General features: G+C 35.6%; 4 protein-coding genes and 2 pseudogenes across 4 annotated transcripts; all 6 read right to left on the reverse strand.

The window, feature by feature from the left end:
• Positions 1-517, reverse strand: part of LOC128102042 (olfactory receptor 8K3-like) — a 704-nt pseudogene extending 187 nt beyond the window's left edge.
• Positions 518-4,858: 4,341 nt separating this feature from the next.
• LOC128100888 (olfactory receptor 8J3-like) lies at positions 4,859-5,806 on the reverse strand. Its single transcript, XM_052723635.1, has one exon. The coding sequence runs from the start codon at positions 5,804-5,806 to the stop codon at positions 4,859-4,861; it is 948 nt and encodes a 315-aa protein (XP_052579595.1).
• Positions 5,807-28,872: 23,066 nt separating this feature from the next.
• LOC128101624 (olfactory receptor 8J3-like) lies at positions 28,873-29,820 on the reverse strand. Its single transcript, XM_052724896.1, has one exon. It carries the CDS (start codon positions 29,818-29,820, stop codon positions 28,873-28,875), a length of 948 nt encoding a protein of 315 aa, XP_052580856.1.
• Positions 29,821-36,480: 6,660 nt separating this feature from the next.
• On the reverse strand, positions 36,481-37,422 carry LOC128101453 (olfactory receptor 8K3-like). Its single transcript, XM_052724565.1, has one exon. It carries the CDS (start codon positions 37,420-37,422, stop codon positions 36,481-36,483), a length of 942 nt encoding a protein of 313 aa, XP_052580525.1.
• Positions 37,423-44,804: 7,382 nt separating this feature from the next.
• LOC128100890 (olfactory receptor 8K3-like) lies at positions 44,805-54,619 on the reverse strand (annotated as a pseudogene).
• Positions 54,620-55,079: 460 nt separating this feature from the next.
• LOC128101631 (olfactory receptor 8K3-like) lies at positions 55,080-56,025 on the reverse strand. The gene is given in 2 exon segments (XM_052724912.1): positions 55,080-55,649; positions 55,651-56,025. Coding segments are annotated over 2 exon segments (945 nt in total).
• Between the last annotated feature and the right edge of the window lie 16,064 nt (positions 56,026-72,089).

Genomic DNA, 72,089 nt, shown 5'->3' on the forward strand with positions numbered 1-72,089 from the left:
ACCGATGACATCATGGCCACAGAAGGATGAAATAAAAAGGTGGATGGTAGTGATCCCAGAAAGGCACTGAAGAGAGAGGGGATTGTCAGCTGTGCCCAGAATGCTTTCTGAGACAAGATGACTGTACAAACTAGTGGTTTGTCATGGCCATGTAGCTGTCCTAGGCCATTTCTTACAGACCAAAAAAAAAAAATCCTCATTAATAATGAAGAAGATGAACAAAGATAGCTGGATGGCACACCAATGGTATTGTCATTTGCTTCAGATTTCCCAGCATTTCGGGTCCCACAGCAGGTGGGAAACCAAAATCAGTGAAAGCCAGATGCCTACGAAAAAAGTGAATAGGTGTTTGTAGCTCGTTGTTCAACTTGATTAGGATGATCATGCTCAGGTTCTCCTCAAAGGAAATGACAAAGATGAGAAAGAACGTCACAAATAAAGGAACCTATAGTTCAGAGTGGTCAGTGACACCCACGAGAATGGAAGCATTCAAAATGGAGGGATTCCCTTTCTCCATTGAAGACCTTGAGAAAATGTCTCATAGAAACAATCACACAAACCCACTGGATTTCAGAATGGGTCATCTGTTAAATTGCAATTTTCAAGTCATAAATCCAAATCACTCTTAATGTATGAGATAAAGCAATTTAAAATGAGACACCTCCAATACTGAGCCCAGAACTAAGTTTAGACATTGTCATAATGTATACAGCATAAAATAGACGTTTTTCTTTTTGTCATGTACTGATTATAAATGAAAAACACATATCATGTGTTTAATTTATTTAAAACATCTATTAGGGGTAAATATTTAGCTTAGGGTAGTAATACTGATCTTTTAAGATGATTTTCAAGGGGCTGGAGAGATTGCTCAGTGGTTCAGAGCACTGGCTGCTCTTCTAAAGGACTTGACTTCAATTCCTAGCACCCACATGGCAGCTTATAGCTGCATGTAACCCTCACATAGACATACATGCATACAAAACACAAGTGTACATAAAAATAAAAAAATAAAAAAGATGATTTTTCACTTGAAAATATTGTCTTTGGAATACACTATTTATAAAATAATATATTGTAATGAAATATATCCATTTTTTCTCGGACTTAAAGCTTTAATTCTAATTCAGAAAATGGAACTTTACCTCAGTTAAAAGTTTTTGTTTTAATTCTCTTAACTGTAGCATCATATATCAAATGGCAATGCCATTCTTTTATTCCTTTGACTTTTAAAAATTGTATTCTTGCTGGGTGGTGGTGGTGCATGCCTTTAATCCCAGCACTCAGGAGGCAGAGCCAAGCAGATCTCTATGAGTTTGAGGCCAGCCTGGTCTACAGAGCAAGATCCAGGCAGGACAGGCACCAAAGCTATACGGAGAAACCCTGTCTCGAAAAAACAAAAAAAAAATGTATTCTTATTTTACTTTGTCTTTGTAAGCTTTAAACCATGTTTAAGAGGACTTAATGTGACAAAATTATAATTTAGATGGGTTGTAGTTCTCCTCAATCTAACAAGCAATGCACACATGGAATGTATTGATGTCCTCCATAACACCCCATCTAAAAGTTTAGCACTGAGGGTGATCATTCTGATTCTTTTTGCTTTGATGTTTATGAAGTATGTCATATAGAATTTACTGTGAATGGAGATGAGGGGACAGTCTCACATGTGGCTTAAGCTTAGCAATGACAGTGGTGAGATGGCTGTTTTCCAACTTAAACTGTCAAGAGTCCTACGGCATCCTTCTCACAGTATATATTTTCTCCATCAGTTGCTTTTGTGCTGAATGGCTTTGTTGGTTATTTTCAGTTTGAAAGCTCATAGTTTTCGGTTGTTAAATAAATGTTGGAAAATTATCACACAGGAAGCAATCCATCAGAAAAATGATCACATATGCAGAAAAGATATTATTATAATGAAGGAAAAATATTTTTACATCATACATGAAATTTTTCAGTTTTATGACTCACAAATCATTTCATTTATATCATATAATAAAATATGTATATACCACTAATAAATTGTAATTTCATTTGTACAGAAATAGCTATTACTTTATTATTTATTAATTTTATTTTATATTTGATTACACACACTACATGCATGGGTTGAAGTATCTTTAATCATTAAAGAAACTTATTTGACCACTATATAGTTCACTATCCCTTTGCTGATAAAATGTCAAATTAAATTAAATGAGAAAATGAAACCAGAGTATTTCCTGTTACTGAAGAATATTATTGTGCCAATTGTGTGACTTGTCTCTTTCCTTATCACCGTGCTTATTCTTCCCAATATCTACTGAAATTAATTTTTCCTATTGCTCTTAGGAATGTTAATGTACAATATTTGTTGGTCTGCATCTTATTCCTCTTAACATCTGCAATGATCATTTGAATAGTCACAGATGACATGATCTCATGTTTTTAGTGGCTAATGATATTTAATATATAACTATGCATTCTCCATCTGTAAATCTGTTGACACTTAGACTGTCCATATGCTAGCCACTGTGGCAAATATTTCTGCATTCAAGGGGATGTAAGCTCTTTTTCACATGTTGGAATCCTCTTGTTTGCTTGAATACACAGTAGTGGGTTTGTGGAGTTAGTGATGGTTCTATTTATTTTATTTCTCATTCATATTTGCATCACTATGGGTTGAATTCAGATTATAGTGAATGTTATACAATTTCTGTACTACTAAGCTCTATTCCAAGCCTCTCTTCAAGTTTTGAGAAACCATTACAGTGTTAATGCTAGCTGACATTGATGATAACAGTATTTGAGTTCTCTTTCTCTAGAGTCCCACCAGAAGATTATCTTTTTGAAAATAGCCATTATCACAGCAATTAATGGCATCTCATTATGGCTTGGATTTGCATTTCTTTAAGAATTAAGACCATTGAGAGTATTTTAATATATTTATTGTCAATTTGTAAACTGACAATTTTGAGAAATGAGTAATCAGAACACTAACAAATTTGCAAATTTTTTGAGCTTTTTTTTGATATAGTGAACTTAGGTTTCCTTACATGCTCTCAGGATTGAACCCTTGTTACATGTAGTTTCTAAAATATTTTATGTATTCTGTTCTTTCTTTCCTGTATAAATTGTTTATATAGTCATAATGAGACTATTAGTTTCAATATCTGTTTTATTATCTAAGTGCTTGAGTTAATTTCTGACTTCTCCACGAAATTTCTGATGTTTTTTAGTAGTTCCTCAAATTTCCTTTTTATCTAGTAGTTCCACAATGACAAGTCTTATTATACTGGACTCAACTAGCAGAAAGGCCTTTGAATTTACATAGAGATGACATTAGTTTTTCAAATTAACCATAGTCACATATTAAATGGCAAAAATACCCATTACAAGTCTTAGATTTCCTAATTTTTAAGTTAATTTAAATAATTATTTTGTTAGTGTGGAGGAAAATATTGAGGCTCATTGATCTGAGTTAAGAAAATGAAAACAGAGTCCTTTAAAAAATGCATACACACACACACACACACACACACACACACACACACACACACACTAACATTTGTTGTACAAGATTGTGTGGTTCAAAATCTAATACATATATTTACAGAAAGGAATTGATTAGATGATATTGCTTTATATGATGGACTGTTCTATAATTAAAGAATTGTATTCATGTTTGTAAGCAAAGAACCCTGTAGCTTCTCTGTCCAAGGAAATGGAGTCTCCAACAACAGTGTAGATATCAATAGTAGAGTAAAGGCCTAGAAACTTTCTGAAAAGCAGCTAGTGTAACAAGTGTTGAAAGGCTAAAGAGAAGTTGCAGTCCAATGTACAAACATAATGGGAACAGATTTTGGAGAATGAGCTGTGAATACAGTGGCTATTTTCCTTTTTTCCCAGTTTTATTCTATGGTGGCCTTCATTATTTCATGGACTGCTCACAATTAATATGAAATTTTTCCAGCAGTTGCTATGCTACAATTCAGTCATATCATAGGCACAGATAAAAGTTTGTTTTTATTAATACCCAGAAATCTGGTTCACTAAGTTAAGATTCAAGATTACATGTTAGAGTGTTGCTTTGCTCAAAAAAGGACCATTATAAATGTTACTTTACATGGAAAAAAATCTATTGGTATGAGTATAAGTATTTTCAGGTGAGGAGGTTCTGTGGATGACTGGTTCCTTCACTAATAATCACAATGAAAAGGAATGAAAAAGAGTCTGGATCAGAAAAGGCTTGTCAGTAGAAGCAGTGTTTAGAATTACAGATTTAAAAACTTGAGATGAAACAAGGTGAAAGATTATGAATGAACTCTAGGAGTTAAGAAATTCAAGGAAGGAGATCATACACTTGAATTTCTAGAAGTAATACAGACTGATAGACCAAAGAGACAGAAACAAATAAAATAATACAAAAATATATAAATCTGTCAGACTATAGCCAAAGTCTCTCTAAACCAGGAATTCCCACTGATTCATAGCCAACTTTCCTTCCACCAGTTCTTATCTAGAGACAACCAAGGCTGTGAATTGCTGGTCTGAGGTCTCTGTATTCTGAATTCTTTTGATTTGTAATGTTCCTGGATATGCACTTTCTTCCTAGATGCTGGCTATACTTCTCATGTCTTCCAATCTATCTTTGTACCAATACATATGTACACATTTAGTGCACAATATCTATTGACTTTTATAATATTTTATGTACCTTTGTGAGTATGTGATAGTTTTAAATAATAAAATAAATTTTGTCAATTAATATTTTACTCCAAATGGTACTGAAAAATTTAATTGAAGTGATATTTCATATATTGCTATCATCACAAAAATAACCATATGTAATATTTTATTCAGATTTGCAGTTATACACTTATGTTAGATTGAACCGTTGAAGTGGATTTTTCAGGAATTCTTTCAAGGCACACTTTACATCTTTGTTCCTAAAGCTGTAGATGACAGGGTTCAGCATTGGTATCACTAGGGTGTAGAACACAGAAGCCATCTTGTCAGTGTCTAAGGAGTGGTTGGTCCGTGGTTGCAGATACATGAAGAGAAGTGTGCCATAGAACACAGTGACGGCCACCATGTGGGAAGCACAGGTGGAGAAGGCTTTCTTCCTTCCTTCAGATGAACGAATCCTCAAAATTGCAAGGATAATGTTGAAATAGGATATAAGAACAATAGTCATAGAGGAAAACAAGTTTGTCCCTGAGAAGAAAAATACTACAGTTTCTGGAAGGTAAGTGTCAGAACAGGACAGGGCTAACAGAGGGACATTATCACAGTAAAAGTGGTTGATTACATTGGAAGAGCAATAAGATACAGAGAACACACAAGGTGTCACAACAAGGGCTGTGAAAAAGCTAAAGAAGTATGTGAAGGAGACCAGCAGAAGGCAGACCCGCTGAGACACTACCACCATATAAAGCAGTGGATTGCAGATGGCCACATAGCGGTCATAGGCCATCACAGCCAGCATGAAGATGTCTGCAACCATGAAAACTAAGAATCCTCCAAGCTGAGTGGCACATTCATAGTATAAGGTGGTTTTTTTACTGACTAAGAAGTTGACTAACATTTTTGGTGCAATAACAGTAGCATCTCCCAGGTTGATGACAGCCAGGTGTCTGAGGAAGAAGTACATGGGAGTTTGAAGTCTTGAGTCCACGGTGGTGAGGGTGATGATTCCCAGGTTTCCTGCTGCTGTCAGCATGTAGATGACCAGGAAGACAAAGAAAAGTGGTATCTGCAGTTCTGGACGTTGGGATAACCCCATGAGTATGAACTCAGTGACATGAGTGAGATTCCCAGAAGCCATTTATACTGCTATGTGCATCTTCTAATTGATAGAAAACAAAAATACTAAGAGATTATTGACATTATTATCTATATTAGGTAATATATAATTAAATGTTTCATTGAGGGTCACTGTATTTAAAATAACCACAGTTATTAACATCAAAGTTTAGTTATTTCTTGCCTGATTTGTTTTAACCCGGAAATAAAACTTTGTCAGAAGTTAATGGGTGTCTAGAACAGTTTGCATTTTTTATTCACTTTATTTCTTTGCTATGATTCCAAGAATTACTTCAGTCTAAGCTACCTATGTATTAATATGTAGATACACACACACACACACACACACACTCACACACACTCCTGATTTACTCAGCAAGCAGCTGAGGGGTTGAGTAGATTGTAGACTGACTTCAGAACATTTGTTTCTTAGGTTCCACTGTTCAGAGTATCCTTCCCTGATTTCTCCTCTGGTTTTCTGCTTCAGTTGCCCTCACGGAGGTCTAGCTCTTGATTTTCCTTTATGTTAGTTAGAATCATCCTAGGAGTCTCAGTCCTTTTTACGTATTTATTTCTTTTTCCAAGTACTGTGACTTCTCATTATTCAAATTTTATCATTTGCTTCTGGTATCTCTTTCTATATTTGATTTCTGGTTACTCACATTCCATATACATTATGTTTATTTCTCTTAACATGTTTTACATATTTTTTTCAGTACAGAATCTCACTTAACATCCTAGTCTGGCTTCTAAAATGAAATCCTCACCTTCTCCCACACAATCCTGGTCCAGATTGTAGGCATGTGCAACCACACTTAATAATTTTACATTTTATATAATATTATTATATATACTATTTTAAATAATATGTAATATTATTTATATACAATTATATTTTAATTGTTTTCTGTTAGTGAAATACAGAACATAAGATATTGCTTTCATTTGTATATCACATAATCTTTCCATGGAATTATGTCAAGAAGTTTCTTGCATGTGTCTTACTACTCAACAGGATCATGCTGAAATATGTTTCCATGTATTTAACATTTAATGAGACAACTGATTAAAGTTAATTGAGAATATGGGTAAAACAAGTGCTAATGGTACAGTCTTTTAACTTATGACTTTGTGGTTTTTCTTATTTTGTCTTACAAGTTTTATAGATTATTTGTTGTTTATCTACTTATTTTATATAAATTCAAAACTACATGTGATATATTTAGAAATAAATGATATGATTCAAATGTATATATTTATATGCAAAATAAATCTTATTTGTTGTCGCTCTTCTACATTTGAAAATTTCAAATGCTTTCTCTCTATTAATTATCAACAATCAATTGGTTCTATGAAAGACCTTTGAACATGAAATATATATATGATAAAATTATAGCTTTGTATTCTGAAAAATTTAAGAAATGTAGAGCAGATTACAAAATAATATAAAAAAGATGAGTTGAGCATGTCCCAACTCAGAGTAGTGATAGATGTTTGAATATGTGGAAATGTGATTACAATATTGTACAGTTACCTTGTACATTTATTGAAATTTACTATTGTACTCATAACTATGCACAAATATCATGTGTCAATAAACATTATATGTTTTTAATGCTATGTCACATAATATCACACAACATATGTAATAATAGAAAACACAATATAAACCTGGGATGTTCATTTAATATATATGTAATTTATTCAATCCACCAATTCTACATCTGAAAGGTTGTTGTGTCTATGCTGCCCTGCTTCTCCTTTATTTCTTGTGAAATACCATTTTGTCTCCATAAATATTCTTGCTTTGTTAGGAGGCTACCTTGTGCTTGATGTCATTGTGACTAAACTTACATTAAGGAGACTATTTCTTGTCTAGTTGTTACACATAGAAATCAGGACATTATTCATTTTGACAAAAATGCAGAAGATACTTTTATTTTAACAATAAGAATCAAGGACACTAAGCAACAGCTGATTGTCTTTTTATAAGAATTCATGCAATTTCCTTTTGGAGTTTTACTACTTATATATGTTTAATATTCTTATTTACTACAAGTTTCTTCAAGTACTGAAGAAATTACTAAAGACATGGCTAAGAACATCATCATTGTCATAAGTATATATTGTTGAAATTAGTATATTGAAGAACAGAAAAAGACTCTATTTTTATTCTAAACAATATCTTGCTTATTTAAGCATTTCTACCAGAATAAAGTATTTTATATTTTATATTTGTGCAAATTAAATTTTATTATAAATATTTAATTGACAAAACTACACAAAATCTCAATAGCTAAACATTTAAAAATAAATAACGTTAATCATGTTACTGTACCATATCATCTCCTAAGGTATCAGGATGTGATTAAGAAATGAAACTTTAAATCTGCATAATTTATTTCTGAGATTTCAAGAATTTGTTCTTCTGGGTCCCCAATATGTATTTGGTTTTTTTCACTCCATTAAAAGAAGAAGATCTGCTTGCCTCTGCCTCCCAAGTGCTGGGATTAAAGGCATGTGCTGCCACTACTTGGCTTGTTTATGGGAATTTTCAAGGTTTAGTAAAATAATATAAAGAATAAAAAACTTCAAAACTTTAAATCTAAATTATACTCTGAATATATATATATATATATATATATATATATATATATATATATATATATATATAATCTCAAAATATCTATGGATGACAATTATTTAAAAATAATCAATACCATCAATTATCAATTACAGACAAATAAAAATCATGAGATATAATCCTAGTGCAATAAAAAGGCTATGTTCAAACACACACACATGTACACACACACACACACACTCACAAGCATTTTGGTGAGAATAATCAATAAGAAGAATGAAAACACATTCCATGGAATGTAGCTTAGTATAGGCTTTGTGGATAACTGTATGTTTCTTCAAGATATTGTGAGTGTGCTATGGGGCTCAATGGCAAAGCACTTGTTTTGCATGCAAGATCTCATTCATTAAACTTTAAAGTAATTTCTATTTCATGTGATTTGCCAAAGAAGAAAATTCACTATTGTATTTTTCTCAAATAAGCATGTGAAATTGCCTCCTACGTATTTATATTTGTACCCAAAGACAATTGTGACTTTGAGCTTGGGGCCCAAAATCTGCTTTTTTCATTGAGTAGCAATGTGCAGACTCATATGGTCCCTTTGCTGAGAATAAATAACTGTTCACTCTACACTTTTTAAAATAATTCACAAGAAAGAGTTGATGTTAAAATTTAAATGTTACCTCAAATTCTGAAGGAATGAGTCAATAAATCTGCAGTATACATAAAATGTTAGGCCAACAGTTTATTACCAATGGCATAATCCTATGTCTAAAAACAAGATACAAGTCTTTGTACACAAAAGACTAACATTCTACTATTTTGTTAAACCCAGAGTTCTTGGAATTTGGCTTATACATTCTCAGAAATGTATTGTCTGTGAAAAAACTGAATGCCTTTGTATATCTTCAAAAAGTTTATTGGAACAAAAAGACTAACTGTTAGCACTAGAAAATCTTTAAGTTTTGTAGTTTCTCACACTTGATTATCCAAAATAAAAATAGTGAATAAAAAAAGTGAAAACAAAATCAGTAATGTTGTAAGTATTTCCTGGAAAAAATTGAGCTATGTACAGAGATACTTTAGACACTTCCTGACTTCATGTTCTAAGGCAGATAAAAGCTCCCTGTACCCTATGAAAAAATATACCTCTTCAATAATGACTTTTTTGTGAATAAACATCCTTTTTTTAAATTTATCAACAAATATATTGGGTATTATTAAGGTCTATCAACATCACTGTAGAACTGATGCTTAAATTTTAAGGAAAATGAAAATTCCAGCTTGACTATAATATGTTTTAAAAGACACTTGGACTCTTCTTCTAGACTAATAATAAATAAAATATTTGGTATAACCAACCTTCATGGAGCGATGAACTAGAACTTACCACCAACATTTTCATTTTAAGATGAGCGAAGAGTTTTGCATTTGTCCTGTCCCTGAAGACTTCCTCAGTGAAATCTATTTACTTGTTTCCTAAAGTCCCTGAACACAAAAAAAAATAAATTTCCCAAGTAAACTATTGATTCCAGAGGGAAAGGCAAATGGTGAGCTCATTAGTCAAGTCCCCATCCAACTTTTCACAGAAAGTGAGATGTGAAGTTTGCCCATGGCTGCTCTCAGATGATTGTGTTAGAAGGTAGATGAAATGATTGTGGCATCTTATTTTTCTTGTGTCTCCTATGCTATGACTTGCTACAACAAGTTAATTTAGAAATAATGAAAGTCCCACAGGGAAGAGATTTGACTGTTAAAAATGGTAGCCCATTTAGCTTTCTTGTGTAAGTTGTCTTGGGCAGTGTCTCATCACAGCAATAGAAATGTAATTAAGCAATCCTCTTGTTTGGAAATTTTATTTTTGCAAGCAATATAAATTAGATGATGAAAATAGTTCAATTTTGACTTTTCATCTTTTTCAAATTATTTTTAGTAAGCATATCCAATAATAGGTTTAATCATGGTATATTCATGTACATACATGATTTATCTTTTTACTACTTTCAAACCTATTTTTGTTGATTCCCTCACTTTAACAAATTATTGTCATTCAAGATATGCAAACTTGTATGTGTGTATGCAATTGGAGTTTCTTTGAACTTTCAGCTCCCAAATAATGACAGGGAGACTTCCTATTAAGTATGAAACTTGGCATTAGCTTAGGCTTGTTCCCAACGAGCTCTAACTTAAATTAACTCATTTATATTAATCTATATTTTGCCACATGGCTCATTACCTGTGCTCAGTACCATTAGTCTGACATCCTCCACATCTTGATGTCAAATCCTCTGCCTCAGATGCTTCCCCCAAGTTCCTTTCTCTCCCAGGATGTCCTGCCTCTTCTGCCTAGCTATTGGCTAGGCAATTGTCCAGCCAATAAGAAGATATGTCAAGCAGGTGAGGTAAAACAGAGTGTGATCAAATATCCCCGCAGCATGTGTTACATACTGTGACTATATTAATATATATTAGGTCAAATCTGTAGTTGCTATATGACAAAAACATGCAGTATTTTTATTATTTTTCTCCATTACAATCCCTTGTTCTCCTACTTTCTCCCCCTAATCCCTTTCTACTTACATGTATAAGTATTCATCTTTCTATCATCAATTTCTAAAATAATTCACAAAAGAGTTGATGTTAAAATGTAAATGTTACTTCAAATGCTGAAGGAATGAGTCAATAAATCTGTAGTATATGTAAAATATCAATCCAATGGTTTATTACCAATGGCATAAGCAATTTTTAGTGATATTTTATCATTGAAAAAGAAACTGTCACCATCAGAATAACGTTCTCTGGAATATTCATTAGAGAAACATAAAGATGGCCCTTGTCCCTTTGAAAGTGAACAATCATTTATTCTCAGCATCGTGACCTTATATGAGTCTGCACATTGCTACCCACTGAAAAAAAGCAGATTTTGGACCCCAGGCTCAAAGTCACAATTGTCTTTGGGTATAAATATAAATATATAGGAGGCAATTTCACATTCTTGTTTGAGAAGAAAACATGTTAGTGAATTTTCTTCCTTGGCAAATCACAAAATTAATGTTTAATAAATGAAATTGTACATGCAGAACAAATGCTTTGTCATTGATCTCCATAGCACACTACTCTCTCTCTCTCTCTCTCTCTCTCTCTCTCTCTCTCTCTCTCTCTCTCTCTCTCTCTCTCTCTCAATATTTTGAGGAAACATACAGTTATCCACAAAGCCTATACTAAGCTACATTCCATGGAATATGTTTTCATTCTTCTTATTGATTATTCTCACCAAAATAATTGTGAGTTTGTGTGTGTTTGATCATAGCCATTCTTATTGCACTTGGATTATATCTCATGATTTTGTTTGTCTTTAATTAATAATCGATGGTATTGAGTATTTTTAAATAATCATCATCCATAGAACACATTTTGATATCTCTATCTATCTATCTATCTATCTATCTATCTAATGTAACACTTAGTTTTAAAGTTTTGAAGTTTTTTTCTTCTTTATATTTCTACAAATCCCTGAAGCTTCCAATAAACAAGCCATGTAGTGGTAGCACAGCCTTTAATCCCAGCACTTGAGAGGCAGAGGCAGGCAGATGTCTGTGAGTTTGAGGCCAGCCTAGTCTACAGAGTGAGTTCTCAGGCATCCAAGGCTATACACCCATATATGTATACAATGTATTTTAATATGATCCTTTCAACATTCTTCCTTACATTTCTCCAGATATCCAACAACTAGTTTCCTACATGACTTCTAGTTCTTTTTATTATTATTATTAATATTATTGTATTATTTCCATAGAGCTCTCAGTTCAATTCATTTTCATCACAGCTCATATGTATGGCAGCTATGTACTGTAATATGGGTAATATATCAACAACCACCAAAGAAAATTGACTTCTGTCTCTTAGCAGTCATCAGTTGCCAATGATTCCTCAACTGAGTCTTGTTGGTGTCTCAGAATCTTTTCTCCAATCAGTGTTGTTATTTTGACTGACTTTATCTCATACATCTTTTTAAAATTCTTTTCTCATATAACACACCTTAAACAGCCTTCTGTCCTCCCCTCACCCCACATTCACTGCCTTTCTATTTCCCTTCAGGAAACATCAGGCCTACCAGTGTTATCAACTGATCATGACACAACAAGATGCAATAAGACTAGGTATAAAACCCTCATATCAAGGTTGGACAAGATAACTCAGTAGGAGGAAAATGGTCCTATGAGGAGGCAAAAGTGTCAGAGGCACCTCCACTTCCACTTTTGTTAGGAGTCCAACAAAAACCCCAAGCTAAAGAACCACAACATGTATGCAGAAGGCCTAGTGTAGACCCCCACAGGCTCTGTGGTTGCAGGATCAGTCCCTGTGAGCCCCTGTGAGCCCTGCTTAGTTGATTCTGTGTGCCATGTTCTCCTGGTGTCCCTGATCTCTCTGATTCCTACAATCTTTCCTTCCCCTCTTCTGCAGGGTTCCCTGAGCCCTGTCTGGTGTTTGGCTGTGGTTCTGTATATGCGTTCACATAAACTACTGGAAGAAGCTTCTCTGATGATGGTTGGGCTAGGCTGTGATCTATGATTATACTAAAATAACAGCAGAAATCATTTTATTGACTCTCTGTCTCTGTCTCTCTCTGTGTTTGTGTGTGTGTGTGTGTGTGTGTGTGTGTGTGTGTGTGTGTGTGTGTGTGTGTGTGTGTGTTTGTGTGTGTGGTGACTGGCTCTACCCTAGGTTTCTGAACCATCCATCTCCAAGAACCTGGCCCTCTAGGCAGTGTTGGACATGGGATCCCTCTCATGGGTGGGACCTCAAGTTAGACCAGTCATTGGTTGACACTCCCAAAAACTTTGAGCCACCTTTGCTTCGGTACATCTGGTAGGCAGTACGGGATGTAGATCAAAGGCTTTGTGGCTGTGTTGGTGTCCCAGTCCCACCACTTGGAGCCTAGCCTGGTTACAGTAGATGGCCAGTTCAGGCTCCATATCCTCCATTTCTGAGAGTTCTTGCTAGGGCCAACCTGATAGGTCCCAGGAAGTTTTCACTACAGTAGGTTTCCACATCATCCCCAAAATGCTCACCTCTTCTGATCATCTGTCCCCATACAGGCAACTATAACAGGAATTAACAAAGACACTAGAAAATGGAAATACTTCCAATGCTCATGGTCTGGAAGAATTATTCTTGCAAAAATGCCCATCTTACAAAAACCTATATAGTTTTTGTCAATCCTAGTCAAATGCTAAAACCATTCTTTACAGACAGGTAAAAAAGGTTAAAATTTATATGGAGGCACCAAAACAAAGATAATGAGAGCAATCTTGAATCAAAAAATACTGCTTATATTTCTTGATTTTTACTAATACTAATACAGAGCCATAATATTTCCAACAGAGTACTAGAGCAATAGAACAGAGTAGAACTTTTTCTATTGTTCTGGAGGTGTTTCCATTCCATACTTAACCTGGATATTGATCCCTTTGCTATTAACACATTTCTAATGTTTGTAGATGAGAGAAGACAGTCTTACATCAGAGAAAGAATTACAAACAGTTTGAACAACCTATGTGGGTTCTGGGAACAAGAACTCAGTTCTTCTTCTAGAAGACCAGAAAGCTTCCTTAGCTGTTCAATCACCTTGCCAGTGCCTGCTTTCAGTTTTCTGGTCTTTGTTTTCTATTGAAAATTTGTGATTGGGAGTGTTTTTGCTTGATCAGTAGTTTATTCAATAGATGTGCATAAAATTATGGCAAAGATTATGTTGATATTTTATGTCTAATATTACTTTAGGAATTTTGAGAAATGGAAATTCCTCAAGTTTAATTCAGTGAAGCATATGGGTAAACATTTGTAGCACAATTTTTGTAATTATCTTTTAGAGAGTACATGGCATACAAATTTGGTCTCTATAATACTGAACATTAATGAATAGTACAAGTAGATTTCCCATGTTTAAAAACTGAGAGGAAAGAGATGTGGTCACAACAGAGCCCTACACTTAGAATGTGAATATCCCAAATCCAAGAATCTGTGAAGTTGCTTACAGGGTTCAGTTTTCTTCACCCTCACAAGTTTCTGAAGGAAATAGGCACAGAACTGGCTCATAGTTCCCAGGATTTTATCCTTGGTCAGCTGCTTGTACTACTTTGGGCTTGAGGATAGGGAGAGAGAACATCAAGACACTGGAAATATGTAGCAGAAGAAGGAAGCTAACCTCATGCTATATGGGAAGCTGGGAAGATCCCAGAAGGGGATAAGATCATGCTATGAGTGATTTACTGCCTTGTAGGATCTACCTCTTCAAATTTCTAGAACCTCCAAAATTAGTCTTGATGGCATTTTTTTTGTTAGAGAAAGCATTTCCAATAAAATTTCTCTTTTAAATGATTGAATCTTTGATGGTGGATGGTGGTTAAGAACACTTCCTATTGGCCTGATATAAAATAATTTTAATGAAATACATTTCTAGCAATAATCAGCACCTTTGCCTTCACTTCTAGTAGTCCAATTGATGAGAGGCAGGAGGGGTTCTATGAGCAAGAGACATCGAGATCATGATGGGAAAATTTCCAGAGACGGCTAGCCAAACTAGTGGAAATGCATGAACTGTGGTCCAATAGCTGAGGACACCCAGTGGTATTGAACTAGATCCTCTGGATAGGCAAGACAGTTGTTTAGCTTGAACTATTTAGGGGGCCTCCAGGCAGTGGATCGGGACCTATTCTTGGTGCATGATCCAGCTTTTTGGAGCCTTAGTGCCTATGGTGGGACACTGCAGAGCCTTGGTGCAGGGAGGACAGGCTTGGACCTGCCTCAGCTGAATGTACCATGCTCTGTTGACTCCCCATGGGAGACCTTGCCTTGGAGGATGAGGCTGGGGTTGGGAGGAAAGGCTGGCCCTGGTGGGGAGGAGAGAGGAATCTGTGGTTGGTATGTAAAATGAATAGAAAATCTCTTAATAATAATTTTTAAAAGGAAAATAAAGAAAAGCTGAAGAAGCTGCACTTTTACAACAACATGGTGTGAGTGATTGGACATAGTAAAACGAATGACACCTACATACTACAGGTGTTCTATTCATTTTACAATTGTATTGCACTCAGAATTCCTGCCTATTCAAAGGTGCTGCTCATATTCAAGACATAGTTTTCTCCCTCAGTTGCTCTCTCCCATGTTAGCCATATCTGGTAAAGCATTTACAAGTACACTCATGACCAAGGCTTCTCCTTTTTAAAAAAAACTCACAGCCATTGTACTTACCATTCAAAAATATGTTTATTGCTTATTTGGGAATTTTACATCATGCACCCCAGTCATGCTCACTTAGCAGAACTCCCAGGTCTGTCCTCAACCTTCGTGATACCCCAAAGAGAAGAAGAAGAAGGAGGAGGAGGAGGGGGAGGAGAAGGAGGAGGAGGAGGAGGAGGAGGAGGAGGAGGAGGAGGAGGAGAAGGGGGAAAGATAAGAAGAGGAAGGAGAAGGAGGAAGTATAATTTGTGTCGTCCATATACTCACTGGAGCATGGTAAAACTCCCAGTGACAAGCCCTTTGAAGAAAACTGAATCCTTCCCCACCTGCACACCTGCCAGAGACCATCAGTTTTGGAGAGCTACACTTCAACATCTTTATCGCAGATTTTATTCTTCAATGACTTTCTGTACAGGGTGCTTTTTGGGGGCGGGCAATGGGGATAGGTTTTGGTGGTTACAGGGGTTGTCACAGAAAACTTCCATGTCCCTTTTTCTCAACTGTGGTCTGCAGTCATCAATACTACTTCAAAATAGCTTCTTTGCTCTTTATAGTTAGTTGTAGCTGAATCATGGGTTTCCATATGGTCTCTTGTGGTAGCGGACATCAACACAGCCCTCTGCCACAGCATGGGCCACAAACAACATGATAGCCCTTGGGGACAGTTCATGTCAAGGCCATCAACATAACACTTAGCTTAAGTAGATCCAGGTACCTAGACATGGCCCTCTGTGGCATCAGGGACTACCAGCATTAATAGGGCTTCAGGCAACTCACAGACTACTGACACCAGCATGACCTTTGGTAGTAACATGGGCCAGTGGACATCAACATGGTCCCCAGTTGCAGCAGAACCATGAATTCCAACATGGTCCTTGGTGGCAGCATGGACCATGGACATCAACATGACCTCAAGTGGCAATACATGTCACTCACAATAATAGGGCTTCTGGTGGCAACATGGACCAAGAACACTAATATGTTCTCCTGCAGTAGCCTCCAACATCCACATGGTCTCCAGTGGCAGCCCAGATTTTGGGCTTCAACATGAACTTTTGGCTTCAACACAGCCTGGGGTAGTAGCACAGATCATACATACCAACATGGCCTCCATGGGCATCAGGGACCATAGAGGTCTTTCAAGGAGGTCCAGTCCAGAAAATAAGCAATTCTTCATTTTGGATTTCCTGTCATTGTTTAGAACAAGGATTATCAAGTAGCTAGACATCATGTTCTAGTGCTGAGTACACTAAAGCTCCAGGCTGTTGCATACCACCCTGTAACGTGAATATAAGGCTTGAGAAAACAGGAATTCGCTGTCTTGAAGCTGAGGATTTCATAGAGGTAAGAATGTGGCTGGCTTGCTCTGTTTCTCTGATCTTTCAGCTTTCACCCCAATGTCTGGCTCCCAGTTTTTTATTATAAGACCTTTTAAGATTCATGTTACATTTGGCAACCCAATATTTGTGGCATGAATTCACTAAAAAGCTGCTTGTGGCCTTGCAGGCCCCTGGGTCAGAGATGCATGCAGTCAGAGTCTCCACCCCACATGGGCCAGAGTCTCTTTGGCTTGTTCTCTCCTGGTGCATTGTGGGCTCTCTCTGGATCCCCATCTCTGACTGCTACCACACTAGGTAGCTGCCTTGAAACCCACTCGGGCTTCTACTGTTCTACAGAGAAGCAGTCAGCCTCATATCTGAATCATCACTGTCAGCAAATTTGGTGAGTCAATTAAAATACCTTAAAGGGAGAAATTAGTTAAAATAAGTTTTCCCACATTACATAAATAGAAAACTTTTTACAACGGAAGGTGTTTGGTCTCTATATTTGATGACACATTAGGCAGTCTGAAAATGGAACAATTAACTGAGAGCATAATTAATGTTGATGAGATAGATGTAATGTCAACTATAAATATTATTTATTTGATCATTTCTGTTTTATCATTAAAAAAGTTGGTTAATATGAATGCCAAGATAAAAGTTTTAGAAAAAAATTGTTAAAACAGATTATAGAGATATTCTGGCCCAGAAAGAAGAATTTAAAGGTGAACCAATCTCAGCATTGCATTATACAGTTACAGAGAAACAGCCTAAGGCTTTCAAACAGCCAACCTTAATCTATCCAATGATAATTGAATCTCATGACCATGATGATGCTTGGATAGGAGAGGTGATTTCCAGAGGTTTGAAGAAAAGTAGTAATGTCAGATATCTTAATTAGGGTAAACAGTTCACCTAAAAAAGGACTGTAAACTGAGCATTCCTAGAAACAATATTTTTTTCAATGAATAATTGCAACAGAATGCCCCTCCCTTCTGGATTATGCAGAAGGTGTGGTAAAGGCAAATACTGGACTAAGAATATAGATCAGCAAGGGACAGACAAGGTAATGCTTTGCCTTTGCCATCCCATCAGGAAACTCCCTGAGGGGCCTCTCACAGACCCCCACAACAAATTTGGTTCAGTTCTTTCCTGCCATCATAGAAGAAATTCCTTCCCAGATCAATTAAAGAACCTAATGACTATTGTAAAAAAATAAATAAAAAAAAAAAAACCCTGCACTGCTATGGATGATAGAACAGCTTTAGAGCTTTAGAAAATAAAACAAAATTTTAAGGAGAAACCAAAAATCAAAACTGATAAAGATGAGATTTGGGGACTTCCCAAAGTTAGGGTTGGGTTTTGTTTATGTCTTTTCCAGAAAAGGAAAACAACCATTTTGAGGAATTTAAAGACCTTTGGACAAAGAAGCATCCAAAGAAGAGCAAACAACCCAGAAATAATTACCAAGAAGAGGGATAATCTGACTTAATTTGACCTTTGAAGTCTCCAAAAAGATGATGGGACCCCACAATGATGATTCTATCAGGAGGATAATAATACCATCAAGCTGATAAACACCACCCAAAGATCAGCTTTGGACTACAAACTTCTCAGGACAATTTTGAGGTGGCTAGCTGCGATGAGCCAGCCTCACAGACTACACAAGCAAGGACTTGAGACAAGCCCTACGCTCTCCCATTATGCAGAGACTGGAAAATAAATGATACAACTACCTCTTCCAGGACTTGACAATTAACCCCCAAATTTTATTTTCAGGATTTCCTAAATATACCTTCACTCCTAATCATCAGGAAGTAATTTTAAGAACACAAGACCCACATTCCCAAGAGGTGGGGTTGGTGGGTTTTTGGTCATTCAGTGTGTTATGGATAACTGTCATTGTTTAGAGTGTTTTATTACAAAGGAAATTAGATTCAGGGTTCTTTATTTTGAAAAAAAGAAAAAAAGAGAATATAGATAAGAGGTAGATTATTGAATCTACTAAAAAAGAGAGATCTAGAAATAATAGGATAAAAGGGTAGATTATTGAATCTACTCTGAAAAGAAAAAAGGGGAGAATATAGATATGATAAGATAAAAAGGTAGATTATTGAATCTACTTTTAAAAGGCAACTACTAGTTTTAAATATTTTACATTGGATTGGATTTTTGTATATTGTATACAAATTATGGATATTGGCACAAATTTGAGATTGATTTTGTTAGAAAATACTGTACATATATTTCTAATCTTGTTCAAGGTATTATACCTATACAGTTTATTTAACAATGTAATGCAAATTGCTAGTCCTTGAAAGTTATAATTAGCAACTAATTGAGATATAAAGAAATGAAAGTTAGTAGTTAGTCATTACAATCAAACTTGTAGTTATGTTAGGTATATTTTCATGATCAAACAGAGATATATCTTAGATATGCAGGTCATCTTCAAAAAACACTTCAGATATCTACAGAATATGGCATTTAATATTTTAATAACATAGATTTTTTTTTCTTTTTTATGACATTGAGACATGGCTGCTCCTGGCAGTACCAATCTACTTTAGAGAAGATGAGGAGCATCAAAGAAACTCCTTATGAAGTTTACTTTCATTGTGGTAAAAGTTAGCCACTGGGCAAGAAAATGCTCTTGCTTAGATTGCTAACAGTATGCTATCCAAAATGGACAATCAAGACAAAAAAGAAAAGACTTGCCAAGACAAGGTGAGAAGACGCTTTAGAAAAATCTGCTTCACAGATGAATCTGTCAGCTATGCTAGTCCTGTAGACCAAAGGTGGATGCCCCAATGTTGCAGAGGAACCTTGGGTGATTGTCTAGGCAGCCAGTTGTTTCTGTCATTTCTCGTATTTTTTGGAAGTCACTTGTTTGCACTTTCTGCTTACTCAGGTAATATTATTTCTTTCTCAGGTCTCTGAGGGAGTCAAAGATGAGATAGTTACAGTTTTCCTTGATAAAAAATTCAGAAAAGAAACTCACTAAGAGGTGTGTAAGTATATAAATTTGAAAGATATCAAAAGATAGTTTTCATTTGGCAATACAAGTTAGGATAGAAAGTGAATTAGGTTCATTTTGGAGTCACCAAAATAGGCTAAAAAATGGAGTTTTGTCTGAATCTCTCAAATGTTAATGAACTAGACATTGTTAATGTAATTCTTGACTGTATATACTATATATTCTTATTGTATTTATTGTATATAGTTTTTCTTATATTAGTTATTATGTTCTTTTGTTATTTTAGGCAAAAAATAAATATGGTGATATATTGTGTACCCCAATAAAACTTATGTCAGGATCAGAGGACAGAGCCAGCCACTAGATTAGATATAGAGGCCAGACAGTGATGGCACACACTCTTAATCCTATCAAGTCCTCACTGGGAACAGAGCCAGGCAGTGGTGGCACACACCTTTAATTCCAGCACTTGAGATCTCATGTCTTTGCTTGTGAAGGACACAATCCTTTAATCTTAGGAAATAATATGGCAGGACACAGAGATGTAGCTGAATGTTTTCCTGTGTCCCACCTGGCCTGGGGCCAGGACAAATCTCTCTTACCTGCCAGTCCTGCAGCCGCTCGGACCCAATTAAAGCAGTGTACAAGGACATTATCCCACAGCACAAAAAAAAGGTATATAAGGTGTGAGGAAACAGGAGCCCACTCTCTTGAAGCTGAGGATTTCATAGAGAACATGGTTGGCTGGTTCTGTTTCTCTGATCTTTCAGCTTTCACCCCAATATCTGGTTCCAATTTTTTTTATTATAAGACCTTGTAAGATTCATGTTATGCTACTCTGTTGGCCTTACTCAGCTACTATGTTCCCCTGTCCACCGCAGCCTTCTCTCAAACCTGTCACTGCCTTTGAATCTCTAGCTCTGCCTCTCTCAACTGTACTCTCACTACTCTGCTGTGGGATGATCTGTATGGCAAATGTGCTGCTCTGATTGGTTAATAAATAAAGCAATGATTGGCCAGTAGCCAGGCAGGAAGTATAGGCAGGACTAACAGAGAGGAGAATTGAGGGAACAGGAAGGCAGAGAGAGACCTGGGAGCTGCCCCATAACAAGCGAAATGTAAGGTACCAGTAAGCCATGAGCCACGTGACAATTTATAGATTAATAGAAATGGGTTAATTTAAGATAAAAGAACTAGATAGCAAGAAGCCTGCCACGGCCATACAGTTTATAGGTAATATAAGCATCTGAGTGATTATTTTATACGTGGGTTGTGGGACTGCGGCGGCTTAGTGGGACCTGGAGAGAAGCTCTCCAGCAACACTACTCACCAACTCCATTCCTCCATCTTTCCCACCTCTTCATCATATATTTGTTCATCCACTTGACATTGAAAACTGTAGTGTGTCACGCAGTATTTTTTTTTTGACAAAACAACTTTACATGCAAATATTCATTGCAAGGAGTTGTTGGTCTGGTTCAAGATTTCTGGTTTCTGAAGCACCATAAATACGAGGATATCCATCTAGGATATCCTGCTATTTCCCAGAGTTAGAGTGGTGTGGATAGGCAGAGCAATTCAGAGGCAGGTTCTTTGACGGCTCCTAGATGCCACATCTCCCTACCATCGATGTCTGCCTATCCTGAGACTCACAAGGGTCACTCTTTGTGCTTCTAACCTGTTGCACTATTTTGCACTCTCCCTTCTCCCAGCAAGAAAAGCAGCATTGGCTGCATCCTGAGCACAATGTTCCATTTATTAATTGTCAATTTTAGTTTCTGTACTACTGGTGTTCTATTCAGGAAGTTGTCTTCTGTGCCAATATATCCAAGGCTATTCTCCACATTCTTTTCTATAAGATTCAGTGTATTTATGTTGAGGTCTTTGATCCACTTGGACTTGAGTTTTGTACAGGGTGAGATAAGGATTTATTTGCATTCTTCTACATGCCAACATCCAGCTATGTCAGCACTATTTGTTAAAGATGCTTTCTTTTCTCCATTGTATAATTTTGGCTTCTTTGAATAAAAATTAACTGTCCATAGGTATGTGGATTTATGTCTGGGATTCCATTCAATTCCACTGATAAATATTTCTGTTTTTATGCCAATACCATGATATTTTTATTACTGTAACTCTGTAGTAGAGCTTGAGACAAGGAATGGTAAAACTTCCAGAAGTTCTTGGTTTTTTTGTTTTTCCATATGAAGTTGAGTAATGTTCTTTCCAAATCTGTAAAGAAATGTGTTGGAATTTTTATGTAAAATTAATAGAAAATTTCTTAATAAAATAGTGTTAGACTTTTGAGAGGGATTGCATTCAATCTATAGATTGTTTTTGGTAAGATGACCATTTTTACTATATTAATCATATCAATCCATGAGTATAGGAGAGCTTTCCATCTTCTGATATCTTTTCCAATTTCTTTCTTCATAGACTTAGCATTCTTGTCATACAGGTGTTTCACTGGCTTGCTTAGGGTTACCCAAACATATTTTATATTGTTTGTTGCTATTGTTAAGGGTGTTCTTATCCTGTTTTCTTCCTCAGCCCTTTTATTCTGTATATATAATAGGGCTACTGATTTCCTTTAAGTAAATCTTATAATCAACCACTGTACTAAAGGTGTATAAGTTCCTTGGTAGAATTTTTGGGGTTGCTATATATAATACCATGTCATCTGCAAATACTGATACTTCAACTTCTTATTTTCCAAATTGTATCACCATGATCTCCTTTTGTCTTATTGCTCTAGCTAGAACTTCAAGTACTATATTGAATAGATATGGAAAGAGTAGAAAGCATTGTCTTGTTCCTAATTTTAGTTTAATTGCTTTGAGTTTCTCTCCATTTAATTTAAAGTTGGCTACCAGCTTTCTGCATATTGCTTTCATTATATTTAGGTATGCTCCTTGTATCCCTGATCTCTCCAGGTGAAGAGGTGTTGGATTTTGTCAAAAACATTTTTAGCACATAGTGAAATGATCTTGTGATTTTTTTCTTTCAGTTTGTTTATATGCTGGATTACACTGACAGATTTTCATTTGTTGAACCATCTCTGCATCTCCAGATGAAGCCTACTTTATCATGGTGCATTATCTTTTTAATCTTTTCTTGCATTAGATTTGCCAGCACTTTATTAAGTACTTTTTCTCAATGTTCTTGAGCATAATTGCTCTGTGATTCTTTCTTTGTTGATTCTTTGTGTGGTTTGGGTAGCAGGGTGATGATGGCCTCATAAAAAGAATTTGGCAACGTTCTTTCTGTTTCTATTTTGTCTTGTCAAATAATTTCAGGAGTATAGGTATTAGCTCTTCTTTGTAAGTTTGGGAATATTCTGTGCTGAAACTATCTGGCTTTGGACTATTGTTGCTTGGGAGACGTTTGCTGCCTACTTCTATTTCCTTAGCAGTTATATATCTGTTTAAATTATTTATATGATCTTGGTTTAATCTTGGTATGTGGTGTCTATCAAGAAACTTGTCCATTTCTTTTAAATTTTGCAATTTTGTGGAGTCCAAGTGCTGTGGAATAATGCTTTTGTACATTGTGAAGATTTGTTACTACTACTGGTTTAATAAAATGCTGATTGGCCAAATGCCCAGGCAGGAAGTGTAGGTGAGGTGACCAGAATAGGAGAAGGCTGGAAGAGGGAAGGCAGAGAAGAAGTGTTGCTGGCCAGCTACAGAGGAAGCAAGCAAGATAAGACTTGTTCACTAAGAAAAGGTACTAATCATAGACAATAATTAAGGGTTAATTTAAATATAAGAGCTAGTTAGTTATAAGCCTCAGCAATACAAAATAGACCAAACAGTTTTTAATTAATATAAGCCTTTGTGTGTTTATTTGGGATTGAATGACAGTGTGACCGAACAGAACAGAAACTTCTAGACACATCCAAGTTTTCAAAGTCTGACCTAATGATTCTTTGGATTTCCTCAGTGTCTGTTGTTATGTCTCCCTTCTGATTTTGTTATTTTCAATATTATCTCTCTGTCTTTCAGTTAGTTTGGAAAAGGGTTTGTCTATTTTGCTGAATTTCAAAAAGAGCCAACTCATTGTTTCATTGGTTCTTTGTATTATTCTCTTTGTTTCAGTTTTATTGATTTCAGCCCTGAGTTTGATTATTTTCTGGTGCCTATTCCTCTTGGGTGTGTTTGCTTCTGTTTGCTCTAAAGCTGTCAGGTGTTCTGTAAGTAGCTAGTATGAGATTTCTCCAAATTATTTATTAAAGCACACAGTGCTATGAACTTTCCTTTTAGCACTGCTGTCATTGTGTTCAGTAAGTATGTGTATGTTGTGCATTTACTTTCATTGAATCCTAGGAAGTCTATAATTTGTCTCTTTATTCCTTGACACAGTGGTAATTAAATTGAGAGTTGTTCAGTTTCGAAGAGTTTGTAGGCTTTCTTTAGTTTGCATTGTTGTAGAACTCCAACTTTAACCCTTAGTGATCTGATAAGATATAGGGTGTTATTCCAATTTTGTTTTGTATCTGCTAAGACTTGCTTTGTGTCTGAGGATTGATCAATTTTGGAGAAGGTTGCATGAGGTGCTGAGAAGAAAGTATATTCTTCGGTGTTTGAGTGATATGCTCGGTAACTATCTGTTAGTTCCATTTGAGTAATAACATCTGTTAGTTCCATTACTTCTCTGTTATTTTCTGTCTTTGTGCCCTGTCTATTGGCGAGAATGGGATGTTGAAGTTTCTTACTATTAATGCATGGGGTTTAATATGTGATTTCAGTTATAGTAATGTTTCTTTTACAAAAGTGGGTGCCCTTGTTTTGGGGGCATAGATGTTCAGAATTAAGACATCATCTTGGTGGATTTGTCCTTTGATGAATATGAAATGTCATTCTCCATCTCCTTTGATTAATTTTGGTTTGAAGTTTATTTTGTTAGATATTAGGATAGTTACACCAACTATCTTTTTAGGCCTCTTTGATTGGAAAATCTTTTCCCAGCACTTTTCTTTGAGATAATGTCTATTTTTGATGTTGAAGTGTGTTTCTTGTATACAGGTGGGATGGGTCATGTTTTCTTATCCATTCTGTTAACCTTTTTCTTTTTATTTGTGAGTTGAGTCCATTGATATTGAGAGGTATTAATGACCGGTGACTGTTAATTCCTATTTTTTTGTTGTTGGTGCTGGTGCTGGTGATGGTGATGTGTGCATGTTTCCCTTCTTTGGGTTTTGCTGGTGTGGAATTGTCTATTATCTGTGTTTTTGTGGGTATAGCTGACTTCCTTGGGTTGGAGTTTTCCTTCTAGTACCTCCTATAGATCTGGATTAGTGAATAGATACTGATTCAATTTGACTTGACTTTGTCATGAAATATCTTATTTTCTCCATTTTTGGTGATTGAAAGTTGTGCTGAGTATAGTAGTTTGGACTGGTATCCATGGTCTCTTAGAGTCTACCAGAGGTCTCTCCAGGCTCTTCTGGCTTTCAGAGTTTCCATTGCAAAGTTGAGTGTAATTCTGATAGGTCTGCTTTTATATGTTACTTAGCTTTTTCCTTTGCAAGTTTTAATATTCTTTCTTTATTCTGTATGTTTGGTGTTTTGATTATTATGTGGTTAGGGTACATTTTTTTTCTGGTTCAATATATTTGGTGTTCTGTAAAATTCTTGTACTTTTATAGGTACATCCTTATTTAAGTTAGGAAAACTTTATTCTATGATTTTGTTGAATATAGTTTCTGGGCCTTTGAGCAGGGATTCTCCTCTATTTTCCTATTCCAAGTATTCTTAGGTTTGGTCTTTTCATAGTGTCCCATATTACCTGGATAGTTGTATTAGGAATTTTTCAGATCTAGCATTTCTTTGGACCAACAAATATGTTTCCTTTTTTTTTTTTTGTATCTTCAATGCCTGAGATTCTTTCTTCCATCTCTTATATTCTGTTGATGATGCTTGCATCTATAGTTCCTGTTTGCTTACCTGGGTTTTCCATTTCCAGTATTCCCTTAGTTTTTTTTTTTTATTATTTTTATTTCCATTTTCAGGTCCTGAACAGTTGAATTTTTTTCCATCAACTCTTTTTGTGTATTTTTCTTCTTGGTTTTCTTGATATTCTTTGATTTATTGATTTCCTCCAATTTTTTGGTTGTCTTTTCTTCCATTTCTTTAAAGATTTTTTTTCATTAAGGATCTCTACTATCTTCATAAAGTCATTTCTAAGATTATTTTCTTGTACTTTAGCTGAATTGGGATAGCTGGGTTCTGGTGGTGACATTTTGCTCTTTCTGTTATTAATTGTGTTCTTACACTGGCATTTAGGCATGTGGATTTGGGATAGTTATGAATCTAGGTGATGAGTCCTGTGTTTGCCTTTGATGGATGGGTGATGGTTATTTTGTTCCTTGATTTCTGTTTCCTACCTGGTCTTCTGGCCTAAGTGACCAAGGGTTTTGGTGATCAGTGAGTCTTCAGGTTCAGTAAGGTGTCTCTGGTGGGGTTTTTGTGGCCTTGGGTCCCTTGATGTGATTTGGCTTCTGGTAAAGCCAAAGTCCTCTTGTGTCTCTAGATCAGGCAGCCTCCTGTAAAGCCTGAGTCTTCTCAGGTACCTAGGACCAGCATGGCCTATGGTGGAGCTGTTGGATTTTTTCTTCAGACTGATGTGTACTGTATGGAGGCCTATGGCACCTGTCTTCGAACTGATATAGACTGTGTTTGGACCTATGGAGTCTCCTGGAGTTCTGGGGAAGGGCTAGCCACAGGGATAGTGATGAGTCAGGAGGGGCTGGGCAGTGGTGTGGGCTGGGGTGCAGAATCCAGGGGGTGGCTGCAGTCTAGATGCCAGGTGGGTTACTAACCCATTTGTCAACCAGTGAAGGCTGCAGCAGAGTAGTGAGAATCCTCTGTAGTTGGGAACAAGGTCCAGCAGTGGTGCTGGTGCTGAGATAGGAGGGCCTGGTCAAGACCGTCACTCACCAGTTGAAGGTGGTAGGTGGTCTGTGCCTCACTGGGGCTGAGGGCAGAGCCCTGAGCAGCAGGGTCAGGGATGAGTTGGGAAGGCATAGACCTGGGGAAGGGTTGCCTCCAGGGCAGAATCCAGGGAAGGATGCAGCTCTGCTGGTAAGCGGGTCACTCACTCTTTCTGGCAGATGTAATCTGTGCCAGTGGTAGAAGTCTGCTGCTACTGGGGATGGAAGCCCAGCAGTAGCAGGGCCAGAGGAGAGCTGGTATGTTGTTGGCCTGGGTAAGAGTGGTGAGGGGACAAAATCCAGGGAGACTAACAGTTCAGCTGGCTGGTGGGTCACTTACCCATTCTGGCTTGTTTTGCCTGGGCCTACTTGGTGGGAGTCAACTGGGCTTGAAACCCCAGGCATCTCTTAATTCACTCAAGTTAGCAGTTAAGACCACCTATCAAAATGTTAATTTGCTTGAGAAGTATTCATCACAATGTTACTTTGCATGGAAAATAAAGCATGATGATATGATTTTAAGTATTTTGAGATGAAGAAGTTCTTATGCATAATTTTGCTTTGGTCAATAACAATCACAAAAGAAAGGGAATGAAAATGGATATGTAACAGACATTTTACAATAAATCTTACAATAAAGCTTACAATCATCAATTTGCAGTCTAGAAGTAGAGAAATGCTTAAAACTATAACCACTCTCTGGGAGTTGAGATATAAAAGGGAATAGATCATACTACGGAGTTCCCACAAGGAATACAGAGTTGCAGATAGCAAAGGATATAAATAAAAAACAATGCCTACAATGCTTGAACTGCCAGACTATAGCCAAAGTCCCTCTGATCCAGGAATCCCCATTGGTGTGGGGACTACTTAAACTTTTTAACTCCAGATCAACAAAAGTGATCACATACTCATCTAATAGGTCTGTTTTTTTCAGGATTCCTTGATTTCTGAAATCTATCTGGAGGTATTTTCTTTGCCAGCTCAGCCCTGAACTCATATATCTCACTTCATTTTAGTCTCACTTCGCATGAAGTCTGCACAACGTACATGAACATATTTGGGATTAACTATCAACTTTTTTACTTTTTGACATAAGTACCTTTGTGAATGCATGACACATTCTGAATACAGGAAGACAACTTTTGTTAAGTGAATTTTCACGCTGATTCACTATTTAAAAATTTATACAAAATGCTTTATCTTAAGATACAGTTACAAAAATAACTCTATACAGCAATGTTAATTTGAAGTAAACATTGTTATATTGGTGTTTGGATAAAAATTAAAACTGGTTTTGATGTATGTTTGGTGAGGTATGGGAAAGGAGGGAGCTACTTTTGGGGAGGGTCTAATTCATTTGGCTTTTCACATATCAAATATCTGCATGTACTGAACACTTCCTTCACTATTTATCTTCTTCTGAAAATAATGCTTTTTGTCACATGCTTTATCATTGCATATAAAATAAAACGTCAGTCATGATGTAAGATAAGTAAATAAATTTTAAAAAGATAAAATAAATGCATACTTAAAAGTTAACAGTTTGGTGAATGAATAACATGTTGCAAAATGAGCAGACATAACTATCTATAACAGTTGCTCAGGTCCTAGATGTTTCTGAAAGGCCCAAGCCTTGATAGCCTCTAAGAAATTATTCTCCCAGACCTCCAGTGTCTGTACTGTGGCTTTCTCTTTTTTATTTGTCATTTATGACATTTTCATAATAGGAGTGAACCCAGGATTTTGTGTTTGTGAAGCAATAACTCTACCAGTAAACTATAATTCAAGCCCTCTTGTTGTCCTTGGAGTATATTATATTCTATCTTTTAAATGCAAATTCTCATAATTTGTTAATTACCTCTATTGTTTCCTTATTGAGGTATATAAGGGTGGAATAAAACAACAGGTAATATAAATAAATCTAGTTGCTTCTGAAATTTTACATCCTGATTATTTAACAACATCTTTGAAAAACAGTGATTTTTTTTAAAAGGGGTATTCAAAATCATTAAGTAAAAATGTAGTTATAAATTCATATAAGACTGAATCGTTGGCATGGATTTTTCAGAAATTCTTTCAAGGCACACTTTACATCTTTGTTCCTAAAGCTGTAGATGACAGGGTTCAGCATTGGTATCACTAGGGTGTAGAACACAGAAGCCATCTTGTCAGTGTCTAAGGAGTGGTTGGTCCGTGGTTGCAGATACATGAAGAGAAGTGTGCCATAGAACACAGTGACGGCCACCATGTGGGAAGCACAGGTGGAGAAGGCTTTCTTCCTTCCTTCAGATGAACGAATCCTCAAAATTGCAAGGATAATGTTGAAATAGGATATAAGAACAATAGTCATAGAGAAAAACAAGTTTGTCCCTGAGAAGAAAAATACTACAGTTTCTGGAAGGTAAGTGTCAGAACAGGACAGGGCTAACAGAGGGACATTATCACAGTAAAAGTGGTTGATTACATTGGAAGAGCAATAAGATACAGAGAACACACAAGGTGTCACAACAAGGGCTGTGAAAAAGCTAAAGAAGTATGTGAAGGAGACCAGCAGAAGGCAGACCCGCTGAGACACTACCACCATGTAGAGCAGGGGATTGCAGATGGCCACATAGCGGTCATAGGCCATCACAGCCAGCATGAAGATCTCTGCTACAATGAAAACCAAGAATCCTCCAAGCTGGGTAGCACATTCATAGTATAAGGTGGTTTTCTTACTGACTAAGAAGTTGACCAGCATTTTAGGTGCAATGACAGTGGAGTTTCCAAAGTTGATGACAGCCAGGTGTCTGAGGAAGAAGTACATGGGAGTTTGAAGTCTTGAGTCCACGGTGGTGAGGGTGATGATGCCCAGGTTTCCTGCTGCTGTCAGCATGTAGATGACCAGGAAGACAAAGAAAAGTGGCACCTGCAATTCTGGACGGTCAGATACCCCCATGAGTATGAACTCAGTGACATGAGTGTGATTCCCAGGAGCCATTTAAATTGTTGTGTTCATCTTTCAAGGTGAAAAAAAAATTAACCGATTATCATTTTTCTCTCTTACATAATAAATTATTAAATATCTCATTCACAGTTATTTTAATTAGCATGACAAGCCTTTAAGCATGTTAAATTAGTTACTTTTCCCGTAATTGTGCATAAATAAAAGAAGTATTAAAGACTACTGTGTCTTCAAAGAGTCTTAGACAACTGTTAACATTGATTTTATTATATAGATCATAGCATCATAAATTACGTGAAGTATGTGCATGTGATTATGTACACACACATGCAAACACACACACACACATACACACACACACACACACACACACACACACACTCACACACACACTCCTATTTCAGGCATAAAAACAAGCAACCTGTGAGGAGTTGAGCCAAAGAAACTTTGGATTTTTTGGTTATTAGCTTTTCATTAATCTTACTTTTCTGACTCAGTTTCTTGCACACAGATCTATTCCTCCATCTTATGTCTTACTACAAATCTCAATTCTCAATCCTTATTCATAATTCATTTTTTCTGCCAGTTCCATACAGTCCTGCTATGTTGTTCTGACTTCTAGTTTTAAAAAATCTGTTATTTTCTTCTTGTAGACCTTTCTGGAAATTCAATTATAGATTAATCACATTCTCTTTGCATTGTTTTTAAGCATCTTAACATATTTTAATTTACCATTACCAGTGTTTTTAAGACTGATTACCACTATATATCTCATTCTACCTGATAACTCACAACCATACCTCCAACTACCTTCTGTGTGCTTGATTACTGGCTTGTGAAATCATGCTTCGTTCTATTATTTAGTTTCTGGTAAATTTTGATTGCTTTGATTTAGAATGGTAGAACACTAAATAGAAAAGTTTCCTTATATTGGTAAAACACATAATTTTTCTATGAAATTATGCTAAGGATTTGTAATAAGTACCATACTATTCTACAGGTTCATTTTGGAATACAAATATATTTTTATATTTAATGATCAATAAAGTAAATTTATCTAAAATCTATGTAAAATATTAATGTTGTTATAAAACATTTTGACTATGATTTTGTTAACTGTGACTGACATGTTTGTTTGATTAGTTATTGTTTTGTCTTTTTTGTGAATTTTAAAAATAATTGTTTTTTTATATTTTGTAAATTTAATGTTAAAATGCAAATACAACAGTTATATCTACAATTGATCTCAGTACTACTTAGTGTTGCTCTCCTGCTTTGAATATGATGGCAAATTTCTTGAATAATTTTTTTTTTTTTTTTTTTTTTGGTTTTTTGAGACAGGGTTTCTCTGTGTAGCTTTGCGCCTTTCCTGGGACTCACTTGGTAGCCCAGGCTGGCCTCGAACTCACAGAGATCCGCCTGGCTCTGCCTCCCGAGTGCTGGGATTAAAGGCGTGCGCCACCACCGCCCGGCTTTCTTGAATAATTCTTAATAGTAAATTTTACCTTACTACCTTACTAAGGACATTAATGTTTGAAATATATATAGTAAATATATTATAATTTTGTATATTGAAAACATGGAAAATAGAGTAGATTGCTAAATAATTGTAAAAGTTAGGTAGAAAGTACTGTAATATATAAAATAATAAATATGTAGGATATTCTGTTTCAATGCAATAGAAATTTATATACACACACACACACACACACACATATATATATATATATATATATATATATATATGCTTACTTTCACACTGTACTGCATAAATATGTGCAAAGATTACATGACAGTAATGAGTAAGTGATTTTAAAATTAGGGCATGTTTTATTAAACAATATATGCAGTAACAAAATACAAACTAAATCTGGTGGGAATGTTTGAGTATAGTTTGTTCAGTGCATCACACATGAATTTGTAGAGTTGATGTGTCTGTGTTATATCAACTCTCCCTCATATTTTGTGTCATGCCACCATAGAAACACTTGTTTTATTAGAAGGCCAGCTTATGGTGTATAGCACTGTGATAAAATTTATTTCAATGGTGCTAATTCCTCTCTAATTGTTACATGTAAAATTCTGAGTATCATTCACTCTGACATATAATGTTTTCTATAAATGTGTACTTAGCTTAACAAGAATCAATGGCACCATCAGCAATTATTTGGCTAAAAATTTGTGCAATTACCTTTGGAAGCAAGAGTTTCTACATATATAATTAGCAACAAGGCCAATGACATTATGATTTGGGAAAGTAAATATCACTGAAATAGCCATGCTGTAGAACTGATCAAGTGTTTTCTTTTGCTCTTGTCAAAATCTTGCTCGACTCATCACTTACCCTTTATCTTTAGAGATTTGACTTCATGTTATTCAACCATATGTTATCTTCAGGACAGAACCTGACTTTCTCTGTAACTCTGTCTACTCAAATGTGAACAAAAACACTAACCCTTAAGCACTGGTAAATTGTTCTGCCCTCCATTAGACAAAAAGGAAAAACTCACCTTTTACTCTTAGTGATCTTGTAAGAAATTTTTAGAAGCACAGCGTTATGTATGTCAGAGACTCATGAGGTGTCTCCTGTGTTCTGTCAGTTCTAAAGCAGATTAAAAGCCTCTCTGTACTCTACGGAAAGTTCCCTTCTTTACTTACTATCATTTCCTCTGAATAAGGAGCTCAGTCTAATTTATCAATAGTGATGTTGAATGTAACTAAGTACGACTTTTGTCCCTTGATACAGAAACCATAGATAGAAGCTTGAGTCTAGGAGAAGAATTTCAGTCTTGACCAAAATTTTGATTATTTGATTTGACAGACACTTGGACTCTGAATTCAGATCAGTAAATAAGTAAAATACTTGGCACAACCTACCTATAAAAACAATCTACTAGAACCTACCACCAGTATGACCTAGTGGATATATGTGAACAGTTTTACATGTGTCTGTCCCTAAAGATTTCCTCATTGAAATGTATTTACTTGTTTACTGAAGTCCCTGAACATGAGACATGAATTTTCTAAGTATAATGTTTGATTCCAGAGGGAAAGAAAGACAAATGGCAAGCTCGTTAGTAAGTCCCCACTCAATTTTTCACATTAGGTGAAACGTGAAAGCTGCCCACTGTTTCATCTGAATGTTCAGGTTAGCAGGTGGATGCAAAGATTACATCAACTAATTCTTTCTTTGTTTCTTTTGTGGTATTTCTCTGTACAACATATTAAGTTGGATGTACTGAGTGTCTCCCTGGGAAGGAGATCTGTCTTAGTTATAGTTTCTATTGCTGTAAAGAGACACCATGACCATGACAACTCATAAAGAAAACATTTAGTTGGGGTGGGTCACTTACAGTTTCAGAGGTTGAGTCCATTATCATCATGGTGGGGAGCATGGTGGTGTGCAGGCAGGGGTGGTGCTGGCTACATCTTGATATGCAGGCCACAGGAAGTAGACTGACACACTGCTTGGTATCCTGAGCATAGAAAAGCTCAAAGCCTGCCTCCACAGTGATACATTTCCTTTATCAAGGCCATACTCACTCCAACAAACTCAGACTTCCTAATAGTGCCACTCCCTACTAGCTTATAGAGGCCAAATACATTAAAACCATCATGTGCTGTGGTCTAGAGATTGAGTTTTAAATATAGGATACAATGAATGTAAAGATACTATTTTGCTCCAAGAGCAAACCAAGGTATATGAGACTTAAAACCCATTAGCTACATAGTATATATTATACACTAAGAAATTGTATAGTTGCGTCATGCAGTTGTAATTAGTTTAATTCTTCTAGAAGTTAAAAAATACACAATTTTAGTTTGGCAGAAAAAATTATAGGACTAGATTGTTTCATTTTCTATAACATTTAGTACATTTTTCCATTCATCTACACTTAATTTCTCCATCAAGTCACCTACACTGAATTTGAGCAGGGGTAGAACTATTTTTATTGAGAAAAACTTCATTTGTCATTTTCCTATTATATTTTCAGATTTTTGTATTTTATTATATTTTATTATTGAAAACAATTTTTAAATTTAAATACGTATTGATCAAATTCTTCTGCTCCCCCAAGTTCTTCCAGACCCTCTTCCTCCTCCCTACCCACTGAAATTTAACTTCTTTTCAACAAACAAACAAAACCAATTCAACAGTAAAACCAAACCCCCATAGAAACAACAACAAAAATTTCACAAATGTATAAAGAAATAAAAGTTCACAATAAAACTGTGGCATCCATTATATGTTTGTCAAATCTTCTCATAACGAAAAATAAGATTTATTTTTTTATTGTGTGTATGCATGGATCTGTGTGTAGATATGTGCACATGAGTGCGGATGTCTGCAGAGCACAGAGAATGGCCTTTGTTCCTGAGAATCTGGATTGCAGCCAGTTGTAAGCAACCTGACATGGGTACTCGAAACAGAGATCAAATTCTAGGCAAGGACATTATGCATTTTAATCACTGAACCATCTTCCCAGCCCCTATAATTACATTTAGAAATATTTTGCACATATTTTCTTCTGTTCAGTATCATCATGTATGTTTATGTTCACATATGAGCCAGTGTGTATGTATAAAGGTCAGAGGACATCTTTCAGGAATAAGTTCTCTCCTTCAGCCTTTGGTGAGTCCTGGTTATTAAACTTGAGTTGTCAACTGTGGCAAGTGAGTTTATCCACTGAGCCATCTTACCTGTCCTCTATTCCTAATGTTATAATGTCTAGGAATGAAAACATATTACATCACCACTATTCCTTATTCTCAAATCAGCTCATGTTTTCATAGACACCCTAAGTTTCTCTAATTTATTTTAAGTTTCTTGTTCTAGCCAGCATTTTTATTTTGAATGACATTTGTAAAGAATATTAAATTCAGTGGAACAAGTTTTCTTAGTACTTATTTCATCCAATTCTGTTTATTGTTTATAAAAATTATAGACTATAGGAAAATATATAAAACATTTTGAAGTACTCATGAATTTACATAATAGTAAAATACAAATTGACTTTCAAACTAATTGATATGACCAATTTTAAACATCATCACTCATTATTCTTTGTGGTCTGTTACTTGATGTGATATCAAAAGTGACCTTATTTATATTAGAAATGTGTTATTGGGGCATATTTATTTCTGATTGTCTCCTCAAATGTTGATGTTAGTAATTTTTATCTTTCTCTGAAATATAATTTATATGTAGTCACTGAAGTTGATTGATAGAAATAAAATATGTTAAAATTTCAATAATTTAAATATTTTATGATTTAATGGCTACCAATGATGAATGGTGTAATTTTACTTTTTCATGTTGAACTTTCTATTACTAAATTACAGTATTTTAAAAATATAAACCTATGAATACTTGGCATTTAACTGTATAATAAATTCAATTCTGTTATCAACTGTTTCATCTCTTCATTAAGAGATCTCAATATGACTATTCATACACTTTAATTATTCCAAAAAATACTTACTTAGCAATTGATTGGTGGCACAGATATATTTGGTACATTTTGCAAATAAAATGGCATGAAATTTAAGGAGGAAATACTTTTGTAAACCTTGATGGATTAGGATGAATATGTTTGAGGAATTTACACAATACATGAAAATGTATTTCTGTAATATATCGCTGTCCTTTTGTTAGAAACATAGCACATTTTTATTTGTGAGATTATACCTGCTCTCACAAATAATATAATATAATATAACACACCATAATATGTACAATAAATATGATTATGATATATTATATTTGGTACCATCAATAAATGTATTGAATCCAATAGTGTCCTCACTGTTGCATGAGCTAAATATAAGGATATCTTTTCAACAGAGTACAGCAACAATACTTCATACATTCAGATATTATATGCAAGAATAAAGACAGCACAACATTTAAACTATTTTTATTATTTTGATTTAGAGAATTAAATTATGTAGAAAGAAGAGACAATAAAAGATAAAAATTGAGTTGTTAAAAAAAATAAATAAAAGGAAGATTTATAGAAGCCTTTGTAGCAGAACTTAAGCATCTATCTGAAGTGGTACATTCACTTAAAGTCACATATACAGGAATTAGAAAAAATAGACACTACAAACAAGCTACAGGATATTTGAGTGACAGAGTATACCAAATTAACCAGACCTAGGGGCATCATAGATGAAGTAATGTTGATGATGAGAAAAAAAAAAAGATGCCCCTCATGGGATGGGGCAATTAAGCAAGGTCTGCGGTGATTTATTAGCAAAGCAGGGGAACTTGCTTTCTTACTCTGTGATCAAGTAAGATTTTCATACAACTCATAGAAATGAGTGGATCCTAAAAGGTAAAGAAGATGTTTACACGAAAAATGCAACAAATGTATCAAGAATACAACCTCCGTTTAAGCCCTGCTATAAAGCTCTGGTTCTTTCTAAATAGTACAAAGCTATATCATTATCTTGTGATCTTTATACTGTAAGAATATTTTGAGTGATCATGTATCTAATATTGTTAGAAATATAATCTAACCCTCTTCAGTAAAATGGAATGAAATCTATTGTTTTCTTCAGGAATTCACATAGAGAATTTAGATGTTTGACTACCAGGGAGAATGTTGTCATTTAATTCTATGTTGATCCTTTGTACTTGCTAAGTATTTTTGTGGAAAACAAAAATTGAAGGACTTCAGTCCTACCTGTATTTCAAAGGAAAACACTGTGTATTTTTTTCCCTGTCCTATGAAGGGCATCTTTTACATCTTTGTTCCTCAAGCTGTAGATCAAGGGATTCAACATGGGGATGATTAGGGTATAAAAGATGGAAGCCACTTTGTCAGTGTCAAAGGAGTGACTGGATTGGGGCTGCACATACATGAATATCAAAGTCCCGTAGAAGACAGTGACCACTGTCAAGTGAGACCCACAGGTGGAGAAAGCCTTGCGTCTGCCCTCAGCAGAGTTCATCCTGAGAATGGCTATGAGGATGAGCAGGTAGGACACAAGAACAACTAGGAGAGAGGAAATCAAATTAAAAGCTGCCAAGAACAACATTATCACTTCAATTTCTTGTGTATTTGAGCAGACCAAAGATAACAAAGGGAGACTGTCACAGTAGAAATGACTGATGATGTTGTAGCCACAGAAAGACAAAGTGAAAATCTTAATTGTGATTAGAAGAGCCACAGTTGTGCAGTAAAGATAAGGAATTACCACCAGCACCCAACATACTCTTTTTGACATGATGACCATATAAAGCAGAGGCTTACAGATGGCCACATAGCGGTCATAGGACATTGCAGACAGAATAAAGAGTTCACAAGCAATGAACAGAAGAAAAGAGGCTAACTGTGTAGCACAAAGGTTAAAGGATATTCTGTTTTGACCAACAATAAAATTTGTTAACATTTTGGGTCCCACAGCTGTTGAATAACCAAGATCTGTAGTAGCAAGGTGTCTGAGAAAGAAGTACATAGGTGTTTGCAGCCTAGAATCCACCATGGTGAGGACAATCATGCCCAAGTTGCCCACCAGTGAAATCAGATAGATGATGAGAAACAGTCCAAACAGTGGGGCCTGTAGCTCAGGGTGGTCAGTTACTCCCATCAGGATGAATTCAGTCACTACTGTGAGGTTGTGGGTCTCCATCCTAGCTTATAAGAAAGCCTGTTCTGATTAGAGAAATCAGCATCATAAATAGAGTTCAATTATTGTTAATTGGAGGAATATTTATAAAATATTATAGGTAAAATAAACCTGATTTTTTTCAATTTTCAAAATTTAAAAATCTTTAATATGCATATATAACATACCTCCATATGCTTTCAAAAACAAAAACAGATGCAGTTTGCAAGAATGAGTCTAAACTAGAATTGTGCTACAAAATAACAATTCCCAGTAATCAGATTGGTCAATACCATGTCATCTTAGAGCCTTTCTCCAGTAACTGATGGAAACAGATGCAGAGATCCACAGTCAAACATCAGGCCAAGCTTCAGGAGTCCAGTTGAAGAGAGAGAAGAAGAATTCTATGAGCAAGGGACATCAAGATCATGATGGGGAAACCTACAGAGACAACCAAACCAAACTAGTGGGAACTCATGAAATTTAGACCAACCCTTATGGAGCCTCCATAGGACTGGATTAGGCCCTCTGAATAAGCAAGATAGTTGTGTAGCTTGATCTGCTTAAGTGGCACCCTGGCAGTAGGATCAGGATCTATCCCTGGTGCCTGAGCTGGCTTTTTGGAGCCCACTACCTATGGTGGGACACCTTGCACAGCCTTGATGTGAGTACTCTATTGAATGTACCAGGCTCTGCTGACTCTCCATGCGAGGCCTTACCTTCTTGTAGGAGGGAATGGGGGCTAGGTTGTGGGGAGAAAGCTAGAGAGGCAGGAGGAGGGAACAGGGGGATCTGTGATAGGTATGTAAAATGAAAAAAAAAATCATAATAAAAAAACAAATTCCAAAATAACATAATTCAATGTTTACAAATATTTGGGTTTTTTGTTTTTTGGCTGGCAGATAAATATCTCCTCATATCTGGTGGCTACAACCCACCTAAGCTGTGAAATATCCTATTTCACTGAATATTTAGCCTCTAATAATATTTAGTGTGATATTTTACTAGTTTCAAGATTTGCAAACCTAGATAGATGGAAGATAAGGAGACAGTAAGGAAAAAGATAGCTGAAAATAGAGATTGGAGATATAATTTATTGACATATGTACTAAAATAGTGTTTGAATATGTTAAAAACTTTGGATGTCACTTATGTAAATTTTATTGCACTTTTTTATACTCTTTGTTCTTCATTTCTATAAATATAAATGATTGCGATATATAAACAGTATATTTAGTAATATCTCATAAGGCATATACTAGTCATCCTTCAAGAGCAGCTAAAATATATACAAAAAAATCTACCACCTCTCCTTTTAAACTGAATTATGAAATACTTATACTTACAGATATAGTAGCTAAAAGTATTAGCTTGTAAAATATATTGAGTAGATGTGTAATTTAACTATAGAAAATCAAACTCAAATTGGGTTTTATGAAGGAACTAAAGAGAATATATTCAGATACATATTCCTGATGTATTTGAACATAGTATATACACAAAGGTAAATTTTGGCAAATACTTCATTGAAAATACTTTTTAGCATGTTCCAATCTGACATACCTAATCATGGTTTGAAGAAATGAATGATGATTTTATACAATGTTGTATCTATTCTTCCCCAAGAAATTTTCAAAAGTCACATGTACATACTGGTTTGCATTTTTAGCCAGGGCATAAACTCACCACAAAGAGATTGTGTTCACAAGTGTTTTTGTACATCTTGCTGGTTAGTACTGAACTCTTTACTGATCTGAAATGATAAATAGCTAGGCAATTAGGTCAAGCATCTTGTTTTTCACTGGACCTATTTCAGGCCTTATCTTCACAATGCCAAGAGTATATAGATTGTGTGCTGTGTTTCAATTGCTCCTTGAATATTTGTATAATCATTAAATAAATAATATGTGTATATGATATAAATGTGTGGTCTTATGAATTTTTTTTAAGGACATATTTCAATATAATCTTGATAACTTTATTTGCATATTATAGTCAAGCACTTATAAACATATAAAAATGTCTGAGGAAATTAGGAAGAATGATTTTTAGTATTGATTTAAAAATTAAGACTCAAAATTCTCCATGTATAAAGGAACAAGAAGTGTGTGGTTTATAATAATCAAATTTAATACTTCATATTCCACATATTTTTATATGGTAAACAACACTATAAATATAAAATCAAATAAAAGATTAAATTGCATGGATAATTTGATATGATTTGAAATCTTCCTGTGTATTATGTACACAATTTTTTGGCAAATATAATCCAGAACACATTGGAGGTAACTTCTAAAATCATAGGATATGTATATGAACATACCCCACATCTCACAGATTAAAAATATATAGGAGTCGAAATTATCAGTTTTGTTGAATATTATAATTACCCACATTGACTGAATAAGAAGAGATGACAAATAAGAAGACAATTCATAGTGAGGATGCTAGACATAACTGGTTGTGTAATCTATAAATTAGCAGTAAGGTCAAATGCTTTACAGTGTTATGTAAAAACACTATATTTAATTTGCTTTACTCACTTAAATGTTGTTTATAGTTTATGGTCCCAGATACCTTCCATATATGAAAAAAATATTAAATTATAACAATGAAATGCCTTAAATAAATGCTTTGTTTCCATTTTATTGCTGTATTTTGAAATGTTGAAAACTTAAAAAAGAAGCTGCAAAACATAAATAAAATATTTCTAAAATGGTAGTTAAAGCTGTATCCTATCTATAGATTTAAGAGTCAATACAAGAGCCAAACATGTTTTTCAGAGTTATTATCTTTACTGAGTATTGGAAGTCTGCTTTTCAAGCACTAAAAAAAATCATTATTAAAGTGTAGAACAAATTGTCATAATCATAAAACTGGAAAACTATTATGTCATATTCAAATAATGCTAGGCACACCTTTGATGACTTGGACATTTCATTTGCCTCTTGAATAATTTAGAAATTAATTACATCTATATATTTATAAAAAATAGTATTATTGTTTCAGAGAAGCAAAAATAAATGAGTATTAGACACAAGAATGTGATATGGACTCCTTGAATTTCACATTCTGTCATAAAAAATCAAGACAGTAAATTCATATTTAGATCATATTAAAAATTTAAACTATGTATATATGGCATATTTTAATAAACTGTATACGAAAATAGATTTGACAAATAAGTCATCTAAAGCTCTTATTAGCATATATAAAAGCAACATGTCTTATACTTGATTTGTGAAAAATAAATGAATAATAAATGAATCAGTAGGTCTATGATATGTATACATATAAATACTCTTGGTGTGATAAGATTTCTGAATAATTTTCAAAGATGCTTAAATAAACTGACATTCTTTAGATATAAGTATTAAAAATTAACATGAAGAAAAACTGAGAGCATCATAGAGAATTGAGAAAGCACATAATTGGTATTAGAAATGGACACTTAGAAATTGTTGGGAAAGGCTGAGATTTGACAATAATTGAAATCACTGCTGACATAGAAGGCTGTGTCGCACTGTTACCTGTATGAAACCACTGTCTTGAATTCCCAGTGTAGTTCTTAAAATGGAGTTTCTAAGGTCAATTTATGTGTTTTTCGAAACCACAGAAACGTCTCCCTATGGATCTTCTAAGCAAATCAGTGATTGCACCTGAATAATTTGAGCATCTAATGATATGTCTAGAGGTTATAAAATAATTGTCAAGGAATGCTGTTATGCAACTATGACCTTATTTGTTTATTTATGTATCTATCTAATTTATAATCCAAAAATCTACTTATGTAAATCTCTCCATATGTGTTGGTACTGGGATCTTAAAAATATTAGTAATCTCACATTCACTATAGTATGTGTACTAGCCAAGATTTGAAAATTCATTCTAGAATTAATAAATAGAATGTCATTGGATATTGCAAATCTTAATGGTGAATTAATTTGAAATGTTTGATAGCTTGCTTAGACTTGCAGAGAACATGATGAATGAGCTAAGACAAACACATAAATGCAAATTTTGCATGGGTCCCATTAAAGTAAATAAACAAATATTGGATCCACCTGCCCAAAACACAAACACAACACACAAAAAAAGAGGGAAGTATTTTCTTTGGCCAGATCAGAACATGGGATGGTATTTGTTTAGAGTTTACTATTGTGCCAAACTGAAGTTACTAGTAAACAGACTGAAGTGTCAGGTGTGAAGAGTTACAAATGTGGAGACCTGCAGTGGAAGTCTGGGCCAACAGCCATCAGCACTCTGAGTACACTTGATACAGTTTAACATTTTGCTTTCGTGAATACACCACACGATCACATCAAACAGGAATGGAACTCAATCATATGGTTCAATAGATATGGGAATTTTAAAAATGGTACTAGTTAAAATGGAGTCAAGAAACTAAAATCATCTTTATCATGAATAATTCGCAAAAATAAACACAACAGAAAAAAAAAAAAACCATAGGTTTAGAAAACGTATTTCTAGTTCCCTGAGGAAGTGAGCGATTGGAGAGGAGTGATTACCAAATCACTTTGAAATGGAAGTGTTTGTTCTGATTTGGCATTATTTTGTCTTAGTTTCAGTTTTGTGGTTTTATTCTGTTGTTATTTTGTTTGACTTTTGTGGTTGCAGAGAGAGAGTGGGTTAGGGAGAGTGAAAGGAAGAGAGAGAGGGGCAGACCCAGGGGCAGGGACAGAGAGAACATAAAATTGGTTAAGTAGGGTGGAGGGGAGGTCCTGGGATGGTCTGAGTGATGGGAAAAGCATGATCAAAATATATTTCATGAAAAAAAAATTAGTGAAAATCAGAGTGTAATATCCGAAGTTACATCCATAAAGTCTGATTGATGTGACTAAACAAATGTGACATGAACAAAGAAGCCAGCGATGATCATGTCAAGCTGGATGGGGAAAAGCACACTAGGCCTCCTTCCTGCACAAAGAACTAGAGACAACAGAGGAAAGCTGGGGAAACAGAGGTGACTTCCTCAGGGAAGAGCACAGTGATTGCTTGCTCAATCCCAAACTGCCAGCTCTGTAAACTTGCACACAAGTAATGTTACATGGACTGAGAAGATTATATTTAGGTATATATATATGCATATCCTTCTACACATATGCATGCATTAGTAAATAGTGAAAAAAGAGGCCACACATTTGAAGGTGAGAAGGGAGAGTTTGGAAAAAGTAAAAGGAAGGGAGAAATGTTTTAATCAAGTTATCATGACAAAAGTTTCAAAAACAGAATTTGACCTTGAGGCAGGTGGTGGGTGCATAATATCAAAATGCAATAATCACCACTAAGATTGTTTATGGCGTGTGAATTCACCTCACTAAATTATTATTTCTTCAGCTTGCTTATTATTTTACACATTATTTATTTAACTTTTTGAGACATAGTTATCTTATATTGAACCCTAATAACTTGTCGGCTTTCCCCAAGATAAATTTATGCTTTGCATTCTATCAGATTCCCTCTGTTGTTAGCAGTAAGCACTAGCAGGTATCACTCTAATGCAAGGTGTCATAGGTGAGTACAAATCTACGTACTCATCAATAAAATCCAATGAGTTAGATATATTTTAGACATTATTGTGCTTTTTAATTTAATATCTTACACTACAAATCCATAGTTTTTGTAAGGTGGATATTTTCAAACTTATACAAAGTTTGTTAATTTATCTAAAATTTATTTTCTTCTTGGATAAAATATAATGCTGTTAAATATTTTATCTTTTGTTTGTTACTTTATCAGCTGAGTTGAAATGGTTGCATTATTGATGTCTTGTCCTTGTCTCTCTGAAGTGACCAACATGTAAACTTTTTAAAAACTATAACATTATTATAGTATAATACTATCACATCATATATTGCATATACTATATAATATATCATTATAGTATAATACTATAGTTATAATAATTATATAATATAATTGTATTATGTGATAATTATATATTACAGTTAAAATATTATACCTTAATATTATTCTATCAAAATTATAAATCATGATCAAAATATACACAATATCTAAAAAAGTTTCTCTTTTGTGAGTATATGTGCATTTATCTATTTCATCCAGTTTCCTAAGGATTAATAGACAATTATTAACTGAAAAGAAGTGTCTACATTATCAGTGCTTAAAAGCCCAGGGGACATATCACAGAGCGATTATACCTAATTTATCTTCCAGTTAAAAAGTAGCAATGTGACAATTCCCTATCAAGTAACAAATCAAAATCTATGGGAAAAGGCCTGAGTTTTTCCTCTTCACTGAGAGACTTTTCCCCCCCCCTGGTACTTGAAGTGCTTACTCCATAGAGAGATGGCTAAGCTATTTTTCATTGCATGGTGCTCTTACTAAAGATCTGAAGAGATTCCTAGTTCTCACAGCATGTACCTTAAAAACACATGTAACTCCAATTTTAGGAGATCTGTAATTTTCTGGCATCTTCTGACATCCCTATTCACATGAACATACCACCATAAATATAAAAACTATTTAGATGAACAAATTCATAATGATATGAGCTGTCAGATAGTTTCAAATATGTGTCATATTCAAATTATCAGCAAATGAAAAAAACTAATTTATTTTCTAAGTTTTAATAGTAACAGTAGCTGGGCAGTGTTGGCGCACGCCTTTAATCCCAGCAATTGGGACGCAGAGCCAGGTGGATCTCTTTGAGTTCAAGGCCAGCCTGCTCTACAGAGTGAGAGCCAGGACAGGCACCAAAACTACACAGAGAAACCCTGTCTCAAAAAACCAAAAAAAAAAATAGTAACAGTAATATACTGTGTATATTAATTTTGTATTAAATGCATGGATTTCAGGTGAGAGATTGTGTTCAGGCAGAACTCAAGTATCTGGTATGAACTGCCTAAAGTCCTGGCTCAATATCTAAGTCAGCACCATTTAGATGATGGTGTGTTTATTCGGCTTTGATGGCATATCCACAGTTCAAAGTAAAGCAAAACTTAGAACAATTCCTTTATGAATGTTACTAGTGCTTCATTTTAAAATCATGTTTTAATCCCAGATGGCCTCAACTATGTGGCAAAGGCTGGTCTTGAAGTTCTGATCTTACTGCCATCACATTATAAATTAGGCTTTCCATTCCATAGACAGTTTAGCACATGACTTTTAAACAAATATTGTTTTCTGTATATAAAGAATACAGAATCTATCCATTAAAGAGAAATGGTAGTAAGGAATTATGATTAGGCCATTAACAGAATAAAAGTAACATAATAGATGCTTTCATAGAGAACTCAATCCATGTATCACAATCAGTCCATTCACTTATATATACATATGCTCTGGATTAGACAGAATTAAATGATCAATTGAAATTAATTCCTGTATAATCAATAAATATATCAAGCTAGTGAGCACCATTATGGTCTTATCTGAAAATAATGCAACAATGAGAGATCAGAGCATTATATCTGGCTGTAATATGGGAGATGACTACATTGATATGAATGAAAACTTAATATCTAAGCAATACATTTCACATCTTGATAAACTGATAAAGTTTAATTCTTTTCAATCAACTTATAAGTGTTTAAAAATGCTATAATATAAACAATGCACCTATAGAAGGTAAAACAAAGACACACATTAACATTGCATGATTTATTATAATATCTGAAGTACAGCATCCATTTAAATCCTCCTGACAACTTTTTTTCTTTATTAAGAAACATTTTACTCACTTTACACACCAACCATAGATTACACTCTCTCCCCTATTCCTATGCCCCCAGGTTGCCCCCCCACCCATTCCCCATTCCTTCCTCCTTTGAAAAGGCAAGACCTCCCATGGAGCATCAGCAAAGCCTGGTACATTCAGTTGAGGCAGGTCTAAGCCCCTCCATCTGCATCAAGGCTGTGCAAGGTACATAGGTAATGGGCTCCAAAAAGCCAGCTCATGCACCAGGGATGGATCCTGATCCTACTTCCAAGGTTCCCCTTACCTTATATAGACCAAGCTACACAACTGTTTTGCTTATGCAGAGGGCCTAGTGCAGTCTTATGGAGGTTTCACAGCTGTTAGTCTAAAGTTCATGAGTTACCACTAACTTGGATTGGTTGTCTTTGAAGGTTTCCCCATCATGATCTTGATGCCCCTTACTCATAGAATCCTTCTTCTCTCTCTTTGACTGGACTTCTGGAGCTCAGCCTGGTGCTTGACTGTGGATCTCTGCATCTGCTTCCATCAGTTACTGGATGAAGGCTCTATGGTGACTGTTAGGGTATTCACCAATCTGATTACTGGAGTAGACCAGTCCAGACACCCTCTCCACTATTGCTAGTAGTCTAAGCAGGGGTCATCTTTGTGGATCCCTGGGAACTTCTCTACCACCAGGATTCTCCCTATCCCCATGATGTTTCCCTCTATCAAAGTATCTCTTTCATTGATCTTCCATTCCATGCCTGTTGCAGCTCAACCATCCTGTTTCCTTATGTTCTCATCCCCCATCCCCTATGCACTCTTGTTCCCACCTCAGTCCTAGTTTACTCATGGAGGTGTCATCTATTTCTGCTTCCCAGGGTGATCCATGTGTCCCTCTTAGGTTCTTCCTTGTTAGCTAGCTTGTCTGGAGCTGTGAGTTATAGTCTGATTATACTTTGATTTACATCTGGTATCCACTTATGAGTAAGTACATATCATGTTTATCTTTCTGAATCAGGGTTATTCACTCAGAATGATATTTCCTATTTCCATTCATTTGCCTGCAAATTTCATAATGTCACTTTTTTTTTTTTACTGCTGAGTAAGTACCCAGTTATGTTTATGTACCACATTTTCTTAATCCATTCATCAGTTGGGGGGCATCTAGATAGTTTCCAGGTTCTGGCTATTACAAATAATGCTGCTATGAACATAATTAGTCATGTGTCCTTGTGATACAGTTGAGCATTTCTTGGGTATATGCCCGAGTGGTATAGCTGGATCTTGAGGTAGATTGATTCCCAATATTTTGTGAAACCACTATACTGGTTTCCATAGTGACTATACAAATTTGCATTCCCACCGACAGTGGAGGAGTGCTTCCCTTGCTCCACACCCTCTCTAACATTTGGAAAGGAAGAAGTCAAACTTTTACTTTTTGCAGATGATATGATAGTATACATCTGTGACCCCAAAAATTCTACCAGGTAACTCCTACAGCTGATAAACACCTTCTATAATGTGGTGGGATACAAGATTTAAAAAATCAGCAGCTCTCCTATATACAAATGGTAAAAAGGTCAAGAAGAAATTCAGAGAAACATTACCATTTACAATAGCCATAAATAATATAAAATACATTGGGATAACACTAAATAAGCAAGTGAAAGACCTGTATGACAGCACTTTAAGTCTCTGAAGAGAGAAACTGAAGAAGATATGAGAAAATGGAAAGATCTCCCATGCTCATGGATAGGTAGGATTAACATAGTAAAAATGACAATCTTACCAAAAGCAACCTATAGATTCAATGCAATCCCCATCAAAATACCAACACAATTCTTCACAGACTTGGACAAAACAATACTCAACTTCATATGGAAAAACAGAAAACCCAGGATAACTGAAACAATCCAGTTCAATATAGCAACTTCTGGAGGCATCACCATCCCTTACCTCAAGCCCTACTATAGAGCTCTAGTAATAAAAGCAGCTTGATTTTGTCATAAAAACTGACACGTGTGGCCAGGCCGGTGGTGGTGCACACCTTTAATCCCAGCACTTGGGAGGCAGAGGCAGGCGGATCTCTGTGAGTTAAAGGTCAGCCTGGGCTACAAAGTCAGTTCCAGGAAAGGCACAAAGCTACACAGAGAAACCCTGTCTTGAAAAAACAAAAATAAAAATCAACATGTGGACCAATAAAATTGAATTGAAGACCCTGCCATTAATCTGCACACCTATGAACACCCGATTTTTGACAAAGAATCCAAAATTGTAAAATGGGAAAAAGAAAGCATCTTCAACAAATGGTGCTGGAATAACTGCATGTCAACATGTAGGAATTCAAATAGATCCATATCTATTGCCCTGCACAAAACTCAAGTCCAAATTGATCAAGGACCTCAACATAAATCCAGTTATACTCAATCTCATGAGGAGAAAGTAGAAAGTAGCCTTGAATGCATTTGCATAGGAGATCACTTCCTAAATATAACACCAGTAGCACAGACACTGAGAGCAACAATCAATAAATGGGACCTCCTGAAACTGAGAAGCTTCTGTAAGGCAAAGGACACACAGTAAATAAGACAAAATGACAGCCTAGATAATGGGAAAAGATCTTCATGCACCCCACGTCTGACAGAGGATTGATCTCGAAAATATATAAAGAATTCAAGAAACTAGACATCAAAATACCAAACAATCCAATTAAAAAAATGGGATGCAGATCTAAACAGAGAATTCTCAACAGAAGAATGTCAAATGGTCAAAAGACATTTAAGGAATTGCTCAACATCCTTAATCATTGGGGAAATGCAAATCAAAATGACTTTGAGATACCATCTTACACCTGTCAGAATAGCTAAGATAAAAAATACTGATGATACCTCCTATTCCCCTCACTCAAACATAGACTTAAATTCTATTGCTCTTCTAATGTCCTTGCATTCTAAGCAATGTTTATGTGTTACTGTTTATTTTTTTCCTATATATGTATTACACACACACACACACACACATATATACATATGTATATATATATATAGTCTGACTCCTCTTCAAAGAGCATATCTTCTACATTTCCCTTTATGGATACTTATTTTACTATTGTTAATTATTTTGATAACTTTTAAACAATATAGGAAATGTACAAGACAATATTGCATAGCTTTCCTATTGTTTTTTAATGGCATCTTTTAAATCTTTGTTCCTCTTTTTTATTATAATGTTTTTATTTTATAATTTAATTTAATTTTACATATCAACCACAGATTCCCTTATCCTCCCTCCTCCCGCCTCCCCCGCCCCCGCCTTCCACCCAGCGTACCCCCCATTCCCATCTCCTCCAGGGCAAAGACTCCCCTGGGGATTGAGTTCAACCTGCTAGATTCAGTCCAGGCGAGTCCAGTCCCCTCCTCCCAGGCTGAGTAAAGTGTCCCTGTATAAGCCTCAGGTTCCAAACAGCCAGCTCATGCACTGAGGTTCCAGTCCCACTGCCTGGATGCCTCCCAAATAGTTCAAGCTAATCAACTGTTTCACTTATTCAGAGGGCCTGATCCAGTTGGTGTTTCCTCAGCTATTGGTTCATAGTTTGTGATTTTCCATTCGTTTGGCTAATTGTCCCTGTGCTTTTTCCAATTTTGGTCTCAACAATTCTCACTCATACAAACCCTCCTCTTTCTCGCCAATTGGACTCCTGGAGCTCCACCTGGGGCCTGGTCATGGATCTCTGCATCCGGTTCCCTCAGTCATTGGATAAGATTTCTAGCACAACAATTAGGGTGTTTGGCCATCCTATCACCAGAGTAGGTCAGTTCTGGCTTTCTCTTGACCATTGCCAGTAGTTTATTGTGGAGGTATCTTTGTGGATTTCGGGGGACCTCTCTAGCACTTTGCTTCTTCCTATTCTCATGTGGTCTTCATTTATCATGGTCTCTTATTTCTTGTTCTCCCTCTCTGTTCTTGATTCAGCTGGGATCTCCCACTCCCCTAAACTCTCTTTCCCTCGAAACTTGTCCTTCATTACCCCCACTCACGTCCAGGTTGTTCATGTAGATCTCATCCAAGTCTCTGTCATTGGGTGATCGCTGTGTCTTTCTTGGGGTCCTGTTCTCTAGGTAGGCTCCTTAGAGTTGTGAGTCGGAGTCTAGTCATCTTTGTTTTACATCTAGTATCCTCCTATGAGTGAGTACATACCATGTTTGTCTTTCTGAGTCTGGGTTACCTCACTCAGGATGATTTTTTCTAGATCCATCCATTTGCCTGCAAACCTCATTTATCATATCAATAATGTGGGTGGAAAAGAAGGAAGTCATTTTATCAGTGTCAAAGGAGTGAATGGACATAGGTTGCAAATATATAAATATCAAAGTCTCATAGAAGACAATGACTGCTGTAAGGTGGAACCTGCATGTAGAGAAAGCCTTCCTTTTGCTCTATGCTGAGTCCTTCCTGAGAGAGGTGTGAGGTTGAACAGATAGGACATAATGACTACCAGAAGAGAAGAAAGCAAATTAAAAGTTGATAAGATTAAAATTATCAACTCAATTTCATGTGTATTTGTGAAGGACAAAGATAACAAGGTAAGATCATCACAGTACAAATGACTGATGACATTGTGGCCATAGAAAGATAAAGTTAAAACCTTTGTGATATGTAGAAGTGAGACAATTATACCATGGAGATAAGAAATGGTGACTAATATCCAACATTCTCTCTGTGACATAATTTCAGTGAAGAGGATGACAACATAACAGTCACAAGACAATACAGAGAGAATAAAAATTTCACTATCTCCAACCATGTTCTCAATATCTCTTACTCATACAATCCCTCCTCTCTCTTGCTGATTGGACTCCTGGAGCTCTACCTAGGACTTTGCCGTGGATCTCTACATCTGCTTCCATCAGTCACTGAATGAGAGCTCTATCATGACAGTTAGGGTGTTCGGCCATTCGATCACCAGAGCATGTCAGCTCAGGCACTCTCTCGACCATTGCCAGTAGTCTACAGTGGAGGTATCTTTGTGGATTTCTGGAGACCTCTCTAGCACTTTGCTTCTTGCTATTCCCCTGGGATCTTCATTCATCATGGTATCTCCCTCTCTATTCTCCCACACTGCTCCTGATCCAGCTGGGACCTCCCTCTCTCCTCCACCCCCACCCCCAGTTTGCTCATGTAGATTTCATTATCTATTTCTCTGTCATTGGGTGATCCCTGTGTCTTTCTTAGGGTCCTCTTTACTAGGTAGCCTCCCTAGAGTTGTGAGTTGCAGTCTGGTTATCCTTTGCTTTACATCTAGTATCAGCTTATGAGTGAGTACATATCATATTTATCTTTCTGAGTCTGGATTACCTCACTCAGGATGATTTTTTCTAGTTCCATCCATTTGCCTGCAAACCTCATGATGTCATTGTTTTTCTTTGCTGAGTAGTACTCCGTTGTGTATACGTACCACATTTTGTTTATCCATTCTTCAGTTGGGGGGCATCTAGATAGTTTCCAGGTTCTGGCTATTACAAACAATGCTGCTATGAACATAGTTGAGCATGTATGTACCCTTGTGGTACGATTGAGCATTCCTTGGGTATATGCCCAAGAGTGGAATAGCTGGGTCATGATTGGAGGAAGCACAGGGACAAATAGCTAAACTAGTGGAAGCACATGAACTGTGAACCAATGGCGCAGGAACCCCCATGGAACTGGACCAGGCCCTCTGGATAAGTGAGACAGTTGATTAGCTTGAACTGTTCAGGAGGGCCCCAGGCAATGTAGCCAGGACCTGTCCTTGGTGCATGGTCTGACTTTTTGGAGCCTGGGACCTATGCTGAGACACTTTGCTCATCTTTGATGTAGGGAGGAGGAGACTGGACCTGCCTTGGCTGAGTCTGCATTGCTGGGCTAACTCCCCAGGGGAGACCTTGCCTTGGAGGAGGTGGGAGTGGGGAGTGGATTTGGGGGAAGGGATGGGGGATGGGAGGAGGGAGGATAGGGGAATTCGTGGTTGATATGTGAAATTAAGTTAATTATAAAATAAAAATACTATAAAAATTCACTATCAATGAGTATAATAAAGAAAGACAACTGGGTAACACAAAAATAAAATGATATTTTATTTTGATACTCAAGAAAATTTCTTAACATTTTGGGTCCCATTGCAGTTGAATAGTCAAGACATTTTGTAGCAAGATGCCTGAGAAAGAAGTACATGGGTATTTGTAGCCTGTTTTCTATCATGGTGAGGCTATTTATATCCAAGTTGTCAACTAATGAGATCAGATAGATGATGAATGACAGTCTGAGCAATGGTGCCTGCAGCTGGTCCGTGATGCCTCTCAGGATTGAACCATCACCACTGTGAGGTTGTGGGCCTCCACTATCTCATCAGAAAACCTGCTCTAAATAGAGGTACCAGTTTTATAAGCAGTTTCCAAATATATAGGATGACTTTATTTTTATTTTGGAAACCAATATGAATGATATATTTCTAATGAAATAAAAAAGACATACATACATAATCTCATTACTTCGTTAATTTTAATAATTTCCTTTGCCAAAAGCAACATAAATTGTCACCTTCATCTCATGATTATAGTAAAACTATGACATGGGATTATGATCATTTGTCAAATATGTAAACATACATAGCTCCAAATCGTAAAATTAAAAAGCTGATAAACCTTGCTGGACAGACTCATGTGGAGATGTAAATGTATTACAGATGAGAAAAGCAAGATAAATCTTAGAAATTGTAGAACATTTGAGTTACACATATTGGGGTAAAAATTATTATCCTTTTATTTTTTGTTTCTTGTGTCATTAAAGTTACCATTAGACATTTACAAATTATATTATATTTTGCTATACTACATAAGATTCATACCAATTACAATACAGACACCTACTGAGAGTTTTCGATAATTTAGACAACTTCAGTAACATGTGGAGATATGTAGAATCCTAACACTTATGGATAAGACAGCTAGAGTCATAAAACTTAGTCAATGTATTTATATATATATTAATAAGAAAATTGTAGCACATCACACCTTGGCTTCTCTTTATTTGAATAAATAAAATAGTATGTGATATATCTTAGCCATCTCTTGCACCTTGACCTAGTGTATAGAAAAGTTCATTTGGAAAAACAATTTTGGATGAATGAAATACTTTTTCAGCATAAATGAAAATAGGAGGACTTTGTATTGCTTATTCAAAAGATGAAGGGAGACACAATATTTCAGGGATTCTATACTCCGTGGTCACAATTTGCAAACATGATGATCACAGGGACTTCAAAACGGTCACTGGTTATAATAACTCACTTGAAAAAAATGTTTGCTGTACATGATGTGTACACCCAACAGGATGGAGGCTTATATTTTTGGATGAATCTAAAAAGATGAAAAAATGAGAAACTGTCGTGAAATGCATGAGATACACACAGGCTATCCCAGTATGAACCTTTATTACCCAATGGTAAATTTTAATACTTCCCTTATTTAGGATTATATATCTCTGTCCATTCTTAACTTAATGAATTTTTGATATAAATTTCCTTCATCATATAATTTAATCTTTCACTACCATGAATTTTTATTGTAATTCAGACATATAATAATATTACAAATTATACACTTGTTTTAGCTCATAAATATTCTAGGAAAATATGAGACAATTAAAAATATTACAGGAAACATGGTTTCTTAAAATTGTTGTAAAATGGCATTTGCAATGATTCTTGGGTGTGACAAAAAACTGTTGTGGAATATTAGTTTAAGATATGTTGCATTTGTTCATGCTGTGGAATATTTGTTTAATGATGAAAAGATTGGTTGCATTGTTTTATGTTGCATTTGTTTAACTAAGTAAAGCTTTGTTACTTTGCCTGCCTAAAACACCTAATTGGTCTAATAATGAACCAAATGGCCAATACCTAGGCTCAAAAAGAAAGGGGTAGAGCTAGAAAAGGAGAAGGAAAGGAGGATGCCAGGGGCCAGCCAGGGCTCAACCACACAGCCAGCCACAGAGTAAGAAGCAAAGAAAAATATATAGTATAAATAAAGATTAAAGCCTAGAGGCAAGGTGTAGTTAAAGAGAAAAAGGATAATTTAAGCTAGAAAAGCTGGCTAGAAACAAGCCAGGAATTCATAAGTAAGAAAATTCTCCATGTATTTCTTTGCCTTTGAGAAAACATTGGTTTTGATTACTAGTCAGTACTCTAAGTAAATCAGAATTTGATAAAATATGTGACTTGCACACCACAGTCAAAAACAACATGTATTAAATAAAATGTTTAAGGCAAAATAGTACAGTTAATCCTGAAATTTTAAATTCCAGTCCCACCCAAATCCTTCAGCTATTCTGTAGTTCACTCTTACCCAAGGAACAGCACATTCAAGTTTGAATACGCTATGAATGCCCCTAATTCACCTTGTTTATATACACTTAACCATCAGTGATAAAACCCACAGGAAATGCACCAGAGGGATTATGTCTTATTTATCTTCTGGTTAGAAATTAGCAAAATGGAAATTGCTGAATGATGGGAAAAGTACACAACCAAATAAACACACAGTGCTTCTGGAGTAAAGCCTCTTCTGCTGCTCTTGAAGGACAGAAAAATATTTTGAGCACTATTTAAAACACATTAGCTCCTATTGTCAAGAATATTTGTGATGTTGAACTGCTTTTCACACATGATTTGGAGTTTTTTTTCTTTCAGACAACATAGTGTTCATACCAACTGGCAAGTTTTTTAAATTAAACACCATTTTAAGTTTTAATATATAATTAAATGCTGTTTATCTGAATATTGTATTGTATATTTGGTTGGTAGAGTCAGAGATGTTGTCTATCAAATAATGCCCAAGATCCAGGAATGACAAAGTTTGATTTTTTATATGGATTATAAACATTATATTGTCATAGATTTTATTATCAGCCTGGTGATAATTTTCATGGCTGCATACACTTTTTAAGTATGTTTTGTAAGCCCTGATTGACCTTATCATAGCTATATAGTCAGAGATGATTGCAGTCCTCTTGACTCCACATCCCAAATAATTATAGGGGTGGCATTTCTTCTAGTAATCAAAACTTAGTAGAGATCTTACCTGTAATGTACTTTCCATGTGAAAAGAAAACATTAAATCATTCAGTAAAGAGAAATGGGAAATAAGAAATTAAGATTAGTTCAGTAATAAAACAAAGGGGATAAAAGCTGCCATAGAAAATTCAAGACAACTAACATAATCACACACACACACACACACACACACACACACACACACACACACACACACACATACGTATGCTCTGACTTACACAATATTAGATGACACATTTAATTTATGAACTATTTAATCATTAATATATGACATTCATTATTTCTATTGCAATCATATGGGAGGTAATGTAAAAGAAAAGTGATGTGAAATCAGGACATAAGAGTCCCTTTGGAAAGAAAACCTCTGTGTGATCTCATTTGCTGGGATCTTAATATCAAAGTGATAAATCTTACTTTTCTAACATGGTGATCAAGATTCTTTAAGTGTGTCAATTGTCTTCAATTTGATTCCATTGGCTGATATGTAAAATTAAATTAAATTAAATAAAAAAGATTCTTTAAGTGTTTATAGAAATATATATGAATATCAAATATGTAAATATTAACAATGTAGGTAACACAAATAAATAGTTAGATATACATGAACACCATACAATTTATTGTAAAGTTCAATTCACAAAAATAATTTCAATCATCAGAGACACCTGTCTCTCTCTTTATTCACATATAGCAAACATATTGTTACCTTGTTTAGATTTATACACTTTAAAAGAATTATTCTGTGCTACCTCATTTTTTCAATTGTTTTGTTTATAATCTGTCTCCTCTTCAGAGAAGGATTGACTTTTACTGTTTTCTTCTCTGAAGCTTATAAAGCGTTTAAATGAATTTGTGGTGAAGTATGACATCTTACAACATGTGTTTTTAGGAGAAGATATTTTGTATTCTTTTTCCTGTCTTTTTAAGGGCTTGTTTTACATCTTTGTTCCTCAAGCTGTAGATCAAGGGATTCAACATAGGGATAATTAGGGTATAAGAGATGGAAGCCACTTTGTCAGTGTTGAAGGAGTGACTGGACATAGGTTGCACATACATAAATATCAAAGTCCCATAGAAGACAGTGACCACTGTCAGATGGGACCCATAGGTTGAGAAAGCCTTGCGTCTGCCCTCAGCTGAGTTCATCCTGAGGATAGCTCTGAGAATGAGCAGATAGGATGCAAGAATGATAAGTGGAGAAGAAATCAAGTCAATAGTTGATAAGATTAAAATTATCATTTCATTTTCCTCCTTATTTGAGCAGAGCAGAGATATCAATGGGACACCATCACAGTAGGAATGACTGATAACATTGTGTCCACAGAAGGTGGAAGAGAAAATATTTCTGGTGACTATGAGAGCAACAAATACACTGTAAAGGTATGGGATTGCCACCAGGACCCAACATACTTTTTGTGACATATTGACATTGTAGAGGAGTGGTTTGCAGATAGCTAGCTACATATCGGTCATAAGACATTGCAAAAAGAATAAAAAATTCACTAACAATGAACATACTAAAGAAAGACAACTGAGTAGCACAAAAATAAAATGATATTATATTTTTATCTACAAGAAAATTTCTTAACATTTTGGGTCCCACAGCAGTTGAATAACCAAGATCAGTGATAGCAAGGTGTCTGGGAAAGAAGTACATGGGTGTTTGCAGCTGAGAATCCACCATGGTGAGGATGATCATGCCCAAGTTGACAACCAGTGTGATAAGATAGATGATGAGGAACAGTCCAAATAATGATGCTTGCAGCTCAGGGCAATCAGTGATGCCCATCAGGATGAACTCAGTCACCACAGTAAAGTTGTGGGTCTCCATCAGGGTTTATTGCAAAATCTGTTCTGAGTAGAGATCATTGCACAGTCAATAGTTTTCAAATCTCATCTTGTGTGTTTTTATTATTCAAATAAGCTTTAATGAAATATCTCCAAACATTTGAATTCATTTTTGAAAATAATTCTATTTAAAAAGGTGTACATACAGTCTTATACATGTCTATACACAAATACGCAAATATATGGCTTGAAACAAACAAAAACCACATTTCTGAATCTTTGGTTCTCTACCAGTTAATGTTTTAATCAGAGAATAACACAAATCTTTGCCAAGATACATACTTTCCCCAATTGTGATGAGAACCATCCTCTCAATACAATATTAGACATTAGTTAATCTAGAAAACATCCTTCTACCTCACATATCTAACCCAGGGATCATCCAACCTCAATACCTAATACCATCAGGATCTGAGAATATAGGTATACAAACAGATGTACATGTATAAATGAATTTATATATATATATATATATATATATATATATATATATATGTATAGATGTGGAAAAATAAGATACAGTCTTTAAATTGTAGATATTTGGATTTACACATACATTCATGAAATTTATTTTTCTTTTGCTTTAATTTCTGATGATTACACATACACTGTGACCTAATTATTATATACTTTTAGTAATAGGTAAGTTGCATTCTAAAAATAGTACATATGCTTGTAAAAAAAACCTTACTAAATGCACATTGCTGGACATGGTGGCTCATTTCTTTAATGCCAGTATTTAGGATACAAAGGCAGGCAGATCTTTGGGAGTTCAAGGCCAGCCAGGTTTAGAAAGTGAGTTTCAGGATAGTGATATCCAGGACTGTCTCAAGAAACCCTCTGTTGAAAAACTAAAACAAAAAACAAAAAAAACACATAATTTTACTTTTATGTGTAGATCTACAGAGTCTTAATAGGTAAAAGTGGAATATCTGAAGTTGTTATCACAACTCATATTGATCAGATCTATGAATAAATATACTGTCACACATAATGCTCATAACTGTCTTGATACTAAAAAGCATGTAAATAAGAGTATCTTTGCCATCCTCTTAAACAATACCTAGCATACACAAATATTTCTTTGGGAAAATAAGGTGAGATGTGTAAAATACTTGGCATATATAAATTCAAGATGTCTCTGTATGGACTTTTGAAAGCTTGAAGTAGAAGTACATGATCCATCAAATCTACTCTCTGTCCATAGTGACAAAGATGATGAACACGGATTTCAACCAGTCACTGGACTCACTAACCTACCTGAAAGAGTTTTCCTTATAAATATATGTCTATATCATTCAGGAAATGATCTCAGCTTCTTTGTTAGAACTGAAAAGATGAGCAAATAAAGAGCTGTTCACATAAACAGAGTGTACAAAAACTACCACAGTCTGTAGCTTGAACATACAAGAGGAAATGTTCATTGTTTGTTATCATTTTCAATTAATAATTTGTTCATTATCATGTTAATAAACTTATTAAGGATGTATTATGTGAGAAAATAATCTTTTTTTAATAAAGGGAAAAATGAAGCATATGAAACTAAAACGAAGAAAAAAAGCAAAGAATAAAAATTTTAAATAGTCTCCTATATAAATTATTATTTTCTTGAAAGAACACTTTTATCATAACACAATTCCTATGTTCCTTAGAGCCTACAAAAATATATTGAAATCTGAAATAATAATAAGAGGGTTTATTTAAATTGCCTTATTCATAACCTCTCAATATCTCCCATTGATTAAGAGGTATTATAATACAATAGTATAATTTTTAGTAATAAAATTTCTAAATATGGCTGCCCAGTGTTGTGATAGATGTTTAATGCTTGATAATGGATTGAACTTTAACTGTGGTGTAGATACCACAGAACAAAACCAAAGCGCAGTATGATGGCATTTGAATGGATGCAAGTGAGGGACAGAAAATCTTTCTGTGTAGTTAGTTCACAGGAACATCTTCCAAATATGACATAGGACACAATATGATAAATTTATATACTCCTTTATGATAAATTTATATATACAAAGAAGGCTTGTATGAATATGTCCAATGCACCAGAGAGAGGGAACCATTTATTGCTTTTGTAAAAATGTGTATGTGTCAATGTTTTCTGAGTAAAATCAGAAATAAAATGATTTACAATGGTAATCATAGTAGAAATTGCAGCCTGTGTCAAAATGGAACTGAAATACCCCAGATCTCACCATTGTGTATACAGGTGATTGTTAATTTATCCTTCAATCATGTAGGAGGTTGTTTTAAAGTATGGGTACATAATAATATTCCATTCTCTATATACTGTATACTTCATACAGTAAACATGTAAAACTATCAGTTGTGTAACTGAAATGCCCAATCTTCATTCCTTTGCATTGGTTTGACGGGCAATGATATAAATGGAAAAAACCTTAAGTACACTGACTCTCAATTTTCTTATAGGTAAGGAAAGACAAAAAGGTTTTTCTCTAAATATAATTAGGATTCAACGAAATGAAAAACATACTTTATTATAGATTATTTTGTTCACAGATTACTTGAATGTTATTTTTCAATTCTATAATTTCAGGAAGGGTAGTAGTATTTAGTAAAAAATGAAGTAATGGTTTTCACACCCTTTGTGAGATACAAACTACATTGCCCTCATTAAAGGGTCAGGAAATGGGTCAGAGTGATCTGTCCACAGGTAAAACAGCTGAGTGTGGGGATCTGAGTGTGAGCCCGAGTATACAAGGATAGAAGAGGAAAACTGAATTAGGCACTATTCCCCTGATTTTTGAACATGTGCACTCACACATAATAAATGAATAAATAAATAAATACTGTAAAAATTTAAAAGAATGAAAAGTAATCACAACTATGTATTTCATCTATAGAAATTACTTGTTAAAGTTTCAGTTATTTAATTTAGTTTACCATAATGAGCTTTATTATGGCATTTTCATACATATATGTCTAAACACATTGTTCTAATTCTTCTCTCTCTCCTTTGACTCTCTGTATAGTTGTTTTCTTTGTCCTAGATGTTCCCCACTACTCTGGGTTAGAATAATTTTTTTTAGCTCATTAGGAAATCTCGGGTCAAATATAATAGAAGTTTGGAAAGATAATATAAATATAGGCAATCCTTGTGTTCTTAAATTCTTTTCTTTAAATAAAAACATTTTGTTTATTTAGTATCTATCTCTTTTTCTAGGCACTTCAATAGCTATAAAAGTGTTTGTATATGTAGCAGACAGGAGAGAGAGAGAGAGAGAGAGAGAGAGAGAGAGAGAGAGAGAGAGAGAGAGAGAGAGAGAGAGAGAGAGACAGACAGAGACAGAGAGAGAGACAGAGAGAGACAGAGAGACACACATACAGAGGCTTTATAAGAAAAATATCTAAGAATATATTTGCCCTCTCAACCTCAGGGAAAGTGTTCAAAAACAACCTGAAAAAGAGAAATGAATATGTATTATTGCTGGCGAGCCATTGTGGAATATTAGAAAAAAAAATAGACACAGAATCACAAAGGAGAACTTCTAGATGGTGAAAGAAGCCTAGCAGAGGATGCACACATCTCCTTATGCTGAAACTTCAGAGCTCTGTGTGACACTTTGTTACCTGTTGTGAAATTCTTGTCTTCATTTCCCACTGTGGCTCTCAGCATGGGCTTCTGAGATCTATTTATGTGTGTTTGTCAGCCATAGAGACTCTCCCTGAGGAGATGCCGAAATCTTATTAATTACCAGCTAACTTTTTTTGAGTGTCTAATGAGGTGATTTCTGAAGGTTATAAACTGTCAGAATCAATTTTTTTTTCCTCAATGGTTTAGTTATTTGTTGTATAAGCCAGCATTCCCATTTATACTTGTCAAAATGTATCAAGGCCAGGTTCTCAAAGGTAAATTTGTGTGCTCCTGTTTATTGTGACATAATATGTAATTTCCAGGATGTAGAATATATAAAATATCCAATCATGGGTGAATAAAGAAGTAAAATCTTTTGTACAAAACAATAGAGTATTATTCAAGTTATACAAAACAATAATGTATAATTCAAGCTTAACAAAGCAAAGGATGATAAGAGGGATGAATATGGTGAACACCATGCTGAATGAAATAATCCTAAATTATGCATCAATAAATACAGTAAGACACCAATTATATGAGTTGCATGAAAGTAGGATAGAGAATATCAAATTAAAAGCTGAAGAGATCAACATTTTCATTTCAATTTTGAGTATATTTGAACAGACCACAGATATCCAAGGAAGACTGACATATTTGAAATGACTGATGACATTGTACATACAGAAAGACAAAGTGAAATTCTTATTTTTTCTTCTGTCCTTGCTTACATAAAACCAGCAACAGCAACCTCTCTGCTTTTCTAATGGTTTAAAATTTAGAGTAGACTTTTTTTTTAATTTCACCTTTTATTTAAGAATTTTCTTTGTTCATTTTATAGACCAACCACAGATCCCCCTTTATCCCTCCTCCCTCTTCCTCCCAGCCTTTTCCACCCCTGATGACCCAAGTCCTATCCCCTCCTCCAAAAGGGTAAGGGCTCCCATCTGGAGTTAGCAAAGCCTGGTGCATTCAGTTGAGGCAGTACCAAGCTCCTGTTTGCTGCATCAAGGATGAGAAAGGCCTCTGACCATTAGCAATGAGTTCCAGAAAGCCAGCTCATGCACCAGGCATAGATCCTAATCCCACTGCCAGGGGCCCCTCAAATAGACAAAGCTACATAACTGTGTTCCATATGCAGAGGATCTTCTCTGGTCCAGTGTAGTTTCCAGAGCTATCAGTCTAAAGTTTGTGAGTTCCTACAAGCTTGGTTCAGGTGTCTCTGTAGATTTCCCCATCATGATCTTGACCCCTCTTGCAGGTATAATCCCTCCTTCTTCTCTTCAACTGGTCCCCCAGAGCTTGGTCTGGTTCATGGCTGTGGATCTCTGCATCTGCTTCCAGTGGTTACTGGATGAAGGCTCTATGATGAAAGTTAGGGTACTCGCTAACCTAACAATTTCTTTGCTAACTTTAGCAAGTACATCTTGTAGGCAGGAAAAATTGTAGGCTGATGGTTATATGGATGGGTTGGTGTTCCAGTGTCTCCACTGGAAGCCTTGCCTGGTTACAGGCTACATATATCCAAAGTGGCTATACAAGTTTATACTTCTACCATCAGCAGAGAAATGTTCCCCTTGATTTACATCCTAGCCACCATGAGCTGTCACTTTTGTATTTGATCTTAACCATTCTGACAGGTGTAAGATGGAATCCCAGAGTTGTGTTGATTTGTATTTCACTGATGGTTAAGGATGTTGAACATTTCTTTAAGTGTTTCTCTTCTCAGTCATTTGAGAATTCTGTTTAGATCTGTTCCCCATTTTTATTGTCTTTTTTAATGTCTAGCTTCTTGAGTTCTTTAAATATTTAGAAATTATCCCTCTGAAAGATGTGGGATTGTTTCAGATCTTTTCCCATTCTGTATACTGCAGATTTGTCCTACTGACTGTATCCTTTGCCTTACCAAAGCTTTTCAGTGTTATGAGGTCCCATTTATAAATTGCTGATCTTAGTGCCTGTTCTATTGATGTTCCGTTCAATATTTTGTCTCTTGTACAAATTCATTCTGGCAATTCATCACTTTCTCTTCTATCAGTTCAGTGTGTCTGGATGTATGTTGAGATCTTTGATCCACTTGGACTAGAGTTTTGAGTGCAGTGATTTGGATCTCTTCATTCTTCTTCATGTTGACCTCCAGTTAGACTAGCACCATTAGTTCAAGATTTTCCTTTTTTCACTGTGTAATTTTGGCTTCTTAGTTAAAAAATAAGGTGTCCAGATTTATGTCTAGATTTAGATTTGATTCTATAGTTCCTACTGTTTTTCTGCCAATATCATGTGGTTTTAATCACTATTGATCTATAGTAGAGCTTTAAATCAGGGATGGTGATACCTCCCTATGTTTGTTTATTGTACAGCATTGTTTTAGCTATCCTGGGTTTTTTTTGTTTTCCATATGAATTTGAGTATTGCTATTTCAAGGTCTGTAAAGAATTGTGTTGGGATTTTAATAGGGGTTACTTCTAATCTGTAAATTACTCTTAGTAAGAAGTTCATTTTTGTTATGTTAATCATTGTGATACATTAGCATGGGAGATCTTGCTGTTTTCTGATATCTTCTTCAATTTCTTTCTTCAAAGACTTGAAGGTCTTGTAGTACAGTTCTTTAACTTGCTTGGTTAGAGTTAGCCCAAGATATTTTATATTATTTGTGGCTATTGTGATGGATGTTGTTTTGCTGATTTCTTTCTCTGCCCATTTATAGGGCTACTGAATTTTTTTAGTTAATCTTGTATCCAGCCTCTACACTGAAGGTGTTTATCAGCCTTAGGAGTTCTCTGGTAGAATTTTTGGATCACCAATACATATTATACCATCTGCAACTGGAGATACTTTGAGTGCTTCCTTTCTAACTTGTATCCCCTTGACTTCCTTTAGTTGTCTAGCTCTAGCTAGAACTTCAAGTACTATATTGAATAGATATGGAGAGAGTGGATAACCTTGTTCTGTTCTTGCTTTTAGTGGAATTGCGTTGAGTTTCTTTCCATTTAATTTGATGTTGGTCCTAGGATTGCTATAAACTGCTTTTATCATGGTTAGGTATGTTCCTTGTATCTCTGATCTCTCCAAGATTTTTTATCATGAAGTGATCTTGGATTTTGCCATGGCCTTTTCAGCATCTAATGAGATGATCATATAATTTATTTTCTTTCAGTTTTTTTTAATTTATTTTTTTTTTATTTTGCAATACCATTCAGTTCTACATATCAGCCACAGATTCCCTTGTTCTCCCCCCTCCCGTCCCCCTCACCTTCTCCCCAGCCCCCCCCCCTCCATTCCCATCTCCTCCAGGGCAAAGCCTTCCCCACAGACTGAGGTCAACCTGGTAGGTTGTAGATTACAATGACAGATATTCCTATCTTTAACCATCCTTGCATCTGTGGAATGAAGCCTATTTGATAATGATGGATGATCTATTTTACATGTTCTTGGATTTGGTTTCTGAGTATTTTAATTAGTATTTTTAAATCAATGTCAAGAGGGGTATTGGTCTGTAATTGTCTTTATTTGTTGAGACTTCACGTAGTTTGGGTATCAGGGATACTGTGGCCTTATAAAATGAATTTGGCAATTTTCTTCTTGTTTCTACTTTGTAGAATAATTTTAGGAGTATTGATATTATCTCTTGAACATCTGGTAGATTTCTGTGCTAAAAGAGTCTGGCCCTGGGGTTCTCTTGGTTAGGAGACTTTTAATGATTGATTCTATATCCTTAGGGATTAGAGATCTATTTGTTTATCTGATCTTGATTTAACTTTGATAAGTGGCATATATCAAGAAAATTGTCCATTTCTTTTAGATGTTCCAATTTTCTGGAGTACAGATTTTTGAAGTATAACCTAATGATTACCTAGATTTCCTTGATGTCTGTAGTTAAGTCCTCTTTTTCATTTCTGATTTTGTTAATTTTATATTCTTTCTCTGCCTTTTAGTTAGTTTGGATAAGTGTTTGTCTATCTTGATGATTTTTTGCTCAAGGAACCAATTCTTTGTTTTATTCTTTGCATTGTTCTCTTTGATTCTATTTTACTGATTTTAACCCTCAGTTTGATTATTTCCTGGCATCTACTACTCTGTTGTACATTTGCTAAATTTTGTTATGGATCATTCAGGTATATTGTTAAGTTGCTAATATGAGATCTCACCAAATTCTTTATAAAGGCATTTAATGCTATGAAATTTCATCTTAGCATTGCTTTCATTGTATCCTATAAATTTGGGTATATTGTGCCTTCACTTTCATTGAATTCTAGGAAGTCTTCAATCTCCTTCTTTGTTTCTTCATTGACCCAGTAATCATTCAGTAGAGAGTTGTTTAGTTTCTATGACTTTTTAAGCTTTCTATTGTTTCTATCCTTGTTAAAATCCAGCTTTCATTTGTTGTGGTCTAATAGAATGGAGAGATCATTTCAATTTTCTTATATCTGTTAAGATTTGCTCTGTCACTGAGTATGTGGACCGTTTTGGAGAATGTTCCATGAGGTGCTGAGAAGAAGGTAAATCTTATGTGTTTGGGTGAAGTTTTCTGGATATATCTGTCAGGTCCAGTTGGTTCTTAACATCTGTCAACTCCTCTATTTCTTTGTTTAGTTTATATCTGGGTGTCCTGTCCATTGGTGAGAGTGGGGTATTGAACTGCCTACCATCAATGTGTGAAGGTCAATATGTAATCTAAGTTCTAGCTATGTTTTCTTTTCTTTTCTTTTATAGACGTGAGTATCCTTGCATTTTGGGATTAGATGTTGAGAATTGAAAGATCATCTGTGTCAATTAATCTTTTGATGAATAGAAGTGTCCTCCATCTTTTTAAAATAATTTTGGTATGAATATTTAGTTAGGTATTACAGTAACTACACCAGCCTGCTTTCGGGTGCTATTAGGTTGGAAAATCTATCTGTCAAATACCTATCTTTGATGTTGAGGTGTGTTTCTGGTATAGAGCAGAAAAATGTGTGTTATTTTCACATCTATTCTGTTAGTCTGTCTTGTGAGGGGGAATTTAGTACACTAACATTTAGAGATATCACTGACAAATAATTGCTAATTCCTATTGTTTAGTTGTAGTTGTTGTTGTTGGTAGTGTGTGTGTGTGTGTGTGTGTGTGTGTATGTGTGTGTGTGTGTGTGTGTGTGTGTGTGTGTGTGTGTGTGTGTGTGTGTATGTTCCTTCTTTGGCATATGCTATTGTGAAAGTATTTATTGCTTATATTTTCTTGAGTGTAGTTAAGTTTCTTGGTTTGGAGTTTTTCTTCTAATACTTTTTGTAGGATTTGATTTGTTTCAAAGATGTTATTTAAATTTGAATTTATCATGGAATATCTCATTTTCTTCATTGATGGTGATTGAAGTGTTGCTGGGTATAGTAGTCTGAGCTGCCATCTGTGGTCTCTTAGAGTCTGCAGCACATCTGTCCAGGTTCTCTAGCTTTCCAAGTATCTATTGAGAAGTAACGTATAATTCTAATAGGTCTGCCTTTTATGTCATTTGGCCTTTTTCTCTTGCAGCTTTTAGTATTCATTCTTTGTTCTCTGTGTTTAGAGTTCTAATTATCATGTGGCAAGATGTTTTTCTTTCCTGGTCAAATCTATTTGGTGTTATGTAAGCCTCTTGTACCTTTATAGAGATGTCCTTCTTAGTTTAGGAACATTTTCTTTCTTTTTTTTAAATTGTATAATTTAATTTTATTTTACATATCAGCCACGGATTCCCTTGTTCTCACCACCCACCCCCCATTCCCATCTCCTCCAGGGCAAAGACTCCCCTGGAGATTCAGTTCAACCTGGTAGATTCAGTCCAGGCAGATCCAGTCCCCTCCTCCCAGGCTGAGCCAAGTGTCCCTATATAAGACCCAGGTTCCAAACAGCTAGCTCATGCACTGAGGACAGGTGCCAGTTGCAGTGCCTGGATGCCTCCCAAACAGATCAAGCTAATCAACTGTCTCACTTATCCAGAGGGCCTGATCCAGTTGGGGGCTCCTCAGCTATTGGTTCATAGTTCATGTGTTTCCATTCGTTTGGCTAATTGTCCCTGTGCTTTTTCCAATCTTGGTCTCAACAATTCTCACTCATACATACCCTCCTCTTTCTCACCAATTGGACTCCTGGAGGTCCACCTGAGGCCTGGTCATGGATCTCTGCATCTGGTTCCCTCAGTCATTGGATGAGGTTTCTAGCAAGACAATTAGGGTGTTTGGCCATCCTATCACCAGAGTAGGTCTGTTCTGGCTTTCTCTTGACCATTTCCAGTAGTCTATTGTGGAGGTATCTTTGTGGATTTCGGGGGACCTCTCTAGCACTTTGCTTCTTCCTATTCTCATGTGGTCTTCATTTATCATGGTCTCTTGTTCCTTGTTCTCCCTCTCTGTTCTTGATCCAGCTGGGATCTCCCACTCCCCCAAGCTCTCTTTACCTCGAAACTTGCCCCTCATTACCCCCACTCATGTCCAGGTTGTTCATGTATATCTCATCCATTTCTCTGTCATTGGGCGATCCCTGTGTCTTTCTTAGGGTCCTGTTCTCTAGATAGGCTCCCTGGAGTTGTGAGTCGGAGTCTAGTCATTTTTGTTTTTACATCTAGTATCCTCCTATGAGTGAGTACATACCATATTTGTCTTTCTGAGTCTGGGTTATCTCACTCAGGATGATTTTTTCTAGATCCATCCATTTGCCTGCAAACCTCATGATGTCATTGTTTTTCTCTGCTGAGTAGTATTCCACTGTGTATATGTACCACATTTTGTTTATCCATTCTTCAGTTGAAGGACATCTAGGTTGTTTCCGTGTTCTGGCTATTACAAACAATGTTGATATGAACATAGCTGAACAAGTACTCTTGTGGTATGATTGAGCATTCCTTCGGTATATGCTCAAGAGTGGTAGAACTGGATCTTGGGGGAGATTGATTCCCAGTTTTCTAAGAAAGCTCCATATTGATTTCCAAAGTGGTTGTACAAGCTTGCATTCCCACCAGCAGTGGAGGAGAGTTCCCCTAGCTCCACATTCTCTCCAGCATAAGCTGTCTTCAGTGTTTTGATCTTAGCCGTTCTGACAGGTGTAAGGTGGTATCTCAGAGTCATTTTGATTTGCATTTCCCTGATGATTAGGGATGTTGAGCAATTCCTTAGATGTATTTCAGTCATTTGAGCTTCCTCTGTTGAGAATTCTCTTTTTAGTTCAATAGCCCATTTCTTAATTGGACTGTTGGTCATTTTGATGTCTAATTTCTTGTGTTCTTTATATATTCTGGATATCAGTCCTCTGTCAGATGTGGGGTTGGTGAAGACCTTTTCCCATTCTGTAGGCTGTCACTTTGTCTTGTTGACTGTATCCTTTGTTCTACAAAAGCTTCTCAGTTTCAAGAGGTCCCATTGATTGATTGTTTCTCTCAGTGTCTGTGCTACTGGTGTTATATTTAGGAAGTGATCTCCTATGCCAATGCATTCAAGACTACTTCCTGCTTTCTCTTCTATCATGTTCAGAGTAACTGGATTTATGTTGAGGTCTTTGATCCACTTGGACTTAAGTTTTGTTCACGGTGACAGATATGGATCTATTTGCAGCCTTCTATATGTTGATTTCCAGTTGTGCCTGTATCATTTGTTGAAGTTGCTTTCTTTTTTCCATTGTACAGTTTTGGCTTTTTTTTCAAAAATTATATATTCATAGGTGTGCAGGTTAGTGTCTGGGTCTTCAATTCGATTCCGTTGTTCCACATGTCAGTTTTTACGTCAGTACCAAGCTGTTTTTATTACTGTATCTCTATAGTAGAGTTTGAGGTCAGGGATCATGATGCCTCCAGAGGTTGTTTTATTGTATAGGATTCTATTGGCTATCCTGGGTTTTTTGGTTTTCCATATGAAGTTGAGTATTATTCTTTCCAGGTCTGTGAAGAGTTGTGTTGGTATTTTGATGGGGATTGCAGGAACATTTTCTTCAATGATTTTGTTAAAAATATTTTGAGGCCTTTTGAACCAGGAATCTTCTTCTATTACTATTATTCTCTTGTTTGGTCTTCTCATAGGGTTGTAGATTTTCTGGATGTTTTGAATCATGGATTTTTTAGATTTAACATTTTCTTTGACCAATGTATCTATTTAATCTATCATGTCTTCAATGCATATTCTCTCTTCCATTTCTTGTATTCTCTTAGTGATGCTTAGGTTTATGGCTCCTATTAGCTTACTTAGATTTTTCCATTTCCAGGATTCCCTCAGTTTGAGTTTTCTTTATTGATTCTATTTCCATATTCAGGTCTTGAATAGTTCTATTCCCTTCTCTCAACTGTTTTTTTCCCTTGGAATTCTTTACATTCTTTAAGTGATTTATTGATTTCCATCTTTGATTGTCTTTTCCTTGATTTCTTTAAGGGATTTATTCATTTCTTTTTTTCTTTTTTAAAAATTTATTTATTTACATTTTTTTCATTTTACACACCAATCCCAGTTTCCTGTTCATCTCCTTCTCCTGTCCCCCGTCTCCCCCAATCCCACCCTCCATCTACTTCTCAGAGAGGGTAAGGACTCCCTTGGGAAGTCAATAACGTCTAACATACTAAATTGAGGTAAGACCAAGCCCCTCCCCCCTGTGTCAAGGCTGAGCAAGGTATCCATCCTAGGGAATGTGTTCCAAAAAACCATTTCAAGCACCCAGGATAAGTCTTGATCCCACCGCCAGGAGTTCCCCAAGCAGATCTAGCCACATAACTATCACTCACATTCAGAGGGACTAGTTCAGTCTCATGCATGTTCCCCAGCTGACAGGCTGGAGTCCATGAGTTCCCATCAGCTTGGGTCAACTGTTTCTGTGGTTTCCCCCATCATGTTCTTGACCTCACTTAATCCTGTGATCCTTCCTTCTGTTCTTCAACTGAAGTCTAAGAGCTCAGCCCAATGCTTGGTTGTAGATAACTGCATCTGTTTTCATCAGTTATTGGATGTAGGTTCTATTATGACAATTAGGATAGTCACTAATCTGATTATAGGGGAAGGTAATTTCAGGCACCCTCTCCATTATTGCTAGGAGTCTTAGCTTGCATTATCCTTGTGGATTCCTGGGGATTTCCCTAGCACCAGGTTTCTCTCTAACCCCCTAATGTGGTCACCTCTACCAAGATATCTCTTTCATTGCTCTCCCTCTCTGTCCTTCCCTCCACTGAGCCATCTTCTTGCCTCCTGTTCCTATTTCCCATCCCTTCCCTTCTAGCCTCCTCCAAGTTTACTCAGGAAATTTTAACTATTTTCCCTTCCTGGGACCCTCCATGTATGTCCTTCTTAGGGTTATCCTTTTCACCTAGCTTCTCTGGGGTTGTGGATTGTAGCCTGGTTTTCCTTTACTTTGCATCTACTATTCATTTAAGTGTGAGTACATACCATGTTTGTCTATCTGGGTCTGGTTTTATCTTCATAAAGTTGCTTCTAAGGTTATTTTCTTGTGCTGAAGCTGTGTTATAATATTCAAGGCTTGTTGTATATGTCATCTGGTGATGACATGATGCTGTGACTATTGTTCTTTGTGTACTTACTTTGACATTTAGGTATCTGGATTTAACATTTTGGTTCCAACAGCTATTGAGTAACTTAAAACTCTAGTAGGGAGATATCTGAAAAAGTACATGGGTATTTACAGCTTGGAGTCCATCACGGTAATGATGATCATGCCCAAGTTGTCCACCAGTGAGATTAGACAGATGATAAAGAACAATCCAAACAATGACACCTACAGCTTAGGGTGATCAGTGATGCCCATATGGAGGACTTCAGTCACCACTGTGATGTTGTGGTTTTCTATCTTAGTTTACCAGACAACCTGTTCTAACATGAGCATTATCAAAAGAGTTCAACTATTATTACTTAAAATTTTTTGTAAACTATTATAAGTGACATAAATTTAATTCTTTCTATTTTCAATATTTAAAAACACATCTATAATATGCATATTATATGCATATGTATAATATAACACACCTCTATATGCATTTAACAATGGAAATAGCCATAGATGTACAAGAATAGCTCTAAACTAGATTTGTGTTACAAAATAATATTACTCAATGTCTATGAATATTTGATTTTGCAGGAGGAATATTCCACTTGTATCAGGTGGCAACAACCCATTTTAACTTTGAAAATCACTACTCAATTAAATATTCAGACAATAATTATATGTAGTGGATGATTTACTAGCTTCAAGATTCACAAACACAGATAGATGAAGATATATATACAATAAATGAAAAGATAGCTTAAAATGGAGATGGAGATACCATTTATTGAGATGCAAATTAAAGTGATTTAATATATTCACTTTATATATAACATATATATAATATGGATGGCATATGTGAATGTTTATTGTTGAAACATGATCCTAATTTGTCTCTTTTTGGGGGACTTATATGGGGCATTTTATAAACGACTACATTCTACCTCTGACCCTCATAGTCTTCTTCTTCTTCTCCTCTTCCTCCTCCTCCTCCTCCTCCTCCTCCTCCTCCTCATTATTATTATTTATTTGTTTTTTCAAGACAGGGTCTCCCTGTGTAGTTTTGGTGCCTGTCCTGGATCTTGCTCTGTAGACCAGGCTGGCCTCAAACTCATAGAGATTCACCTGGCTCTGCCTTCTAAGTGCCAGGATTAAAGGAGTGAGCCACCACCATCTGGCCCTTTTTTATTATTGAGAAATTTTCTATTCATTTTACTTATTAACCACAGATCCCCCTCTCCTCCATCCTCCCATCCCCAGCCTTCCCCCCCAACCCATGCCCATTCCCACCTCCTCAAAGGCAAGGCCTTCCATGAAGTCAGCAGAGCCTGTTACATTCAGTTGAGGCAGGTCCAAGCCCTTCCCCCTGCACCAAGGCTGTGCAAGACACCTAATTTGTCTTATTAATAAAAACCAGTAGTCAGGCATTAGGGTAAAAGCTGAAATATTAGAGAAGCAAAGGAGCAGCTACCAGAGACTTCTTACCTCTCTGAATCCTTGAACCAAAAGGGCCCAGATCCTGTCTCCACCTACCTTATCATATCCTGTCTCCTATCTGTATAGACCTCCAGACCTCTATAACTAACTAGTGGGTAGCTCCACCCTCTGATCTCCAAGCGAACTTTATTTGTCAGAACACAAACAAAATATCACATAGCATATTGTGCTTTTTAAAATGTTGTATTCATCATTTCTATAATTATAAATGCATAGTTGCATGTGATCAGTACATTTAGTAATATGTCATAATGCATATACTAATAATCCTGAAAGATATATTGTTTAGTGATTATAAAATTATTCAAATAGAAATTGAATCATGAAACATAATCAGTTTTACTCTTGGCACGTGGAGACAAAGTTTGAAATAGATCCAGTGGAAACAAATGTTTGACCTAATTCCCCAGCTACTTATCATTTCATATCAGTGAAGACTTCAGTACTGACCAGTGGGATGTACAAAAACACTCTGAAAGCAACCTCTTTGGGGCAAGTTTATGCCCTGGTTAAAAATGCAAAACAGTACACACATGTGACTTTTAAGAGTTCCTTGGGACAAAATAGATACAACATAATGTAAGACTATCATTAACTCAAGAGAAGTGCCTTTATCTTATCAGTGCTTAAAAGCCCAGAGGAGATATCACAGACAGATTATACCTTATTTATCTTCTAGTTAAAGAGAAGCAATGTGACAATTCCCTATCAAGTTACAAATCAAAATCTATGGGAAAAGGTCTGAGTTTTTCCTCTTCACTGAGAGACTGTTTTCTTCCCAGTACTTGAAATGCTTACTCCATGGAGGGATGGCTAAGCCATTAAAATTGCATGGTGCTCTTGCCAAGGATCTGAAGTGATTCCTAGCTCCTAAAACATACAGGTTACAAACACCTGTAACTCCAGTTTCAGGGGTTCCAATGCTCTTTTCTAGCCTCTTTGAACACCCCTATTCACATGAACATACCACTATAAAAATAAAACCTAAATATTTAGATGAACAAATCCATGATAATTTCTGCTGTCAGGTCATATTTCCAATATGTGTCATTTTTTGGCTTTGAAGCAAAAAAATTATCCAAACTATTAGCAAATTTTTTTAAAAAGTAATTTGTTTTGTAAGTATTAATAGTAACAGTAATATACTTTGTATATAAATTTTGTATTAGATGTATGAATTTCAAGTGAGAGATGTTGTTCAGACTGTGCTCAAGTATCTGATATCAATGTGCAAATACTTGTCTCAATATCTACCTCAAGGAAGGCAACATTTCATTAGTAACATAGGTTATAAATAGTATTATTTGCACTGATATTTTCACCCTGATGAAGATATTCTTTGCCACACTGACATATTTTAATTCATTTCAGCACTACTTAGATGATGGTGTATTTATTTGGCTTTGATCGCATATCCACAGTTGAAGATAAAACAAAACTTAGAGCAATTCCTTTATGAATG

The sequence above is a fragment of the Peromyscus californicus genome, unplaced genomic scaffold (assembly GCF_007827085.1).
Source record: "Peromyscus californicus insignis strain IS unplaced genomic scaffold, ASM782708v3 Scaffold_7__1_contigs__length_154581171, whole genome shotgun sequence".
NCBI classification, from domain to species: domain Eukaryota; kingdom Metazoa; phylum Chordata; class Mammalia; order Rodentia; family Cricetidae; genus Peromyscus; species Peromyscus californicus.

Bases quoted from the DNA above. Each gene is read 5' to 3' on its own strand.
- LOC128100888 (XM_052723635.1), bottom strand. From the start codon at position 5,806: ATGGCTTCTGGGAATCTCACTCATGTCACTGAGTTCATACTCATGGGG.
- LOC128101624 (XM_052724896.1), bottom strand. From the start codon at position 29,820: ATGGCTCCTGGGAATCACACTCATGTCACTGAGTTCATACTCATGGGG.
- LOC128101453 (XM_052724565.1), bottom strand. From the start codon at position 37,422: ATGGAGACCCACAACCTCACAGTAGTGACTGAATTCATCCTGATGGGA.